Here is a 60,948-nt window from a genome sequence, read left to right on the forward strand (position 1 = left end):
AGGCTGCAGAGAAAAGGAACTATGACTGACATTCAAAACAATGTCCAAGAGTCCCTCAAAAATAAACCTCGGGTCTGGGGATATGCTCAGAGGTAGAGCAGTTGCCTAGAATCCCTAGCATCACACACACACACACACACACACACAACACACACACACACACCATAAATAAATAAATAAATAAATAAATAAATAAATAAATAAATGCCACTCATTTGACATCATATACTGAAATTCTTGTTTTGATTTACTCAAAAACTAGATAAAGGGCTATGGCTGGAGCTCAGTGGTAGAGTGCTTGTCTTGCTTGCATAAGGTCCTGAGTTCAGTCCCTACCCCCCCCCAAAAAAAACCTCTCCAGAAACCTCAGCATTTATTGTTATCAGGTTCACTGAACGGACTATATCCTTGCTGTCAGAGGGCAGAAGGCTCAATGAGAGAGGCAGGCATTAAACACATAGACACGTGAGTGAGTAGGTGATCGTAAATTGTTACCAATGCTTTTTGTTTCTCTTTATTTATTCATTCATCCATCCAGCTATCAATCCATATGAGAGAAACAATAACAGTAAGTGACAGTTTGTAATGACAGTGACTCTGCGTCCTGCAAGGCTTTGGGAAGGCAGAGTGTGTATCTAATGCTTTCCTTCTTCCTAGAAGTAAGCGAATACACTTTCCTGGAGCTGGTGGAAGAAAAGGAATTAGGGGTGTGTGTGTGTGTGTGTGTGTGTGTGTGTGTGTGGTATATGTGTGTTTAGTCCAGGAAATCAATTCAAATCTTGCTGTTGCCATTTTATAACTGGTTTGGCGACCTTGGACAACTTATTTCTGTCAACTCTCAGTTGCCCCATCTGGAAAGCAGAAATGATAACATCCTCCACTTTATAGACTTGTTGTGAGAAATTAAGTAAAATAACATTCTAAAGTGCTTACCAATGCCTGGCATATGGCAAGTGTCAATAAATTACCATTATTGCTATTATGATTATCCTCAAGTGTCCTCGGTTCTTTATTACCCCCAGGCTTTGACACAGTTTGCTCCATCTGCCTGGATCATACCCTGCTTCCTGGATCCATTCATGCTCATCTTTCAAGTAACACCTGAGACATAGCTCTCTCAAAAAACTTTTCTGGCCTCTAGATCAGTAGCTCTCCGGCACACGTGAAACACTTTAAAATGGCTCAGGGAATGAAGCTCTGACCACGCAAGACTAGCAACCCGAAGTCAATCCCTGGAAACCAAATAAACATGGAAAGAAAGAACTGAGGTCACAAAGCTGTCCTCTAACTTCTACTGTGACGCACCCTCTGACCTCCACATGCTCACTGTGCCACGGACATACTAACAGACACAGACATACTTGGTGGTTTGAAGGAGAATGGCTCATATATTTGAATACTTGGTCCTTAGTTGGTGGACCTGTTAGGGAACGATGAGGAGGTGTGGCTTTGTTGAAGGACGGTGTCAGAGCCTGTGACCTTTGAGATTTCAAAAGCTCAGGGCATTCCCATTTAACTACTCTTTGTCTCTGTCTCTTTCTCTGTCTCTGTCTCTCTCTGTCTCTCTGTCTCTGTCTCTGTCTCTGTCTCTGTCTCTGTCTCTCTCTCTCTCTCTCTGTCTGTCTGTCTCATTGCTTGTGAATCAGATGTAAACTCTATCAGTTACTGCTTCAAGACCATGCCTGGTTGCCATGATTCCCACCATGATGATCATAGAGCCTGACCCTCTGGGACTGGGAACCCCAAACTAAATGCTGTCTTTTATAAGTTGCCTTGGTTATGGTGTTTTTCTTGGCAATAGAAAGGTAGCTAACACATAAACATGCGTACGTGCATACACACACAAGTACTAAATAAAAACAATTAAAGTCACTGTGTGAGACAGAAGATATAGCTCATTAGTAGAGTTCTTGCTTAGCATGTGTAAGGTCCCCCAGGTTCATCACACATATGCATGTGTGCGTGCATGAATGTATGTGCCCTGTCTGTCTCTCTGTCTGTCTGTCTCTGTGTGTGCATGTATGCTCACATGTGCATTAGCATATACTCGTGTGATAATAAAACAGCTGCTCAGACTTGGAAGAGTGCCATGGTCCGATGACAACATTTGGAGACACGTAAGCAAGTTGACACCTACACAGGGGTTTGCCTTACTATCTACAACTTCTTTGTAAGTCTAACATTGTTCTAAAATAAAAAGGGTTATTATTTTTTTAGAAGATTTATTTATTATTATGTCTAAGTACACTGTAGCTGTCTTCAGATGCACCAGAAGAGGGCGTCAGAGCTCATTATGGATGGTCGTGAGCCACCATATGTTTGCTGGGATTTGAACTCAGGACCTTCAGAAGAGCAGTTGGTACTCTTAACCACTGAACCATCTCTCCAGCCCCAAAAAGGGTTATTTTAAAATGAGGACTCTGTGCCAAACCACAGTGACATGTCATTTCAGAGTATCAAAATGAAAAAGGAAGGAAGGGGGGGAAAATCAATTTCAGAAAATAAGTATTAGTGAGGATGTGAAGAAACAGGGAACTTCATGCATGGTTGTCAGGAATGTTAAGTAGTTTCTATGAAAACATAGTATGTTAGTCCCTTAAATAACTAAAAATAGAGTTGCCAAGTCAGCTCAGCTGATAAAGATACCTGGGGGATCTGAGTCTGATCCCTGGGACTAAAGGTGAAAAGAGAGAACCAACTCCGCAGAAATGTCCTCTGACCTTCACATAAACTTAAAGTTTCTTTGGGAAGTCATTTATGTCAAAGAATGTTTCACTGAAGCAGACACAGGTGAAAGGATGATTTGCTAAAGCAACCACGTGAAAGGACATGTGATGAAGGATTCTTCACTAACAACACACATGTACTGGTTTGCCTTACATTGTGTAGCTGAGCCCATTTGTCGTGGCTCCAGAGAGAAACACACCAAAAAAACCCTTCTGGTGGCGTTCTGGCAGCTTATGCCCCTTCCTTGGACTTGGGCCAATTGGCAGAGTGATGTCAGCTGATACAGAGTCACCTGAAAGTTTGCTAAGACAGACTCACATGCTGAGGCAAGACCCATGGAGGACACGTGATGTTTGGAGGGAGTATAAATAGGACTTACCAGACAGTGAAGGGGTAGGCTTGCATAGCTAGCTTTGCGATGCTTCCTGGTCTCCCGTCTTTGCTGACCTTCGCTTCGTTGAGAGAGCCATGGCAAAGAACTTCTCCTGGTGTCTAAGCTGGTCCTAATCGCTCCTGCAGATTTATGTCAACTCGGCTGAGGTCTGGCTGTTTCTGCTAGGTCATGCCACTGCTACTGATTCGTGTTTGCTATCCCAGCACTACTGAACTGGACTGCTGGTGTATCGTGGTGGATCTGCAAGTGGATTGAGCTGCTGCTGCTGCTGACCCGTGAACTGAACGGCTGATTTCCTGACAATGCAGATTGGATTTGCTCCAAAGAACAATTTCTAAACAGGTCCATTTCCCCTGTATCCCAATAACCTTTTTTTTTTCTACTACCTCTGGTGGGGGTTGGGTTAGAAGGAAGGTCAAAGCATTTAAGAACAATTATTAAAATTAGGGTTGGGAAAAATGTAAGCATACACACAATGCACTGTGGCATATACGATCATGTGACACACATATACATGTAATAATCATGTGACACACATATACATGTAATAATCATGTGACACACATATACATGTAATAAGTGAATATGTTTTTTAAAATTAAAACAGTCAACTTTAAGTTGTGTGCATTTTACCCATAACTTGTGTGCTTATTTTTTCAGTCACTCCTGGGTTCTATCTTCAGATCTTTTGATTCAGTGCAGAAATGAAAAAATTGATTCCAAAATCCAAGTGGAATTGCAGGGGCTCTGGAAAGCCAAAACAATTTTGAAAAAGAACAAACTTGGAGGACTCCCACTTCCTGATTTCAAAGCTACAGTTACCAAAATAGTCTGATACTGGATTAAGGATAAATATATCTATCAAGATAACAGCATTGGAACTTGCCTTTTGGCTCATGCTGTTAGTCCCAGCACTGGAGAGATAGAGACAGGCAGATCTTGGAGTTTGAGGCCAACCCAGTCTTCAGAGCAAGTTTAAAAGCAACAACAAAAACCCAAAAGAGAATGGAATTATGAGATTAAGGGCTCAGGAAAAAACCTCATACAACTGTGGTCAACAGGTTTTTAGCAAACTTTCCAAGACCAAGATGACTCTCTTATGGTGCTAGAACAACTGGATACCTTCCTACACACACACACACACACACACACACACACAAATAAGTAGGAGGTTGGACCTAATAGCAAAGCCATAATCTCAGTGACTGAGAGGCTGAAGTAGAACGGTCTCAGCTTAAGGCAGCTTGTATTACACCTATATCAGCTTCAAACTCTTTCCTTGCTCAGTGCCTGTGTTAGGGTACTATTGTTGTGTAACAGGTTACCACAAACAGAGTGGTGATAACAAACCAAAAACAACTTTAACTTGCAATGGATCTAAATTTCGGAGCAAAAACTAGGGGCTGGAGAGATGGCTCAGTGGTTAAAAACACTGCTCTTCCAGAGGTACTGAGTTTAATTCCAAGCAACCACATGGTGTCTCACAGCCATCCACAGTGAGATCCAATGCCTATTTTTTTTTTTTAAGATTTATTTACTATTATGTCTAAGTACACTGTAGCTGTCTTCAGATGCACCAGAAGAGGGCGTCAGAGCTCATTACGGATGGTTGTGAGCCACCATGTGGTTGCTGGGATTTGAACTCATGACCTTTGGAAGAGCAGTCTGTGCTCTTAACCACTGAACCATCTCTCCAGCCCTCCAATGCCTTAAATAAAAAAAAAAAAAAAAAAAAAAGAGCAAAAATATAAAGCCTCTTCAACTAAAACATGAGGGTAAAACTTTCATGACCTTGAGTTTAATAATGGTTTGTTTTCCTTCTTTCTTTCTTTCCTTCCTTCCTTTCCTTTGAAAAAGATTTTCATCAGCCTAGGTTAGCCTTCCATCTCCCATGTTCACATACACATGCATGTCTAACTGCCAATGGTCTCTTACAATGACGTCAAACTTCAAGCAATGAGATGGCTCAGACGGTCATAACTCTCTGTCAAGTCTGATAAGCTGACTTAGATCTCCATGACCTGCGTGGTGGAAGAAGAGAACTGATGACCACAGGCTATCCTCTGAGCTTCATGTTTAAGCTGTGGTGTATACTGCCTCTCAATCGATCAATCTAATTAAAACAAATAGCTACAATCAACAAGCTGAGAGTGGCAGTGTATACTTATGATCTCAGTGCTTGGGATGCTAGGAGTCCCAAGAGCTTAAGGTTAGCCTGGGCTTGTAGTGAAACTATATGTGATATATATATATATATATATATATATATATATATATATATACACACATATACATACATATATTCATACACATACATATATATACATACAAATATATGCACATATATAAGTAACACAGGAAAAATATATACTCTACATCAAAATTCAAAACTTTTGTTTAAATAAACACCATCAAAAAAGTATGAAAGAAAACTTTTACTCTAACTGAAAATTATTTATTATCCAACTTCTAGTATTCAGAATATATTAAGAATCATTCCAACTTATCAGTACAAGACAGATCATTTCTTTTCTTTAAGATTTATTTCGGGCTGGAGAGATGGCTCAGCGGTTAAGAGTACTGACTGCTCTTCTAGAGGTCCTCAGTTCAATTCCCAGCAACCAAATGGTGGCTCACAACCATCTGTAACAAGATCTGATGTCTTCTTCTGGTGTGACTGAGAACAGCTACAGTGTATTCACATATGTAAAATAAATAATCTATTTATTTCTCATTTTTAAAAGATATATTTATTTATTTTATGTATATGAGTACAGTGTAGCTCTACAGATGGTTGTGAACCTTCATGTGGTTGTTGGGAATTGAATTTAGGACCTCTGCTCACTCCAGTCAGCCTCAATCACTCATTTCCTGTTCGCTTTGGCCAAAGAATTATTTATTATTATAAAAAGGTACACTGTAGGGGCTGGCGAGATGGCTCAGTGGGTAAGAGCACTGACTGCTCTTCTGAAGGTCCTGAGTTCAAATCCCAGTAACCACATGGTGGCTCACAACCACCTGTAATGAGATCTGACACCATCTTCTGGTGTGTCTGAGGTCAGCTACAGTGTACTCACATATAATAATAAATAAATCTTAAAAAAAAAAAGGTACACTGTAGCTGTCTTCAGACACACCAGAAGATGGTGTCAGATCTCATTACAGGTGGTTGTGAGCCACCATGTGGTTGCTGGGATTTGAACTCAGGGCCTTTGGAAGAGCAGTCAGTGCTCTTACCCACTGAGCCATCACATCAGCCCTATTTCTCATTTCTTTTTTCTTTTCTTTTCTTCTTCTTCTTTTTTTTTTTTTCATTTTGTTCTGTTTTGTTTTTCGAGACAGGGTTTCTCTGTGTAGCCCTGGCTGTCCTGGAACTCACTCTGTAGACCAGACTGGCCTCAAACTCAGAAATCTGCCTGCCTCTGCCTCCCAAGTGCTGGGATTAAAGGCGTGCGCCACCATTGCCCAGTTTATTTCTTATTTCCTAGAGTAAAGGATTTGACATCTTAGTTACTGCTGTGAAGACACCATAACCAAGTCAATTTATAAAAGGAAGCATTTTCTTGGGGCTTGCTTACAGTATCAGAGGATTACGCCACGATCATCATGGCGGGGAGCAGAACAGCAGGCAGGCAGGCAGGCACTGGAGCAGTAGCTGAGAACTCACATTTTTCCCCACTCAAGAGGCAGAAAACAAACAAGACTGGGCTAGGTGTGGCCTTTTGAAACTTCAAAGCCCACTTCCAGAGGCACACCTCTTCCAATAAGGCCATACCTTCTAAGGCTGCCTAAACAGTCCACCAACTGGGAACCAAATATTCAAATCTATGAACCTATGGGGACCATTCTTATTCAAACCAGTACAGTATCTCTCCAAAAAACATACAAATGGCCAATAGGGACATGAGAAGATGCTCGTCATCACTGATCATTATTGAGATGCAGATCAAAGACACAAGAGATGCTGCCTCACTTTCATGATGATGAGAACAGTGTGGAAAAGAACATGTAGATGATGGTTATTTGTGCGTTCCTCTGGAAACCAAAGTGGAACTGCCTCTGTGGTTCGGTGGTTCTTCAAAAAGTTGATCTAGAGCTGGCTGTGGTAATCCTGACTTTTGGGAAGTGGAGGCAGGACAGAAGTTCAGAAGGTCAGCCTGGGTTACAGGAGACCCTGTCTACAAACAAATAAAAAGTCCCAATAGTTAAATAGAGAATTACCACATAACCCAGCAATTACATTACTGGATGTGGACCCAAGAGAATTGAAAATATCTAATCCAACAATTAGTGTTATAGAAGTTAGGTGCAAATCATCTATCCAACGAGACTCGCAGGTAAGAATGTTTATAGCAGTGATGTGTTCTCTATAGCCAAAGGGTGGAATCCACCCAAAAGTTCATCAGTGGAGGAATGGCTAAACGAATTCAATAATCAAAAGAAATGAAATATCGGCTAACCATACAGATATGCCTGAAGAACACACAAAGTGAAGAAAGCCAGCACAAAGGTCACAGAGTGTTGCATGAAATTTCCAGGATCTGAAAATCTATAGAAAGAGACAACAGGTTACTGACTGCCAGGGGAGAGTGCCTGGCTCCTGGGGTAGAACATCTCTGATGGCTGGTAAAGTGTTTTAGAACTAGACAGGGGTGTGATTGCACACCACCGGAAAAGCACTAAAGGGCGCTGGAGTGTGTGCACACTTGTTTGTTTTGTTTTTCCCCCTTAGCTACACTTTATCTGTTTTTGAAAAGCAGATTGCTTGGGTTCCACTTCCAGTTTTATTTTATTTTATTTTAGTCATTAATTTTGTGTGCAAGAGAGGGCAGGTGCCTGCGTGTCACAGCACTGTGGATGGATGTCTGCCTTCCTCCCTGGGTTTCAGGGTCCACTTCAGGTTGCCAGCCTTGCTCAGGAAGCTCTTTTACCTGCTCAGCCGTCTCTCTGGTTTTGCTCTAGTTTCAGAGATACCTATTTTCACTTGATACGCGTGACATGAGGTTCAGGATCAGAATTTTTTTGACAAAGAGCTCAAATACTTTTGATAGGTGATCTGGGAGAAGCATCATTAATTTACATTAAGCATCCTATATCTTCTGGTCATGAGGGCACCCACTGTAACCCCAGCATTCAGAAGGGAGAACCACAAGACTGAGCCTAGTCTGGGCTACATAACAAAACCTTGTCACAAGCAAACAAACCAATAGCCAACTTCCTACCTCCGGTTAATACATATTTGCACTTCTCTTTTGCTAACATGAGTCAAAAACGTCCTGCCCTTCTTTCCCCAGTAGCAGCTAGTTTTATGTTATCTTGACAGAGGCTGCAGTCATGAGAAGAAAGACCCTCCAGTGAGAAAATGCCCTCATCAGATGGACATGTAGGCAAGACTATGAAAGCATAGTCTTCACTAGTGATTGGGGTAGGAGGGTCCAGCCCATTGTGGGAAGTGCCATGGTCCTGAATAGTGTAAGAAAGCAGGCTGAAGCCAGGCATAGTGGAGGATGCCTTTAATCCCAGCATTTGGGAGCAGAGGAAGGCAATCTCTTTTGAGTTTGAGGTCAGACTGATCTACATAGTGAGTTCCAGGACAGTTTGATATACATAGGGAGAGCCTGTTTAAAAAAAAACAAAAAACAAAAGTGAATAAGACTAAACAGAAATAAATACAAATAAAAATAAAATAAAAAAGAAAGCAGGCTGAGCAAGCCAGTAAGCAGCACTTAAAAAAAAAGATTTATTTATTTTATTTATATGAGTACATTGTAGCTATCTTCAGACACTCCAGAAGTGGGGTGTGAGATCTCATTACAGATGGTTGTGAGCCACCATGTGGTTGCTAGGAATTGAAAACTCAGTGCTCTTAACCGCTGAGCCACCTCTCCAGCCCGTAAGCAGCACTCTTGGTTTTTTGTTGTTGTTCTTTTTTGAGACAGGGTTTCTCTGTGTAACCCTGGCTGTCCTGGAACTCACTCTGTAGACCAGGCTGGCCTCAAACTCAGAAATCCGCCTGCCTCTGCCTCCCGAGTGCTGGGATTAAAGGCGTGCGCCACCACACCCGGCTTATGTGCTGAGTTTTATGCCTGAATGGTACTTCCATCATGGAGTCAGTTGTGATAAGATCTGGGGGCCTACTACAGAATGACTGAACTAAATGAACAAGAATGACTCAGAGTAAAGTGAAATTGATTCTAAGCGGTCAAGAGCCCAGGCATCCACAGTGCTGGTGATAGGGTGAAGCTTTCATCTTGTCTCCGGCACTTTCACTCACCAGGGTGTGTGTCAACGTACAGTGTGGAGACGGGTGGTGCTATAGTTTCAATGTTGGTCTCAAAAGTCATTTTGAAATCTATCATTGTAGGGATCTTAAGTGAAAGGCCTTCAAAATTTGATTAAGCCATGAGAGCTCTGATGGCGAGTTTATCCCTTTCCATCTTTTTGGTCTTGTTTTTCTGTCTGGTGTGCTTACTATACCGTTCTGCCATGTTACTGTGCATCAGGAAGGCCCTGGTCAGATGTAGGTTTGGTCTTGAATTCTCTGGCCTCCAATACCAAGAGCAGAACACACTTCTGTTGTTTGTGGTCCACTCTGTAGCATCGTGTTATAACAGCACAAAGCAGACAGGGATGCTTGGAGAAAGGAGCCTTTCCCAGTATCTCAAACGAGGTTATATCTGGGGAGGCATACATGGAGCTATGGCAAGCCTCAGGCTATGACCAGAGCAGTCTTGGCTCTGAGACCCCCCAAAAAGGCTTCTATCCAGAGGTGCACAGTTCTGCTGGCATCTCCTGGCTAGAGGACTCTGGCAAGACCTTCCTGGCCTCCCTGGCTGGTTCCAGTGCCTTTTGGCAGGTGAGCATTCTTACTCTTGGCCATTTTTACAGTACCTTTATAGCACAAAGTCAGCAGAATGGCTTCCCTCACCATCAATGAGCTGGGCCTGGGCCAACGGACTGTCGCCTGGGCTAGCTTCTATAGTCACATCCATATTGCAGGAAGCATGACACAGCCAAGTGGGTTCAGATGAACATCCACAGTCTACTGGAACCTCAGACCTGGTCCCCTCATATGAGGGAAATGGAATTTTCTCCTTTCTGCTCTTATTTCTCTCATTAGATCCTCTGGAGTCAACCGATTTTCCTGTTCTTTCCTTTGTGTCTTCTCTAGGTGTGGGGGAGTTGAGTAATGTTTTTCAACTCTGCACCGAATTGTAGCTGTCAGTTTCTCTAAATCAGTAAATACCTCCATATATACATACCCCCATACACACACACACACACACACACACACACACACACAGGCAGCCAGCCAGTGCTTCAAAGGACCTTTTCTTAATTTTTTGTCAGTGACTAATTATGTGGCTTTAAATCATTCCCTCAACATGAAAGTCACTTCCATTGTGTGCCTACTACACATTAGGCAGGGTTGGTTAGAGCTTAAACTACATTATCGTCCTCAGTGAACACTCAACTTACCAGGTAAGTTATGTGTCTAAACAACTTTATTGTGAAGGGTAGCAAATCCAGAAGGTGCCAAAAATGTGCAGATGTGCAGTTATCCCCCATTTTATCCTGTGGTTATCTATTACACAAGTCTGTTATGGTCATTCTGTGTGTGTGTGTGTGTGTGTGTGTGTGTGTGACCTACTCATGCTTGGTAAGCACTCTACCATGGAGCTATAGATCCAGTATCCCTTGTTTTTCTATTTTTGGGTTTGTATGTGATGTGTATGCTCTATTTCAACAATCTCAAGGACATCTTATGGATTGGATGAGTAGGCTTTAGTTTCCCAATGAAGTCATGATTTCAGCTTAGGTAGCTCTGGGGCTGAGTGAAGAGGAATGCTTTCCTACAGGATCTCATTTTTGCACTGTACACCTCGAGTGCCCACTTCCTGTGGAAGCTGTAAACACATGTCAAAGTACTGTGTGCTTTACCTGTGTAAGTACTGTGTGCTTCACCTGTGTAAGTACTGTGTGCTTCACCTGTGTAAGTACTGTGTGCTTCACCTGTGTAAGTACTGTGTGCTTCACCTGTGTAAGTACTGTGTGCTTCACCTGTGTAAGTACTGTGTGCTTCACCTGTGTAAGTACTGTGTGCTTTACCTGTGTAAGTACTGTGTGCTTCACCTGTGTAAGTACTGTGTGCTTCACCTGTGTAAGTACTGTGTGCTTCACCTGTGTAAGTACTGTGTGCTTTACCATTCAAAGGGACTCCAGAAAACAGCATGCATGCGTAAAGATTATGGATGTGTGCAAAACCTCAAAGCTGAGCCTAGAATCAAATTCTTTTCAGCGATCCAGCTGCATGTGCTTGGCCAGAAGTTTCCCCCAGAACATGTAGAGAAGGTTGGGCTAGGTAAGGTATACACAGGGAAAGAATGTTGGCCCCAGAGGAGGGTGCTATAATCTAGTGCAATACCTCGGGTGTTGTAGAATGCTGTCTTTCAGGCCATGACATGGCTGTTGTCCAACTGTACTCTCAGAAGCTATGAGAACATGAGGGCCACACTAGATTGGGCCCATTAACATCAATAACAGAGGGAGGAGGGCTTCACAAGGCTCTGTCCTTCCCCACGGATAATAAATACACAGACTGATTTTGGGGAGAGAGAGAGAGAGACTTTTCTTTAGGAGTGTAGCTGCCTATAACTTGATAGTGTTCCTATAGATAAACCATCACTTGTGATCCCAACTGATCTCATTGGTTCATTAGACCTTGGCTAAAATTGTTTCTTCAGTCTATGGTTTGTTTCCTATCTGAGATGAATAGACATTTGTTCATTCTTCTCAGAAAAGGGCCACACAACATAGGAAACTGCATCCTGCTTAGGGCTGACCTTAACAGCTATAGATCAGATCAGGACAGTGATAGGTCTTCACGGGTGTTTTCCAGGAAAACTGTGATTCTCAACATTCAGATTCTCCTGCCCCACAATCTGCAGGGCTCTTTGAGGGGTGGTTAAGACAGGGTTATACTATGGAGCCTTGGTTGTCCTGTAACTATGTAGACCAGGCTGGCTTCAAACTCAGAGATCTGCCTGCTTCTGCCTCTTAAGTGCTGGGATTAAAGGCATGTGACACTACACCTGGCCTTATAAGATTCTTTTTTTTTTTTTTAAGATTTATTTGTTTCATGTATGTGGGTACACAGTCGCTGTCTTCAGACACACCAGAAGAAGGCATCAGATGCCCATTACAGATGGCTGTGAGCCACCATGTGGTTTCTGGGAGTTGAACTCAGGATCTTTGGAAGAGCAGTCAGTGCTCTCAACCACTGAGCCACCTCTCCAGCCCTTATAAGGTTCTTAAAGTCTGAAAGTGTCTTCCAATAGAATAGGCACCTGTGCAGGCGAAGTGTCCCTGCCTGTCAGGGAGGCCAGTATGGATGGATTAGGTAAGGATGATGTCTCCATTTCTCTCAAGTTTGAGCCTATTTTCGAAATGCAATGGATACTCTTCTCAGCTATCCATCATTTTGAGCCACTAACTCCTGGTCTTCTCTTCTGCCTCATGAGGGGGGTGGGGGGGGGCTCTGATCTTTGCCAGGCAAATAGTTTAATGTGGAATCCTGATGGAGAAGCTGGAATGGGGGCCTGGCTGGTAGAGATCGCTTTCCTTTTCTGTAAAACACACTGACATGGAGAAGAGTGTAGCAATCGTCCCTGTCTTATATGTAGGAAACCAAAAGCTCTTAAAAAGTAAATTTATTCAAGAATTCCCTCTGGAAAGTCGTCAAGATTCGGTCTGACTCCAGAGTTGGGGTTTGTAATTACTGGTGGATCACTATTGAGGTGGAAGGGTACTGATTGGACGGTGAGATGCACAATCTTATTAATATAGATGCCCACTCTTAGACGTTTCCTACTATCCACGGTGTCAAAAGCAAAGTGTACATTAGTGCGAAAGGGACGTATGAAGTGTTGGGGATGAGCAGGAAGCACGAGGAACAGTCAGCCAGTCTGCCCCTCTCTTCCTCCCTTCCTCACTCTATCTCTCCCCCTGCCTCTGGAAGGCTCGGAAGACAGAATCGCCACATTAGCGCAGGCCTGCAGCGCCAGCCCCTCCTGGAGTTTGCCCAGCACCCACTCTGCAGGACGCCACCGCATCTCCCTGCCCCCAGCAGCCAAGGCTTGCAAGAGGGAGGAGGGCTGCAGTGGTTGCCACGGTTTATGCTTCTCCAGAGCTTCGAAGCAAGATTTCCCCAAAAAGCAATATTAAATAAATAAAAGGAAATTCAGCAGATGGGAACATGAATCAATGAAAACTCCCATATGAGTGCGAAGATTTATGTCAAAAAAACAAAACATCAACATCTGGGAGCTGCCGCGTCTCCTCTTGGTTTTTCGTTTGGAATGGATTCTTGGTGTCGCTTTCCCCCTCTTTCTGGCTGTGAGAGAAGGCAGGGGGGAGAGGAAGAAAAAAAAAAAGAGAATGAAAGCCATTTTAAAATAGTCGTTTTAAATCAGCAACGAAAGCCCGCTTCCCCGCTCCCGGCCCCAAGGCCGGAGGGGATGTGATGCAGTCGGGGGAGCTGTGGGAGCTTGAGACCGAGAGCCCCCTGCCGGACGCCGCGGGGCGCCCCTACCACCGGACCAGGGCAGCTCGCGGCTGCAGCCTGCACGGCTGCGGCGACCGCGACCGCGCGCGTGCACACGCACTAACGCCCTCCGCACTGCGGTCGCATCCCACGCGGGTGGAAGCCCAGGCCAGTGATTCTGTGACAGCTTCTCCAGGCGATCAACCCCACCGCCGGGGAGCTTATCCTTGACCTGCGGTCGAGATGGTTGCCCGCTTGCATTTAGTTCTTTGGCTGGACCGCAAAGGGATTTGTAGGGAAGGTACTGAGTCCTGACGTCTGGATTCAAATCTTAGTTGCTACAGCACGCAGATCGCCTTTGAGCAGATTTACCTTCCGGAGGCAACGTGGGAATAAGAGTACCGGGCTCCTAGAGGATTGTGGGTGGTAAATGACAAAAGCACACAAGGTGCTTAGCACAGTGTACATGTATACAAAATTGAATAAATGTGAGCTATTATCCTTAGGACATAGGCTCACATCTCTCAGTGGCTCTGCAGGATTCATTCTCCCAGCTCTGCAGCCTTGTAGAAAGGAAGCCTTCATTTACCCTGTCACTGGGCTCCAATTGCAGCAACCTTGTCTTTTGCCCAATAGCCCTGTTCCCTTCTGCCGGAGGCTTTCTGTGGAGGCCTTTCATCTTCTGTTTCCACACAGCCTTCGCATCATCCAGGAGACTCTTAGTGCTTCCTCCCTCCCCAAAATGTGCTTTCTCTATTGGAGCTGGGGCTTCTCCTTCCTTGCAAGGCTCCTGGATGAAATCTACCCTTAGATTGGTTATATGCTTAATGTCCATCAATCTGACAGTTTGCTCCAGAAGGTCGGTAGTATAATCTACTGTGGTCCTTGCGGGTTTTCTTGGCTCCCAGGCCAAGCCAGTGGCAGTAGCTTCTTCAAGTGCAGTGAATGACCAGAATGGAGGGAGAACCACTAAAGCCAGATGAAAATTTGAGGACAACACTCCCTGACTCCTCCATCACCCCTGCCTCTCCTACCCCCTGTCCACTTTCCCTTCTTGAGACAGGGTCTCACTATGTAAACCAGGCTGGCCTTGAGCTTATAGAGATCTGCCTGCCTCTGCCTCCAAAGTGCTGGGATTAAAAGGTACACACCACCACACCTGGCCTTTTCTTCTTTTATTGTTTTATGTATACAAATACTTTGCCTGCATGTATGTGTATCCTGTGGGTGCCTAATGCTCATGCTGAACAGAAAAGTGTGTCAGATACCCTGGAGTTGTGAATCGCTACATGGAAGTTTGGAATCAAACCTAGGTCCTCTGCAAAAGTAGCCAATGCTCTTCTTCATTGCTGAGCCTTTTCTCCAGCCTCTGTATCCTGTATCTTCTATACTGTCTCACGAATTCCTTCCAACAGTAAATTCATATTCTGATTATCAAATATGCCAGGCCCTGTGCTGGGCACCAAGAACACTGACTCATACAATTTTATCTTTAACTTGGTGGAACCCAGGCCAAAGGTGGGAATGGACATCCAAACAGAGGGCAACGGGGGGGAAAGCATCACAGCAAAGCTCAGGACCAGCATGAAGGCCTATCATTATCCCCGCTGCACAGATGAAGCAGAAAAAAGTTAAGTCGCCCAGGGCCACAAAGACAGTATTGGCAGCAGGGGGGTTGAAATGGGCAGGTTCTGACTCAGAGCCAGAGCCCTGAACTACTTAGCCAGGCTGCCAGGGAGCAAACAGCTGTGAGGCTGAGCTCCCTGCCCCACCCCCACCTCTGTGCTGGTGAGAGTGGGAAGTGCAGTTCCAGACGCAGGAGTGCCACCACCCAGGAGCAGGCAGGGAGAGAGAGAGAGAGAGCCAGGCTGCTGGACCCAAGGCAGCACATAGAGCCTCGTGAGAAATGCTCTCGAGGGTGCAGAGGAGACCTGCCGGAGCGCAGCAGGCTCAGGAGCACCTCTGGTTTCTGGCTGCCAGCACTTGAGGAAGGCTTTGGTCTGAGCCTGGCACAATGCCAGGTGCGGCACTCACTTCTCACCTGCAAGTGCTGCCGATCTCACTATGTCTCTTCATCACCCCCGAAGTCTTTAAAGGCTGGATTCCCGTGCTCTGTACTGCTGTCAATGGCAGCCACACCTAGATCCCTCAGAAACAGTAGCACAGGCTTTGGGAACTGGGAAGGCAAGCCTGCCTCAAGCTCTTCTGAGCTGAGGCCTGGCTGAAGCCAGATAGGGCTCTCTTCAAGGAGCTGCTGAGACCACCTGTTCTTTTCAAGTTTCTCCTCCCCCAGCACCAGAAACCTGCATCCTCCCTAACATCTGAGATGCCTTTTTTTTTTATTACATTTTTTGAGTGTGCGTATGTGTGCATATGTGTGCATGCCATAACACATGCATCGAGAACAGCCTTTGTCTGGCTTTCTATCACCCATATATGGGTCTCCAGTATAGAACTCTGGTTGTCAGGTTTGGTGGCTAGCAATTTTATGTGCTGAGCCATTTCACCAGCCTTTCTTTCTTACTTAAAAGAAATGTTTTTTTAGATTGATTTTATTTTATGTATGAGTTATTTTGCCTCTATGCACCGCAGCGTTTTTTTAAAAAGATTTATTTTATGTATATGTATATTTCTTGTATATGACTACGCTGTCTTCATGCACACCAAAAGAGGGCATCAGATCCTATTCCAGATGGTTGTGAGCCACTATGTGGCTGCTGGGAATTGAACCTGGGTCCTCTGCAGGAACAAAGAGTGCTCTTTTTTTTTTTTTTTTTTTTTTTTAAAGATTTATTTATTTATTATATGTAAGTACACTGTAGCTGTCTTCAGACACTCCAGAAGAGGGAGTCAGATCTCATTACGGATGGTTGTGAGCCACCATGTGGTTGCTGGGATTTGAACTCTGGACCTTTGGAAGAGCAGTCAGGTGCTCTTACCCACTGAGCCATCTCACCAGCCCCAAAGAGTGCTCTTAATTGCTGAGCCTTCTCTCTAGCAGAACAGCTGTGACCTCAGATGTCCAGCGTCTCAGGGAAAGTGGCACAAGAGACATGTTTAAGTGCCTAATGCGAAAGGATGAGGGTGATTTTTGCAGGACCTGGTGATCAGCTGAGTGTGGGAGTGTCTGGCACCTTTGGGTGTCTGTACAGATCACAAGAAATCCACATGGCAGGCTAGGGAACCAACTCAATCTGTTAGATCCTGAACCCACGTTTCTGGTCTTTCTTGGGTCCAACTCTATTCTGCTCTTAGGATTTGTTAATGCTCCCCTGCCCTCCACCCCACCAGATACTGATACAGTTTTTACAGATGCTAGTTTCAGTGAGCCCCAGTATTGACAATGACAATGCAAAGTAGCATGGAAGAGAAAGGTGCTGAGTCAACCCAGCGTTCAAGGTTGTTGCTTTCCTGGATCACTGGGAGAAATGTAGACAGAAATAAGAAAGTGGGATGGAGAGTCTTTGGAGGTAAGATTGAAGGAGTAATGGGGTCAACTAATGTACCCTAGTGGCTGATAAGGTGGGCTCTGATCACCCCACTGCTGTCCAGGGCAGTAGAAAGACAGAGATGGAAGGGGATGACGTGGTTAAAAGCTGGGATTCATACAGAAACAAGAGGCAGCATTCGGGTTGAGAGATTTGGCAATGGAGACAAAGAAACAGACTGATAATTGAAGAAGCAGAAGGATCAATTAAAAGTCTTGGCCAAGATAGGGAAGGCCTGTGTATATTTCATAGGCAGAAAGCAAATACGTAGTGAAGAGATGCATGCTTTGCTATGAAGATCAGGATAATTATAGTGACAAAGTTGTAGAAGAGACAGGAAAGGAAGGGGACTGAGAACAGTTTGTCTTAGAACAAAAAAGCTCAAACTTCTCAAACTGAGCCTGGGCTCTTGTCATTCCTACTAAGTCACAACCATGCCCTATATTTATTTGTATGGTGTGTGACTAAGTCCAAGTATGTTCACAGTAGCTTTCAAGTTCCCTCCATCATCATCATCATCATCAGAGTTATCACTCATTGTGTTTCCTTGGGAGATAGTTACCACCTTTACTAGTCCCATGATATAAGACAAATAAGAGAAGTGAAGGAAAAGATAAGAATTAACCTATCGAGATAACAAGGCGCGGTCAGTGGAGTGCTGTTGGATAGCATGCAACCACTGCTCTTGTGCACAACTTCCTTCTTGTGCACACTTCAAAGAGTTGAAAATGGCCACCTCCAGGGAGCCGGACCGGAGGGTAGGGAGCATGAAGCAGAGGTCTGCCGCTTTTGATAGAACCCTTTAGTACTATTTGACTTTTTCACTAGAGTAGAAACTCTCTTAACGACCTTCTTTGGCCTCTTCCACATTGCCTTCTCAGTGGTAATGAGAAGATAATTTCAATGTCATCTATCTTTTTATCTGAGGTCAGTGGCATGCTCCCTGCTCCTTGCCAGCAGGCTCTCCTTCAGCACGCTTCACACCCCAATATAAATTGTCTGGTCACCTGACCAACCCGTGTCCAGATTCCTACCGGACAGCAGGGTTCCTGCAAAATGTTCTTTTAAAATTAAACAAAGCAAAACATTTGTAACAAGGAGTATGCATTAAAAGAAAAAAAAAAAAAACCCTGAGAGTAAAAAGCAAAAAGAATTGATATCAATGTTAAGGTAATGACAGCCTTCAGTGACAAACGTGAGGTTGCTGGCTGAGAAGGGGCAGGGTGACAATGAGGATTTAATCTCTTTCCTAGATCCAATCTAGCCCTCCATACCACACAGACACGACACTACACACACACACACACACACACACACACAAACACACACACTCCCTAGTCTTTATCTTTTTTTTTTTTTTTTTTTGAGCTAGGGTCTCATGCATCCTAGGCTGACCTCCAATTTGTTCTGTATCTGAGGCTGACTTTGCATTTCTGATTCTCCTGACTTCACTTCCCTAATGCTCATGTGCCACCACACCTTGTTTGTGGAGTAACCAAGCACAAGTACTTGCATTCTAGGCCAGCACTCTTCAACTGAGCTACATTCCTTAGCCTCAGCTCTCTCTAGCCCCTCACTCAGCTTTGAAAAAAGTCAACCCATGGAGACTGAGATGGTTTAGTAGGTGAAAGTTGCCGTGCGAACATGAAGATGCGAGTTCAAATCCTCAGCACCCATGTAATAAGTTGTGCATGGCTGAGTGGTAGTGCCATACGCCTTTAATCCCAGCACTCAGAAGGCAGAGGCAGGCAGATATAAGTTCGAGGGCAACTTGGTATATAGAGCAAATTCCTGGTCAGCAAAAGCTGCGCAAAGAAACCCTATCCTGAAACAACAGCAGCAAAAAGCTGTGCGTGGCTGTGCATTCAAGTAACAATTCCAACATGGGGATGGAGGCAGAGGCAAGCAGGTCCTAGGAACTTGCTAGTCAGAGAGCCTACCCAAATGGGAAGCTTCGAGTTTAGTAAAAGACCCTGTCTTAAAGGAATTAAGGTAGAAAGAGATAAAGGAAGACAATGTCCTTCTGTGGCCTCTGGATGCATGTGCCTAGGTGTGTGCGTGTGCACACACACTCACATGCATACACATAGAAAGTGGAGGAGAAAGAGAAGAGGAGGAGGAGAAGGAAGGAGGAGGAGGACTTGTTGTCACTGTCATCCTATATGGGGCTCCTGCACAGCCTCTACTGTAGAATCGGCTGGTCTCCAAAGGACACTTTCCCACATTCATAGCCTGGTGGCCACCCTTCTATGCTAATTTGGGGCTGGCCCTCTAACTCGTTTTGCCCAACAGCCTGTGATAGAGAAAACAGTGCAGACTCCAGGCCTAGTTTTTGAGACACCGAGCAGTTCTCTTTGTGTACCCTCTGAGCCACGATGTAAGTTCAGTGGCCTAGATGGAGAGGCCATGTGGAATCAAGAGGCCCTGAGACCACAAGCAGAAGATGCCCAGCCTTTCTGTAGCCCCAGTGGCCTTCATATGACTCTGATTCCAGATGGCATCTAACTCCAGCCTCATGAGGGATTCCAAGTAAGACCAGCAGTATCACCCAGCCAAGCCCCATCAATTTACAGAACTAGAGGAAAATAATGACTGTTTTAAGCCATAAAAAATCTGGAGTATTTGTTGTGCTGCAATAAATAACTAAAATGCCATTCTGTATTTTAATTGCTTGTTGGCTTTGCTTGCACTGCTACACTGTTTCCTCAGTGAGGGTAGGGGCCATATTCTTCTCTTTTTATAAATTATCTCTGCTCTTGAGAATTTCATACATATATACAATGCAATGAGATCATGTTCACTTGTACACACTGCCCACTTCTCTCTCCAGCTTCCCCTCTATCTTCTCAGCACATCTCCTTTTCAATTTCAAGTCTTCTTTTTCCTTTGATAGCGGAGTTAAATTAACACTGCCCATGCATGGGACAGCCCACAGACGACCACATCCTCAAAAGAACAATTCCCCTCTCCCAGCAGCTATCAGCTGCCAATAGTTCCTCAAATAAGGGGTGGGGCCTGGAAAGGGCCTCTCTCAACTCTATCAGAATTTTAACTGGCTTGCTCTTGTGCAGGTAACCACAGTTGCTCCAAGTTCATGGATGGGATAGCCATGTGGTGTCCTGAAGACAGCATCTCACGGTATCCCTCGAATCTCTGGCTCTTTCTTACATTCTTCCTGCCTCTTCTTCTGACATCTTCTCTAATTAGGCCTTAGGGGTTGGAAGGCAATCGTTTAGGGCTGAGCCCTCAGTCACTTCTCAGCACTTTGACCAGGTATACATCTCTTCATTGACTGCTGCCCACTATATAAGCAAGCTGCTTTGATCTGCTTTGCTGTTGGGACTGGGTCTCCTAGGCTGCCTATAATTCATCGTGTAGACTAGGTTGCCCTCAAACTCATGACAATCCTCCTACCTCAGCCTCCGAGCCTCCAGAGCGCTGGGTCATAGGCAGGTGCCACCATAGCAGGCCACACACATTTTTTTTTTCAGGTTGTTAAATACTCTGGGCATTCTTTAGCGCTGAATAAACTCTCATAAACTTCATTAGTACAAATTAAAATTGTCTACAAAAATAAAGGCAACAACAAATGTCTACAATAGTCCCTGTTGTGGGAACAGAATGGCTCAGATACACATCAGGAGAAGTGATTTACTTGGTATCTAGACAATAGGTTCTTAATGACAACAGCTGGTCTTTGAAGGACTGAATCAACTTGATTTTGGGCCATGATCCAAAAACAGAGTGAGGACAGCAGAAGAAAGTGACTGAGGTGAAAGTCAGAACCGCTCCCACAGTGTTGCTGTGAGTGGCCCTGAGCAAGCGAATGGATGTGAGGATTCCCAAGACCTCCACACAACTCACATCAAGTAGTCTCTTGATGTTCCTAAGATTCTGGGAGGAAAATGTTCCTCCCTTCTTCCCCCCACCCCCCAGCATGGGAAACCCATTCGGAACCACACCCTTGAAAATACAAATATTTCCCCTCTCTCAGCAGGTATCATCCACCAACAGTTCCTCAAATAAGGGGTGGGGTCTGGAGAGCGCCTCTCTGAGCTATTTCAGAAGTTTAGCTGGTTTGCTCTTGGGCAGGTAACCACAGCTGCTGAGCTCATGGATTTGATAGCCATGTCGTTGTCCTGAAGCCTACTAGTCTTACTAATTATCTGTCTGGCCTTGAACTCTCTTTAGTTGACCAAGTATTAGGATTACTGAGGGTGCTGTGCCACCACCCCTGGACATGATGCCATTTTATAAATGGGGGCGGATACATTATTCTCCCTCTCAGATCCCTCCAACTAACTGCATACAGACTGGAACCTAAATGCAAGTATGTAGAATGAACACGTTTTTTTTCTCGAATCAGTAATTCCACGGTTAGGGTCTGGTCCTTCTGGCTGTGTGTGGCTAAGAGACGCTGTGTAAACATTTTGTGGGCTGACGTGTGGGTTAAGTCCCGTGTGGGACATAAAATGGGAAGATGCCACCCCTGCCCTGAGGGAGAGGACTGGGGAGACTACACTTACACAGATGAGATAATTAACTAACGGGACAACATATAATTACTGCTAAACTGTGTAGTAAAAATTAAGTGCTACAGGGATTGGGGAAAGCGGAGAAGTGAGGCTCCAGCAGTTGGGGAGTCCTCATCGCAGACCTGAGATCTGGCTGAGCCTTGCGGAAGGAAGCCAACTAGAGACAAGCTGAGAGGAAGAAGAACACAGAAGTCCCAGGAGAACAGAGCCAAGCCAGCACACTTGTGGGTTTATTTCAGGCAGCACATGGCCTACGAAAGGTGTCCCAATTCCCCAAGAAAGAACATTTCCGAATAGTTCCCCACATTCACGTTCCTGGACTCTCATTGGGTTTCCTCTGCTCGAAATGCCTTTCCCCTTCTCCCAGTAAATTTGTGTTTAAAGGCCCAACTCAAAGGCAAACCACACGTCTAAATCCTTCCACGATACATTCTCCCCACCTCCACCTTTCAGGCTTCTACTGAAATACTATTTACAGTTCCCTGCCCACACCTTCCACTACTATAATTAATACTAATTTATAAACCGGGTGTGGTGGCGCACGCCTTTAATCCCAGCACTCGGGAGGCAGAGGCAGGCGGATTTCTGAGTTCGAGACCAGCCTGGTCTACAAAGTGAGTGCCAGGACAGCCAGGGCTACACAGAGAAACCCTGTCTCGAAAAAAAAACCAAAAAAAAAAAAAAAAAAAAATACTAATTTATATTTCTTGAGCACTTTCTATGTCCCAGGACTTATGTAGACATTTCTGTTGTTTTCACTCTGGAGGCTGCAGAAGGTATTGTTTTCCCCTACATTCCAGATAAAAGGCTTAGTGTGTGTGCTTAAGAACCCTGCAACAGTAACAAAGCTAGGAAATCAGAAAGCTGGTATTTGTGGGACTAGAGCCCTTTTGCGACTGACCTTGGCCCTGTGAAGGACTGGCCTGGCCTGGCTATACTGAGCTACATACAACTTCAGCCCTACAACACAGTTCTTTGTTTTCTGAGACAGAATCTCACTATAAAAATCAGAATTGCCTGGACTCATTATGCCTTGAATCTGAGTTCCTCCTATCTCAGCCTCCCCACTCTTGGAACTGGAACTATAAGGCTGTGTCAGATTCCACTCCTTGAGACAGGATCTCATGTAGCCCAGGCTGGCCTAGGTCTATATAGCTGAGGACAACCTTGAACTAATGCTCCTGCCTCCACGTCTAAAGCCTTATGTCACCACACCCTACTTTAGTCTAATCTTAATGTACCGGAGCCATTTTCAAAGACCACAAATGCTCTTTATCAATCTGTCTTCTCTTAGCCTAGAACGGTGGCTGACATATGGCTTGAAAGCATTTCACAGATAAACAACACGACTTTCACACCACATGCCTGGGTCTCAGACTAGGTACATCCAGTACTCCTTTATCCCAGACACTTCCACCCACCTAAAAGTTACACACTCCGGGGGGAAGGCGAGAGGAAGTCTGAACACCTTACGGTTTTGTTTTCTTTTCCATAGGACTCCAGAGTCCTGAAAGTGGGACCAGTTTACGAAAACCACCATTGGCTGAAACTGAACTCGAAGCTCAGACTGACCAGGGCCAGTGAATCCTTGAAAGGTATTTTGGGAGGAGCAGCCTCTCAAAGGCTTTGAGACTAGCCACTGTGAAGAAGAGCTGGAGGTTTTATTTTTAGATAACTTAAACGTAGGCATACACAGGAGGTGTAGAAGGTGCACACGGAAACAAAAGCAATACATACCAACGTGTAAATACGGACTCCTCGAGAGCTGCCATATTAGCCATTAGCCAGATATCTCTTTGGTGGTTAAGTTACATTGCAAAAGGTTGCTAAGAACTATTCCACTTCTCTCTGTTAAGTGAACTTATAGGGTGGTTCCTAGGATGGAATTACAATGTGATCAAGTAAAACCAGGCGCCACAAGGGGCTGAGTACACGTCCTTCACCTGAAAACGGGTTTCTGGTGAGATTCCTAATGTAACAACAGTTTGTGGCTGAGAAGCGGGGTGGGAGAAGGCCTTAACTGTTAACTGAGCTAGAATTCTTGTCCGGCCGCTAACGAGGATTTCCTCTGCCTACAGCCTAAATGTAAAGAGAAAAAAAAAACGGGCCAGAGCTAGAACCTGGGGGCAAAGTTCACCAATCAGCCACCATTCGGATTCGCGCACCCTCGCAGCTCCTGCAATGGCGACAGAGGACGACACCTTGGCCCTGGCGCCGCTTCAAGTTTGGAGCTCTCACCTCGCCAGCGCCAAGCCCGCCCCATCCGATGGCCACTTCCTTCCTAGAGCGTCATCCTTCCGGCAGGGCTCCTTGCTGATTGGCTGGCTGGGGACTCGGCCGCTGGGGACAGCGCGGCGGCCACTCTGGTCCCTGTCCCGTCCTTTGGGCCTCGATCCCTCGGCTGCAGGCTCTATGGTGCTGGCCACGACATGTGGCGCCTGACAGGGATCCTGGGGCGAGGTAGGGGCCGTCTGCAAGGCGAAGTCCTGCAGGCAATGGATTCATACCCGCAGTGCGCCGCGATCCGCGGGAAGGCCGCCATAGCGCCAGTGGGTGGGCTTAGATCTGGAAAGGGCGGGCCAGAGGGAGCGAGGCTCCATTCAGGCGTCCGGAGCCGTTGGGATTTGAAACGTGGTAGGACAAAGTGGGAAGAAGGTGGAGCTTAGGTCCAAGGGGATGGGTGGAGCCCTAAAAGGGAGGAGTCAATGAAAGAAAGCCAATGGAAAGAGGAGGCATTTAGAGACACGTGCTCACTAGATTGAGACTGTATATGGTTCTAGGACATAAGTAGCTACTCCAGGAGAAAATTATCAAAATAAACATGCTACATCTTTAAGGGTCTTGCTTTATTTATCTTGTTTAATCTTTCTGGGGTGTTGTTACCCTGGGATCCCCCATTACCCTAAAGATTTCTGTCTATACCCTTGTTTAAGAACTACTTCAAGGGTTAGAGGGGCAGGCTCAGTGGTAGAGGGCTTGTCTAGAATGGTGAAAGTCTTGGGTTCCATCCCCTGCAAATAACTGCACAGACAATGTCAGTGATTCCGGGGGCTCTCAGGATAAGGCTTCCTCAAAGACTGGAGGGAAGATTGTGAATGCCCTCTTTACTTCGATCCCTCCCTGATGGTGTGACTGTCCCTTGTCCCCACAGCTCTTCCCCGCCTGCTGGGACCTGGCTTCCGAGGGGTAACGCCCAAACCCACCAGTTCAGATGGGCCTCAGACAACCTCCCCTACCCTGCCCCTCCCTAGGCTCAGCTTTGACAGGTAAGAGACTGACTTTCTGTCACATGTGGCCTCCTGTTCCCACCGTGTACAGAACTTAATAGTCTCTAAATGCACCATCTAGATCAGGCTCCCACGGTTCAAAGAGGAGCAGGGACCCAAAGTGCTGTGGATGGAAAGATGCCTTTCACTGGATGTCTGCTCATGTCTCCCCAAACACATTGCGGGACGCCATCTCATGGGTAAGGCTTCCCCAGGCTTGAACAGAGTGAGCTTGCATGGGAGAGCATCCTAGCCTAGAAACAAGGCTAACATATATTCATATAGTGAGGCCTGTGGCCCCGAGCACATTCATGGAGACATTGCTGCACCTCTAGCCTCTGCCATGCGTTTATTCTTCTCCATTTGACAGACATTTGTTTAATACTTCTGAGTAGAGAACAAGGAAAATAATAATTCTTACCTTCATGGAGGTTAGCACAAATGATAATAAATATCTGATAGATAGCATGACTTATCAACCTTAACTGTTATGTATACATTATCTTGTTTAATATTTACAGAAATCTTGCAAGGGAGATTTAACCTTCATTCCATACCCAAGGACACTCAGGCTTTGGAATGTTAGCAATATACCTGAGGCCACATGGCTCTTACGTGGTAGAACCAGACACGTTCAAGCTGTACCACGTAGTCAGCAAGTATATCTTGTAGAATCACCTGATTCAGAGTCTAAGGCATAATAGCTGCTCGATAAATATTTGTTGAACTTGATCTTTAAGGTCGGGAATGTATCACAAGCATCAAGTGTCGTGCTGAGTGGTAGTGGTGAATGGCTTTAATCCTAGCACTCAGGAGGCAGAGACGGATGGATCTCTGAGTTTGAAGCCAGTCTGGTCTACAGAGTAGGTGCCGAGCCAGCCAGAATTACACAGAGAACCCCTGTCTCGAAAAACAAAATGAAAAAAAAAAGAACAAACATTAGGTCTCACTAGGGCATTCTCAGAGCTGAGGACAAACCCAAGGCCTTGTGCTTGCTAGGCAAGCGCTCTGCCACTTAGCTAAATCCCCAACCCCAAGAGCTTCTGTCTCATTTGCTATGATGCAGAGTTCCTGTAGCAACGAAGAAGTATTGGGGTATCTCCAGCCCAGCCCAGGAAGATAGGGGCAAGCAAGCAGCCCTTAGGATAGGAGCTAGCCCAGCTCTTCTGTGTCACCTTTTCAAACTTGCACTTGTACACGTATGCTCTTGTGGCTTGGTTGGGTGCTCTGACTTGTCCCTGGATTTTAGGCTAAGCTCCTGGTTACCACAGCATCTCTGTGCCTGCCTAGACCCTTTTGTTCTGTCACTTGCTGGCACATGCATTCAGCATGCATTTCTTTCAGGCGCCTACTTTCACGTAACACTGCCCTGGGCTCCAGGGATACCAGAATGTGCATGGTCCTGCCTCTGTCTTGCTTACAGACTAAACAGGAGTGACAGACCCTAAGTGAGTAATTGAGAAGGACTTCAGAACACCAAAGGCCAGGCTCAAGTGCTATGAAAGAACATGGTGTGGCGCTGCCCCTGTTAGTCAGGAAAAGCTACAGGGCAGATGATGAATGGCCAGTGGGGGCCGTGTTCCTAATGGGCTGCTTTCTTTCCAGGGCACTCTGGCGGTGCTGGCCTTGCACCTGGCGAGGCAGATCCACTTCCACGCCCCTCTGGTAGCAGGACCTCAGCCAGCTGAACGCTCTTGGCACAGTCCCCTGTACCGCTTCCTCTCCTCTTCCTGGTGGCACCCACACTCCTGTGAGTTCTCAGTCCTCAAGGGGCAACTGGGGCAGGCTGGGAGTTTTCTCTGGGCCAGGAAGTATCTCTGGCTACACCTCAGGAAGAGAGCCATCAGTGGCTGCTTGCGTTTCCTATCTAAAGTCAGAGGAAGAGAAGTGGGGAAATGCTGTGCACACTGGGTGTGGGCCCTGCCGCCCCTAAGTGTTCCTCGGTGTCCTTCTGTCACCTCCCAGAGAGGAAGCCCCAAGACCTAGGCTGCTTTAGACCCTGGGTGTGGCTTCCTGCCCAATCCTCAACTAGTTAGGTTCCGTCCTAAGGTCACGCGCGTCAGTAACTGCATCTACTGACGTATGTATTTTGGTTGTGTTCAGAAAGCCTATAGCCCATAATTGAGGCTCTGGAGTTGGATTGTAAGAGTTCAAATCCCACAACTACTATTTACTTAACTACTTTTGTGTTCCTGAAGAAATCTGTTTTAATCTCCCTATACCTCAGTTTCTTCATCTGTAAAATGGAATAATAGTAAAAGTGATACTCTAGGGATTCTTTGGCAAGACCAAATGAGTTGCTATGTGTCAAGGACTTAGCAGTGTGCCTAGCACATCGTATACATACCCTTGGTTATTGTTGTTTGGAGTATAAATTCTTGTCCTGTCTAGCAGACTGTCAGTGTTAGCATTAAGCAGAGAGTTGGATGATAGGCTATGATGGTGAATGAGATAGGTACTCCCTACCACTGTAAGAATTCAAATGATTTGTGCTCAGGACAGGACGACAGCATAAATACAGCTCCCTGTAGAGGAAGGCCAGCCAAAGTGGAAAAGGACAAGAGGAAGGGAAGTGTCTTATGAGTTTCACAATTCTTCTTCTGGCCTCCCAGATCTCAGAGGGACTGACTGGAAAGTGCCCCCTGCTCCCCCAGAACGATCCCTTTCTCAGGTGACTTCTTGCTGACTCTCTCCAGCACTTCGGAGGCATGTTCTTCCCAGTCCTGACTGCCCAGCTCCCAGGAACACTGGCCTCAGGGAACCAAGGCAGGGCCAGGAAGAACCCTCAGCTCGTTCCCAGTGCCTTCCCTCAGATAGCTCCCTGAGATCTGGACTTCTGAATCTGCCTGAAGAAGGTACAACCTTACCTAATATCTTCAGGGGGCAGGGGCTGGTAGATGGACCTCTGTTGCTCTCTATGTCCAGGTAACCAGTTGTCATTCCTTTGAGTCCTCTTGCTTAATGGGGTGGCTAAGAGTTACTGGACATAGACAGGGCAGACTGGGAGAGAGATGGGAGATGTCACACCCTTCTCTCTCTGACCACCTGAGTGTTGGCTTTTCCCTTGCAGAGCCCAGTGACTTTGACTTCCTGCATGCTAGCAGGGACTTCACATCCCAGGCAAAGGCAGCCGAGGCCCATCCCCCTGGAGGAAAAAATGTATGGTCTGGGTTTGGTACCCTGGATGCCCACTCCACCCTTGGGGCAGGTGATAGATCCAAGGGAACCATACCCTGATGCTGCTTTCTCTTTCTCCTCCAGGAACAAGACAAGGCCAAGGCTCTTCCTCTGGAGGAGGCTGTGACTTCCATTCAGCAACTCTTTCAGCTCAGTGTAGCCATCACTTTCAACTTCCTGGGTACCTGGTTCCCTGCCTGGAGGAAGGGGGATGAGGAATGAAAAGGGTGGGTGGGACGCAGTCAGAGTAGAGAGTGGTTTAAACGAGAGGTTTATCTTCTCTTGGGTAGGTAGACCAGACATGGCATGGTGGTTCAGTGAGGTCAGAGATCCATCCTTGCTCATAAAGGTTCAGCCAATCTAAACTAGGCTCTGAGTTCTGTCTTAGTCACTCTAGCATCTGCTCTCCTGTATATATCCTTGGCATCAGGGAGGGAGGACACACTAAGCTAGAGGACCACTCCTTTCCTTTAAGGGCATGACCTTGAAGTTGCCCTTTATGGAGGTTTATAAGCCACAAGGTCGACTTATCGGCCATCTGTTTATAGAGGAGGCTGAGAAATGTCTTCAGTCAGATGGCCATGTCCTTCCTTGAAAATTCTGTCCTGTGTAGGCTGTAGAAAATAATTTTAGAGGGCACCCAGCATTCTCTGCCATGCTTAGAGAAGAGTAGGCTCCTGCAGTTCACAGCAGGCCCCAAGTGCATTATGGGAACAAACCCTTATTAAATCTAGGGACTGTACATGACTCAGCAGTTTGTCACAAGACTCAGCAGTTTGTCCGGGTCCTCTGGTAACTTGGCTCCTGTCTCTAGCCATCTAAGGTGAAGCCCCGAATTCCCAGCAGGACCTGATGGGGTCTAGTAGTTGATGGGGGAGAGAGCAGGGCTCGTTTAGAGACTATTTACTGTGTGTACACCATTTGCTAGAGCTAGGTCCTAGAGATATAGTGGTTCTTTACTCTCATGGTATTTGCATGTGAACTGAAGGATAATAAGTAGTAAACTGGACAGGTGTAGTGGTGTACAACTTCAGTCCCAACACACTGGAGGCAGAGACAAGTAGATCTTTCGAATTTCAGGCTAGCCTGGTCTATTTAGTATGTTCCAGGACAGACAGGACTACAGAGTGAGGCCCTGGGTCAAAAATGAAAAGCAGTGATATGGCAAATAAAAAGAATCTCAGATGATAAATGGTTTGAAGATATTGAACAAGGGGATGTTTTAGTAACTTGGGAAAGGAACTACTTCTCATGTAGAAGTATGCCGGGAGGGAGATCCTGAGCTGCAGCCCGCCTGACAAAGGCAAGCTACGTTTGTGCCCATCTGGAGAAAGCTTTCCAGCAGAGGGAAAAGTGAGAGCGAAGGCCCTGAGGCAACCTTGAGTTTTACTTGTTTAGGGGTAAAAGGAAGGTGGGTGTGGCTGGAACTTAGCGAACGCAGAAAGGCTAGACAGATGACAATGTCAGAGAAGCAGGCAGGAGCCAGATCACAGAAGGTTTTCTGAGCCCAGGAAGAGAGTAGAGATTGTAAGTGAGCCAGGAAGCTGCTGAAGCATGAAGAAGGATGGAGGGTCACGTGATTCGTGTGGCTGTTTACAGAGCAGCATGGATTGACTCGGGCCAGAAGGGAAATGGGAGACCAGGCAGGAAGATGTGCTGAGCACTGAGCAAGATGTGATGAGGGCTCAGCCATGACCAGAGGAAGCAGAGACCAGAGGAGTAGGAGAATCAGGTTACTGGTGAACAGGGGGTCTCTTCTGCCCCTCGTGTCTCCTTCCCAAGGACATGGAATCCGTGAACTCTGGCCAGGGAAGTGACTGGAACTTGGCTTGCTGAAGGAATGCGGCTTTTTGTGATTTGGAGGGGCAGGCTCTCCTCAGAACCCTCATGCCGTTCCTCCATTCATTTATTCATTTATTCAGCAAGTGCTGAGCCCTGTGGCAGAGCACAAAGGCAGCACAAGCTATAATCATATTTTGCATTTATGTAGAATTTTCATCCCATGCGAAATTACTTCTCCGGTCTTGTTCTGCCTGCCTCGAGGATTTTACAGTATAACTGAGGAGACAGGGCTCATTCTTTTGTAACAGCTGCATCCGCAGACAAAGGTTTGGTATATTGGGAAAGTGCTAAAAAGAGTTTAAACCCCGAGTGTGGTCTGAAGGTTCTAGAACAGAAACGATGGGAGGCCTGGCAACAGACTCAGAACACAGGGGTTCAGGCAGGACTCAGTTTGAGCAAAGATAAAAGCTGCTAAAGTTGAGTCTTGGCTTTTTCTTTAATGCCTGGGCAAAGCAAAGGGCCCTGGCTTTGGGGTTTGCATGTCAGTCAGGCATTGGGCCATCTTCTGCTAAGGGTCCTCCTTACCCCGTAAGACTAGCTGAGCAGGATCACCTGTGGGGTTCCAGTGCACTGTGGAACCCTTCTCTGGCTAACATAAGCTCAAGAATCTCTGGGATCTCGTGACCTACTGAGCCTCAGGGGGACAGGAGCCAGGGATGCTCCTGAGACCCAGGGGCCAGCACTGATAGTGTTTCAAGGTCGCTGCTGTCAAAATTACTTAGGGGTTCTTTCCTCTCGGTGAGAATCTTGTCACCCTGGTTAAGATTCACACCCCTGACAAAGTCTCATTGATGGGGACCAGCACAGTGATTGATGGACAGCCCTGGGGAGGAGGGAGGAGTTATTCCCAAAAGGCACCAGAACTATTGGCCAGATAAGCAAGCAGAGCCACCAATCTCTGGCACCAAGTCCCTGACCACTACCCCCCAGTGAACCAATTGGAAAAGTAAGTGTTGCACACTGAAGAAAAGAGGGATTCTGGGAGGAGATGAGCAGCCACGAGGGCGTGGTTGGGGATATAGAAGGTCTCCGTGGGAACTGTGTTTGTGCTCCATGCTTTCCTACAGGGACAGAGAACATAAAGACGGGGGACTACACGGCAGCCTTTTCCTACTTCCAGAAAGCTGCAGACCGTGGCTACAGCAAAGCACAGTACAATGTGGGCCTGTGTCTCGAGCATGGCAGAGGCACCCCCAGGGACCTCAGCAAGGTACCGTTTCATCCCCAGACCCAGTGAGCTCAAAAACTGAACAGTAAGCAGAAGGGGATCATAGTTCCACTTCTCTGCCTGGGTCTGGGTCTGTTGGAGCCCAGCTGTTAGTCCAAAGTAAGATCTTCCTAACTTACAGAAACATACTCAGCACTCAGGGGGTGCAGACGGTTTGCCTTCCCAGAACCTAGATTCCCTGCCCTGATTAAGAAATTAATTTTAAGACAGAAAGATAGATATTCAAGGGTGTCATATGTAAAATATTTTGTTGAGCTGTATGTGAAAGGAAGGGGAAGAATCAACTTAATGTTGTTTTATGTCTGTGGGACTGTAGTCATGATATATCAGATCTAAGTAGACAGGCAAAGACATTCCAAGTGTACTGTTATGTCTCTTTCACTGTACAAGTGTGTACTCATACATAAACATACAAGGACTGCAGAGATGGCTCAGCAGTTAAGCCGACTAGCTGCTCTTTCAGAAGACCCGGGTTCAATTCCCAGCACCCACATGGTGGCTCACAACCATCTGTAACTCCAATTCCAGGAGATCTGATGTCCTCTTTGGCCTTCACAGGCACCATACAGCCATGGTACACACACATACATGCAGGAAGAACACCCATGCACACAAAATAAAAACAATAAAAAAGATATATATGCAATATATAGAGACATGTACACAATCATACTTGTATAATTTTACACATAGTGTGCAATGTATGTAACTCATCCATGGGAAAAAACTTGGAAGCCTATATACTAAAATTTTAATTAAAGAATATCTTAATTGACCATGGTAACACATACCTATAATTCCATCGCTCTGGAGGCTGAGGCAGGAGGATCTCCACACATTTGAGGCCAATTGGGAGTTCTACAGATAGTAACAGATCTGCTGATAAAGAACTCTTGATATAGAGCTCTGTATCAAGACCTCCTCTCAAAAAGACAGCAGATCAGAAAAGCCTGAGAAAGTCCTGGTGTTCTTTAGAAGGGCAGGGTGTCCTGGGGTTTTACTGTCGTCTTTCGGATTTCTCCTAGTGTTCTTTAGAAGGCAGGATATCCTGGGGTTTTACTGTCGTCTTTCGGATTTCTGTTTTTAAATTTTGACTTACCAGCATTTACCTGACATAATGATTATGAATTTATTTGAATGATTTTTAAAATTTCAAAGAGGCAAGTTACCTGCATTCAATCTGGTTATCTCTCCCATTGCCCCAGGCTATCCTCTTTTACTATCTGGCTGCCATCCAGGGCCACAGCCTGGCTCAGTACCGCTATGCCAGGTGCCTGTTGCAAAGTCCAGGCTCTTTGTCAGACCCTGAGCGAGAGAGGGCAGTCTCTCTGCTGAAGCAGGCTGCAGACTCTGGCTTGACCGAGGTGAGTGCCTCTGGTGGGATCTATCTTAGTGCAGTATCAGAGCCTGAAAGTGACCAAGGTGCCTTGTCATTCCTCCCCAACAGGCCCAAGCTTTCCTTGGGGTGCTCCTTACTAAGGAACCACACCTGGATGAACAGAGAGCAGTAAAATACCTCTGGCTGGCGGCCAGCAATGGGGTACGTGTGAGGTCTCTGGTCCGTGCATTCTGGGGATCAAGTCTGATAAGAAAAGGGATTTGGAAACTGGTTCTGAGCTCTGAGCTTATGATATGTTTTCTAGGAGCCTTTGGGCTGATTCAATAATCCTGTCAATAATGCTGATCAATAATGCCATGGCTTCCACTGCTCCACTGTGCAGCCTCGGACAGGGCCACTGGGGTGCTGAGGTTAAAGGTGGGGAGACTGTTCAGCTGAGGTGGGAATACTTGCTCTCCTTCGGTGTGTGGCCCAGCAGGGCTCCTCTCTACCAGCCACTGGGCCTGGTCCTGCACACGCACCACACATCCGGGCATCCATCACTTCTTGATTCAAACCTGCTTCATCACCTTTAAAACAAGCATAAAATGCCCACCTTAACTGTCCGCTGTCTGCCACTTCTCGGGGCTGGTGGGAGTATCCGACCAAGGTGACAGGCATGAGAGAGCTGCCTGGAAGCTGTGTCTGTGACCAGCCATCATGGTGGGGAAGTCAGAGACAAAGGGAGAGAGGGCTACCTAGTTGTCTAACCTGGGTGTTGGCATTCAAGTGGCATTACCCAGTTTGTTCCATGGGGCACTAGATCCATGGGATGTTGATGAAGAACGCCAGGGGAATGATCACTCAGATTTCAGGAGCACTAACAGTTGTTTTGTGTAGACAATCTCAGAGCTTTTTAACCCCTGGGAAATGCCAAGGTGATCTGTGGTTCGTTGCATTCTTGGAGTGTATCAGATCAGGATGCATGTTCCATGGTATAGAAGGCTCAGGAGTCGTGGATTGAAGCAAGCAGCGTGCGCAGTGTCATTTCTCTGCATAGGGCAGCACTGCTTCTCTTTGTTAAATATGGTAAGAGCTCTCTAGTAAGGGCTGAGAGCTCCGTGTTGTGCATAGCCAGAAGGGAATCTGATGCTAGTGGCACTAACCTAAGCATTTTTCATGCAGTGACAACCTAAGCAGGCAGTGCTTCTGTTACCTCGGTCCATAGGTGAAGAAACTTAGGGACCTAGGTCAGAAGCCCGGAACGCTAGCCAGGCTCCTAATGCCTACTTGTTCTGTCTCAAAGATAAGCGTCATATCAGTGAGGAGAGAGAGAGAGAGACAGAGACAGAGACAGAGACAGACAGAGACAGAGAGATACAGAGAGAGAGAGACAGAGCCACAGGTCAGAGGCAGAGCCTCAATGACATGCTTGTGTTGTGGTTTCTGTTTTATAGTCTTCTCAGGCTAAGTCAGGGAGTCAGCCCTGGCTTTGGGAAACCTCCCTGCAGGCTCGCCTGCTGGTCACTTTTCATCTAGAGCTGAACCCTTCTGCAGTCTTTCTCATCCAGTCTCCACAAGAGCCCTCATGCTGCTGGGGTAGAGTCTCCCTGGGTAGAGGAACCTAACTCCTTCGGCAAGCACCGGGCCTCTAGCGTTTCATGATCAAGGAGCTTGGAATGTGGCAGGCTTCGTGGATGATGGACCACAAATGCTCCTGACTGAGCATTCCACTTCTTCAGTTTGTCTGTCTTCTCCTTTAGGACTCTCAGAGCAGATTCCACTTGGGAATTTGCTATGAGAAGGGCCTTGGTGCACAGAGGAATCTAGGAGAGGCCGTGAAGTGCTACCAGCAGGCAGCAGCTATGGGGAATGAACCTGCCCGGGAGAGGCTTCGGACCCTCTTTAACGTGGAAGCAGCAGGTAATACAAACCGAGGCCTGCTTCCTCCTGAGCTTAGTGTCTTTCGACAAAAGAGGGCAGAAGCCCCAGGTCTCCTTGTCGGTCCTGCCCTAGCAGGAGTTAGAAGGCCAGCTTTCAGAGTGATGTAAACGGGTGTTTTCACCTCTGCTGACACTGAACTAGGAACTCCGTGCCTTTGAGCCTTAGTTTCTTCTCTAACAATCAGAGGAACAGTAGAACTTAACTCCTTGGCTTGTTGCAAGCACTAAATTTCAAGGCAAATAAAGGGCTCAGCACACCCATCGTGGTGGTACATGCCAGGAGTCACATTGGGCATGCTGAGGCATGCATTCCCAGTCAGCTTGAGTAGCAGCAAGAAACTGCCTTAGGAAAATAATCACAGAAGAGTATAGCACACAGTAAGTGTTCAATAAACCAGTAAATGATGGTTGCTGTCATGACTTTTTAAGAGAGCCAATATCTTGAGGCTGGCCGCACTACCTCTCTAGGGCAGTGAAAGCCCCACTCACTTCTGAGTTACTGGGGCTGGGCCCCATTAGAAATTCCAGGGAAGGGGGCTGGAGAGATGGCTCAGGTTAAGAGCACTGACTCCTCTTCCAGAGATCCTGAGTTCAATTCCCAGCAACAGCATGGTGGCTTGTAACCATCTATAATGTGATCTGGTGCCCTCTTCTGTCCTGCAGGCATACATGCAGGCAGAACGCTGTATACAAAGTAAGTCTTCCAGGGGAGCCAGGTCCTTTAAGAAGACCCTCTGCCCTACAGGCAAGGTGGGTTACATCTTTAATCCCAGGCCTAGGGACAGAGTCAGGCCCATCTCTGAGTTTGAGGCCAGTATAGTCTACACAGTAAGTTCCAGGACAGGCAGTATTATGTAGAGACCCTGCTGCAATCAAACAAACCGACAAAGCCCACTCCACCCACCCACCTAACCCCCATCTGAGGACTGACGATTGAGCATTGCTGTCACCTCTTTTTGTTGCCTCAGGGCCGAGCCACCTGGCCACGACAGGACTGAAGTCTTTCTCCAGCCCCTCCCTCTGCAGCCTGAACACCCTGTTGGCTGGTGCCTCAGGCCTCCCTCATGCCTCAAGCACTGGGAACCTCGGCCTCCTCTGCAGAAGTGGCCATCTTGGAGCCAGCCATGGTGCCCCCAGCAGAGCTATACCATCCTTGGAAAGGAGTCTCGTAAGACTGGGTTTTGGCTAAGGTAAGATTGAATGCAGCCCTGGCTGTGCCTGGGGGGAAAGAAAGAGGATGTCTGGAGGCTGGGTGGCAGAGATCGGCTGTTAGTACAGCCTAGGGTAGCAATTCTAACTGGTGCTCAGGCGCCCACCTATTTCAAGTGCATGGCTAATTGGTGACTTTGGCTTTTTCTCCACTTGAGCCTTGGGCCTCTTTCCACATAAGCCTCAAATGCAGTCAAAATATTCATTCAGAAACTCTAGGACCCCCAGTTTGTCACCTTCACCTTTGTTTTTGAGCAAATAGCTAACCTCTGTTCTTGTGCCTCCGGTTCCTCTCACCTTAGACCATACCATAGTTTGCCAACAACCCTGGGTGTGTGCATGCCCCTGATAGCTTACATGACGGCATGTTATCAAGGTGCTTTGCTTTAGTAACATGTTTACTATATAATGGCAAAGGTATGGAGATGTGTCCATGAGTGGCCGAAGCTTGGGAAGTCCTGGCAGTGCCAGTCTTCTCGCCTTGTTCTTCCCCAATGGGCTCAGTCATTTTCATCTTTGACGTGGAAAGGAGGGGTTGTCTGATGCTTGCTGTGTCTGCCTGACTTTTTTTCAGACCTCCTCCTTAAAGATGGAGCCTGAGAGTTCTCAGAGATACCACAATTTGAGTCCCAAAGAAGAGGCCAGTTCACTACTTACCTTCCCAGGAACCATCAGCACCTCCCCGGCACCATAAGGGAGAGGACCGTGTGTAAAGACCCGGGCTTTGGCTGCGCCTCCTGGAAGCAGTGACTGGATGTCTACCACATCTCCTCAGTGGTGACTGAGGGCTCCTGCCTTAAAGGAGCTGCATTGAGATGCAGCCATTTCACCGTAGAAAGAATCTTACTCCTGCTTAGGTTCCTGAAGACAGACTGGTGCCCACAGTTCCATGGCCCTAAGAACCACCAGGCCGCTGGGCATGGTGAGACACACCCAATCCCAGCATTTGGGAGGCAGAGGCAGGCAGATATCTATGAGTTTGAGGCCAGCCTGGTCTACCAGGTGAGTTCCAGGATAGCCAAGGCTTGTTATACAGAGAAACCCTGTCTCAAATCTCCACCACCACTACCCCCCCAAAAAAAGAAGAAGAGGAGGAGGAAGAAGAAGAAGAAGAGGAGTCACTAGGTCAAGATGAGGATCAAAGCTGACATTGTGACTCCAGCCAAGACTTCAGGTCTACCAGTTCACACTGCATTGTTATCTGAAAACATTGTCATCACCCTGCAGATCAGTGGAGATTAGGCACCTGGAGTCTTGGAGCCAGAGAGTGGAGACCATGAGTTCTTTTGGGGAAAGGTCAGGTAGGGATATACAAGTGTTTAATAAAACAGATGGTAGATTATCTCTCGGTCTTGCCCTTGAGTGTGTTGGAGAGAGAGCCAGGGAGATGGGCAGGGGGAAGCTGGGCTGAGGCTCCATCCTCATCTCTAAACTCTCCATTAACCAATTTAAAGGGTCTTAAAAGCTCTCCAAGAGAGAGACTTAGACAAAAATGACTTCAGAGTCAACACTAATGACTCCAATTACTGAATTTGTGAATAGCTGCTCCCCAGCTTCTGGAAATTAGCCCAAGTTCGATAGCAGAAATGTGGTTGTGGGTAGTGGGTGAGAGGAACTGAGGGCCAGCCCCACCCCTGCCTCTCCCAGCAGCTGCCCCACCCCTACCTTTCCCAGCCACTGTCTCCTTGCCTGGCCAGCGTGGTCAGTTCAAAGATGGCTTTAGGAGGGAAAGGATTTTCTTTTGCTGCCTACCCTCTACCTCTCCCCACTTCCGTGTTCCAGCTTCCACAACCGTGTTCCAGCTCCTCCTTTCCCTAAGGCCCCAGTGCCTCCCCTGCTCTCCGCTTCCTTCTCAGTTGCTGTACACACTGTCCTCAACCCCATTGGTCACCTTACATGCTGCCTTCCTCAAACCATGCTCCTTAGACATGGGCACCTGGTCACATCCCAACATTCAGAGCAGCGTCCCGTGCAAGGCGAGGGCTCCGTGTTCAGAGTTTGAAGCCCTGTAGTACACTAACCTCCGTGGCAAAAATAAATAATAATAACCTCCGTGGCAAAAATAAATAATAAGCAGAAAGGTCTCTGTGGCCAGATGAGTTTGGGAAGCATTGCCCTTGCCGTCCTCTTTTTATAGACTCACAGCACACAGCAGCAGAGGCTGTGCCAAGAAACCCTGCATTAAGATGGAGGTTCTTCACTGAGGCAGCAGAGGCTTCCTGGGAGCCCTGAGAACTGTCAACACCAGCATTCCCAGGAGTCTCACTAAGCCAGCTGAGGTCATTCGTTCGGGTCCCCAGCTGTGCTTGTCAGACAGTGGATCAGGGCATCTGTAGTGATGGGGCAATAAGGCTCTCCCTCCTCGCAGTCCCTGCTGGACTAAACACAATGGGGGTACCCGAGTCGGGGTGGCGTAGTGCTCACCTCTCAAGCCTCAGAAAGAAGAGCCTCCACCTGAAGGTAGAGCAGTGTAGAAGTCTTAAGAGATATGGGAGCACAAACCCACTACTATACGGTCCCTGCAGTCTCAATACAGCCCCAGGGGACAGGCTTCACGGACAGACCCAAAACTGCTGTGCTTCCGCCATTGAAATTCTATTACTGACTCATCAGTGCCCCGAGAGAAAATTGTGAGAGGATGGCAGGGAGGTGACCCCACAGCAGGGCCAGCTTGGCTTGGGTGCAGGGGCATGCAAGGTTCAAGGCCTAGCTGTGGAAACAGTCCATTAGCCATGAGATCTCTGAGCAAAGCTCTTCTGATGCTCTGTCCAGGAAGCCATGATGCTGTGGAGGGAATGCGACCATCAGACCATTATTGCTAATATAGTGCAGGGCACTTAGTAGGTGCTCAGCAAATGCTTAGTCAACAAATGGTGATTTTTATGCAACCCCATCTACTCTGTGCCCAGAAACAAGCCCACACATAGTAAGTGCTTTAAATAATTGTTCTGTGAAGGGATGGATGGATGGTTATGCCTTTCTCCTCTATGATTAGAAATTTCCAAAAAATACAAAATATAGCGAAGTGTAGTGTCTTATGTCTGTAATCTTAGCACACAAGAGGCTAAGGCAGGAGGATTGTCTTGAGTTCAAGGCCTACAGTGAGAAACTGACTCAAACGAGTTTATTCAGTGATGTTTATACGTGCCCACATAATATACAGCATTCTTGGGAGGAGCCAGAAAACGCTGACCTACTTGGCAGGTAAATATGGTGTGCAAAGTTGGTCCTGTGCTGTCTCCCTCCTCCCCCATCCTGTCTTTTTTGGGAATTCGGTTCCCTCCAGAGTCCCAAGGGTAGCATTGCCATCTCATTCTTGTTCCAGCCGGAGGAGAGGTAGGGTCAGTGAGCTGCCAAGCTGAAGTTGGGTGACAGACGGGAAGTCTGCCTGTCAATTTGAGCTGCCCCCAGGCTGAGTGAACACCGCATCGCACTCTTGGTGCCGGAGAACGGCTGACTATTGATTAAAAAAAAAAAAAATGTCCCTCTGTGCTTTCCAAATTAAGACGACATTTAACTGAGTGCTTGCTGGCTCGCCTGCTCTGTCTGTCTCCCAGAAGACAGAGCCCATCTTGGTGGAAACTTGTTTAAGAATGTCCAAAGCCTCAGCTTTGACATCTTGGCTGATGTCAAGAAATTTCTGTAACCTTCCTGTTCAGCACACCCAGTTCTGTCATCATCTGTACCGCCTCACTCGGAGCCTATCACGGGGGAAAAGTGCTGGTGTCAGCGTGCTGGGAAGGGATGCGAGATGCAGGGTACAGCACCAGCCCTCACCTCACACCCCTACTCTGACAAAACAGCATTGCCCAGGACTTCTCTGGGTTCTGCAGGGAAGGCTGAGGGCAGACTCGGAGGGTGCAGTGGTCCTTAATCTTAGAGAAGTCAGAGTCCATGTTGAAAATCTGATGACAGCACTATACACTATTCCAGCCCAAAGGAAACTGTATCCCATCCCCACTCAGCCTGCAGTTTAGCTGTTCATAGATTCCGAAGCCCAAACATCCTCGGTTAAGAATGTGTGATGGAAGCCAGGAAGCTCACACATCCGATAACATCACTCAGGATGCTGAGGGAGAATTGCCAAGTGTTCAAGTCTATGGCTATACTGTTACGTTCCAAGTTAGCCTAGGTTACACCTACCCATCCCCCCCCCCTGCTAAAAATAATAAAAATTAAAATGTTAAGTAGCCAGACATGATGGTACATGCCCTTAATCCCTGCATTCAGCAGGCAGAGGCAAGCAGACCTTGGTGAGATCAAGCCCAGGTTGTTCTACCAGGCCAAGCTGGGCTACACAGTGAGACCCTGGTTTTTTGTTTTTTTTTGTTTTTTTTTTTTTTTTCCTATCATCTTTTGTTTGTTTGGTTGGTTGGTTGGTTTGTGGGTGTTTTTTGGAAACAGGGTTTCTCTGTGTAGTAGTGGCTGTCTGTAGACTAGGTGGCTCCAACTCACAGAGGTCCACCTGCCTCTGCCGTGTGTGTGTGTGTGTGTGTGTGTGTGTGTGTGTGTGTGTGTGTGTCTATGTCTGTGTCTGTCTGTGTTTCTGTGTTAAAGGAAATCACCACCACTGCCTGGTAAGACCCTGTTTTAAAAAAAAACAAAACAGGGCTGGGAGGGATGGCTCAGCGGTTAAGAGCACTGACTGCTCTTCCAAAGGTCCTGAGTTCAATTCCCAGCAACCACATGGTGGCTTACAACCATCTGTAATGGGATCTGATGCCCTCTTCTGGTGTGTCTGAAGACAACTACAGTTTATTCACATATATAAAATAAAAATAAATCCTTAAAAAATTTAAAAATTAAAAAATTAAAAAACAAAACAAAACAAAAAAACACTGTGATGCAGAATATTAAATCCCAAATCCCTGACCCCAGACCCTAGCTCTGCTGCAAACTTGCTATGTGGCCTTGTGCAAGTCACCTGTTGTTTCATCTTTCTGTAGCCTTGGTTATAAAATGAAGAGTTGAGACCTGTCTGTGACAGTCATACACTGGTAATCCCAGTACTTGGGAGGTAGAGTCAGCAGGATCAAGAGTTCAAGGTCATTCTCCACTCTAATGAAGGCTTGAAACGTGCAATGTTCAAACTACAATGTTCAAACAATGGTTTAGTGTCTTGGAGCCGTGCTGCATAAACCTTTACAGCCCCATGTTTCCTTAGGCATCTGATGAGAACTTTGTATCTTCTGCTCAGACGAAAATGCTTACACACCAAGTTCAGGGGTCCACGGACTGGAGTTTTAGGACTAGATGGATGAAATGGCTTAGTGTTTGCTTCTTCTGTTTTGTTTTTGTTTGTTTGAGACAGTTTCTCCCTGTAGCTCTGGCTGTCCTGGAACTCGCTGTAGACTAGGTTGGCCCCAAACTCAGAGATCTGCCCACCTCTGCCTCCTGAGTGCTGGGATCCAAGACATGTGTCATCCCTGCCTGGTTTGGTTTAGTGTTTCTATAGATCAAATCTCAGCTATGGTTCCAGCATTCCTAGGTCATCTCCCCACTCCATCTCTCCTCAGCCTGCAAAAGCACTAATTACCCGTGGGGTCAGCATGCTCTATTTTTGTATCGTAGTCTTCAGACTCTGCTTTTAGACAGTAGAACTATTTCCCCACCCCAATGAAGTCCTACTGGAACACCAACATAAATAAAAGGAAACTCTAGGGCTGGAGAGATGGCTCAGTGGTTAAGAGCACTGACTGCTCTTCCAGAGGTCTTGAGTTCAATTCCCAGCAACCACATGGTGGCTCACAGCCATCTGTAATGGTATCCGATGCTCTTTTCAGGTGTGTCTAATGAGAGTGACAGTGTACTCATGTACATAAGATAAATAATCTCTTAAAAAAATAAAATAAGGGCTGGTGAGATGGCTCAGTGGGTAAGAGCACCCGACTGCTCTTCCGAAGGTCCAGAGTTCAAATCCCAGCAACCACATGGTGGCTCACAACCATCCGCAACGAGATCTGGCGCCCTCTTCTGGAGTGTCTGAAGACAGCTACAGTGTACTTACATATAATAAATAAAATCTTTAAAAAAAATAAATAAAATAAAATAAAAGGAGACTCTGAAGCATCTGTTTATCCATTTATTCGACCATGGATCAACTCAACAAGTATTTCAAGTGTCATCTGAGCCAGGCACCTGGCTAGGTAAGATGGAGCTCCTGCCTGCTTGGTTCTCATGACCTCTCTCAGTGGCCTGGAACCCAACAGCTCTGTGAACCAGCTTGACAATCACAGGTCTTACAAGATGACCCTGACCGGAGTGAGGTGATCAGAGACTCAGACCTTGCCTCTGAAAATGCTAACTTCTCCAGGTCTCATAGTCCTCATCTGTAAGATGGAATAACATCACTGCATTCCAAAGTGTGTGACTGTCACCAGCCCGAGGTGGCACCAGCCCGGCTGGCCTGTCTACAGATGAGAGTCAAGAGCCCTGATCTCCCGGAGATGACAAGTGAAGCAGACAATATCTTCTGCCTCTGGTGTCCAGGAGAGTCCCACCCCACCCCATCTTATACTATCCTAAGCTAGCTGTGGCTGCTTGGAAATTTCCGGGGATTAAAAAAAGTATTGGGAAAATATTAGCTATTTCTTCACTCTTCCCACCCCTGAAAAGCTGGCTGCTGTCAGTATGGATTTTCTAGTTCTAGTTCACACACCATCCTCTGGGGCCTCAATTCACAGACCCAAGCCTGCCGATAGAGCAAGACTTCCCCAGATGGGGTGTCAGGTAAGACTACTATATGCACAAGAAGGACTGCTCCCTGGAAAAGGAAGGGACTGGGACTGGGCAGATGCGAACTCCTTTTACCCTGTGCTTGTAAGAGCGGACTAATTCGGAACTGAGTGCCTTCTGTCTGCAAGTCTTCATCTCAGGGACTTTTCCTCTTCCGTTCCTTTGCAATCCAGTGCCATGGTTGATGACATGGGCTTTGGCTTTGGGCCAGCCTGAGCACAAATCCTGAGTCTGCCTCTACTCCCTGCTCAATCTTGGGGAAGACCCCTCAATGTTCCCAAGCTGCATTCCTGTGAAATGGGTATGAAAATACTACCGACCTAGCACTGGGCAGGGCTGGGGTGGGGGTGGGGAATCAAATTAAAGCCTAGTGCCTGGTTCATATAAATACTCTATTTACAGTCTTGCTTTCCTAACGTCCTGATTTTTCTAGCTGAGATGCATATTGTTGGATAGCATAGTGGAATGGGGTCAAGGACACACATGTCCATTGTCTGCGTACCTGACACTGCGAACCAGTGTGACCCACGCCTGTCATGACCCAACAAGAGTTTCATGCCAGGAATTCGATGACAAACAGCTCTCACTCCAAACAGAGTGAGCTGCAGTTTTCCCTTTATTAGTAGGTTGGAAGGCATGTGTGGCTCCCCCAAGAGCCCGCCCTCAACCTTCAGTGTCCAGTGAGGCCATTCCTCTGCTTAGGATACTACACTCTGTGGTATCTGTTCCTCCTGAGGGCCACCTCTGCATGTGTTTTACTGCAAACTCCTAAGAGTGGAACAAGCTGTCCCTGTTGTCCGTAAAGCTCAGCCACGCAGACCATTACAAGGTCTGCCCTAGTCAGTTGCTTGGTAGTCCTGGACTCCTGCTTCCTCTGTGAGGAACAGCATAGCATCAGTTGCCCTAAAGTTAGGAATATCTCTGTCCAATGAATTCCACAAATTTTAAAAACCAGCTTATTCCCTGAGATCCTCAAGACTGGAGTGCCCTAACGTTTCTCAGGGACCCAGGTCCTGGATCCAAACACATCCCAACCAAACATGTTCATAGATTCCTGCCACAGCCAAGTCTGCTCTCAGCTGCCTTCTTTCTACCCATCTGTGCTTCTGAAGCTGAGGCCCCACTGGTGGCTAGGTCTAGACTGAGGGTCCTCCCGCACACCGAGAGCCTCCGCAAAGCTGCGGATGCAGCTTCCACTGGTACCGTGTGCTGCCCCAACAACATCTCCAGCAGAGAGCTCATCTCTGAGACGAAAGTGCTGGCCAGGCGCGTGCCTGTTGGGCTCAGCTCAGGTCCCGGTCCAACTGTCTTGCCGAATGTCTGGAAGGTTCTCGGTTCCTCTGACGCTGTAGCATCGGGGGAAGACAAGTTGTCTCGGTAATTGGTGGTGAGGGGCAATGACAATCTCGCCATCCAGGCTGGGTCAGGGGGACTCAGCTTGTCCAGGGCTAGACCTGCAGAGGAAGGAGGGACACAGTGAGGGCCAGATGCACAGAAGGGCAGGGAAGCCAGGCAGGGTGGGGCTGGAAGCAGAACAAGAGAGGTGGACAAAGAAGGAAAGGGAAATGGTAGGGGACACACTACAGTGAGAGAGAGGGACGGGAAGGAAGAGGCCCTGACAGGCAAGCTCCCTGGGCAGGAAAGCTGCTGACCAAAGCAGCCGGAAGAGCTTACTGGGAAGGAGGCATGAGGACTGATAGAATTAGTCTGTTTCAGCCTGGTATGGAGGAACACCAGCACCAGGGAAACTGAGGTGAGAGAGTTACATTAAATTTGAGGCCAGGCTCTTCTGTGCTTCAAGTTCCAGGCCAGCCAAGGCTGTATAATGAGTCCCTACCTCAAAAAACAAACAAACAAACTAGAAATAAATAATAATGACCACCTATGAAATTGCATAATTATCTCATTTTACCTACTCAGACCCTTGATGTCAAGAGTCTTCTCTACATTTTAAGGGACTCTCAAAGAAGTCCTGTCTAATAGGTAACCAAAACTGGGTTGGACTTAGGTCTGGTGACTTTGAAGCCCCTGGTCGTCCCCAACCTTACCCACTCTCTGGAAAGCATGCCCTTCATGGGTGCTCCTGGGGTCCACCTCTGGAATTCCCAAGGCTGCCAGGACCTGTTTTGTCACCACCTGTCCCTGAGCACTTCCCCTTCACACTGTTACTTTTCCAAAGGCAGGAAATCCTGGTCTAGTGTACAGCTGAAAAGGGGCTGCCCGCCTGAGAATGGTCCTGAGAAAGGGACGGGGCAGTGACAGCAACGGCGACTGCCTGGTGTTTGATGCTTAAGAAAGAAAAACTGTCCCCTAAATTCTCATGCCACACCACAGTTCTTTTCTCATTTCCCCTCAAATGAAAATCCTGTCTCCTGGGCATATATACCCAAAGGATGCTCCAACGTATAACAAGGACACGTGCTCCACTCTGTTCATAGCAGCCTTATTTATAATAGTCAGAAGCTGGAAAGAACCCAGATGTCCCTCAACAGAGGAATGGATACAGAAAATGTGGTACATTTACACAATGGGGTACTACTCAGCTATTAAAAACAATGAATTAATGAAATTCTTAGGCAAATGGATGGAACTAGAAAATATCATCCTGAGTGAGGTAATCCAATCACAAAAGAACACACATGGTATGCACTCACTGATAAGTGGATGTTAGCCCAGAAGCTCAGAATACCCAAGATACAATTTACAGACCACATGACGCTCAAGAAGAGGGAAGACTAAAGTGTGGGTGCTTCCGTCCTTCTTGGAAAGGAGAACAAAATACTCAAAGGAAGAAATATGGAGATAAAGTGTGGAGCACAGACTGAAGGAAAGACCACCCAGAGACTGCCCCACCTGGGGATTCATCCCATATACAGATACCAAACCCAGACACTATTGTGGATGCCAAGAAGTGCTTGCTGACAGGAGCCTGTCTCCTGAGAGGTTCTACCAGAGCCTGACAAATACAGAGGCAGATGCTCGCAGCCAACCATTGGACTGAGCACAAGGTTCCCAATGGAGGATTTAGAGAAAGGACTGAAGGAGCTGAAGGGGTTTGCAACCCCATAGGAAGAACAACACCATCAACCAACCAGAACCCCCAGAGCTCCCAGGGACTAAACCACGAACCAAAGAGTACATATGGAGGGACCCATAGCTCCAGCCGCATATGTAGCAGAGGATGGCCTTGTCAGGCATCAATGGGAGGAGAGGCCCTTGGTCCTGTGAAGGCTTGATGTCCCAGTATAGGGGAATACCAGGGCAGTGAGGCAGGAGTGTATAGGTGGGTGTGGGAACATCCTCATAGAAGCAGGGGGAGGGGGCTAGAATAGTGGATGGGGGGGGCAGGGAGGGGGATAACATTTGAAATGTAAATAAAGAAAATATTCCCTAAAAGAAGAAGAAAATACAAATGGTCAATAATTATTTTCTAAGTGTTATCAGAGAAAGAAAAAGAAAAGAAAAAGGAAAAGAAAATCCCGTCTCGAAAAAATAATTCTAGAAGCTAGATGTGTTGGCACTTGCCTGTAATCCCAGCACTCAGGAGGCTAAGACAAGAGGATTATTGGGAGTTCCAGGATAGAATAGGTCAGTTAGCAGTGCATAAGATTCTTTCTCAAATAACAACAAACAAACATGAATTGCAGCCCCGGAAGCAAAGGCGGGGGGGTGAGGGGGTGCGATAAATGTTTATGGTGACTGGTGTTTTATGTTAGTTTCAGGCTAGTGGTTTCAAATCTGTGCCAGAAGAAGATTCTGGAAGGAAATAGGGCAAAATGTTAACTGAAATTCTCTGGGCACAAATGATCTGTCTTTTTTGTTTGTTTGTTTGCCTGTAGTTCCTGCATTACTAGATGGCTACCTTTGCACGGTGAAAAGGTTATCCAGGTTGCAGCTAATCATTTGTTTGCATTAGTGAATGATCCCCTGGTTCTTGGTTTTGGACTGTACCGGATGGCAGAATCCTCCTCCCTTTCCCGGCCTGGGACTTAGCGAGTGTCTGTTGTATGAGAACAGCTGGAAAATGGTATGAGTCTTCATTATGGCTTCAGTAAGTTTATGGCAGCCAATAAAATAGTCATCATTACCTCCCCCAGCCACCGTGCCTGCGTGCGTGCGTGCGTGTGTGTGTGTATGTGTGGGTGCATGTGTGTGTGTGTATGTGTGGGTGCATGTGTGTGTGTGTATGTGTGGGTGCATGTGTGTGTGTATGTGTGCATGTGTGTATGTGTGTGTGTATGTGTGCATGTGTGCATGTGTGTATGTGTATGTATGTGTGTATGTGTGTGTGTGTATGAATGTGTGTGTGTATGTATGTGAGTGTGTATATGTATGTGTACATATGTGTATGTGTGTATGTGTATGAATGTGTGTGTGTGTAGGCTTTCAGAAGTCAACATCAGATGTCTCTTTCCACACCCTTCCATTTATTTATTTATTTACTTTTGTAGCCCTGCTTGGCCTGGAACCCCTTAAGTAGACCAAGCTAGTGTTAGACTTGCAGACTCCACCTGTCTCCACCTTCTGAGTGCTGACAGACGCTCTCACTAACCCTGAAACTCACCATTCAGCTACGATGGCGAGTTCACAAGCTTCAGGGAGCCTCCAGGCTCTGCCCCCCCAACTCTGAGATTACAGATGCACCCCCGTGCCTGGCTCTTACATGGCTTTTAAGGAATCCAGACTTAGGTCCTCAAACTTGTGTGGCAAGCAAGCCCCACCCTGAGTCATCGAAGCCCCATTATCATCACACCCTCAGGTTCTTTATCTGGTCACCAAGTCCCCAGTCCTAAGCACATCCCTCAGTAGCCCTGGGGTATCCAAACAAAGTCTTTCCCACCCCTTTTTTCTTCTTCCAAACCCACTTTGCCCAATGCCTTCTGGGCTATGGGGAGGCAGGGCAGGGCAAGCATTGAGCCCGAAAGTTCTAGCCACAGCTGGTCAATGATAGAATTCAGAACTGTAGTCACCAACCGTATGTGGGTACTGAGCCCTTGAAGTGTACGACTAAAGACTCAATATTTCATTTTATTTAATTTCACTTCATTTAAACTTAAAGAGCCATATGTGGCCAGTGGCTATCATATTGAGCAGCACAGCTCTGAAATTTAGAGCCATATCGTCTATGTTAATAGCCATTAGCTGCATGACCCTGGGCAAATTATTAAACACTCTTGACCCTCAGTTTTTTTCCCCTTTATGAAATGAGGATAATGAATAGCCCCTTTCTCTTCATATTTTCTCCAGAGGAACTTACAATAGGTGACTTGCACTTAGAAAGCGCTCTGTCAATGCTAGTTATGGTTTTTAGCCCCAGAAAGGGCAAAACCTGCCATGCCTTGCATCCAGATGGAAGCCAAGGAAGGTAAATCCACCAACAGGATAGGCGGTCAGAGTAGCGCGTGCCACCCAAAGGAGGGAGATTCCACTGAAGGTGCTTGGCAGGTGGCCTGCATTAAAATCCATATATATTTTTTGTTTATCTTTTGTTTTGTTTCTTTTGAGACAAAGTTCCTCTGTGTAGCCCTGGCTGTCCTAGAACTCCTTCTGTAGATCAGGTTGGCCTCAAACTTGTGGACATCCACCAGCTCTCTGCCTTCCGTGTACTGGGATTAAGGTATGTGGCACCACAGCCTGGTCCATATTATGTTTAATGTTAAAATTAATTGCTTTGCTCTCCTCCTCTTCCTCCTTTAAAAAAAAAAAAAAAAAAAACAGGGTTGGGCTGGAGAGATGGTTCAGAGCTTAAGAGCACTGACTACTCTTCCAGAGGTCCTGAGTTCAATTCCCAGCATCCACATGGTTGCTCACAACCATCTGTAATGGGATCTGATGCCCTCTTCTGGAGTGTCTGAAGACAGCAACAGTGTATTCATCTGCATAAAAAAATTAAATAAGCCGGGTGGTGGTGGTGCATGCCTTTAATCCCAGAACTTGGGAGGCAGAAACAGGCAGATTTTTGAATTCGAGGCCAGCCTGGTCTACAGAGTGAGTTCCAGGACAGTCAGGGCTTTACAGAGAAACCCTGTCTCGAAAAACAAAAAAACAGGAAAACAAAAAAACAACAACAACAAAAAATTAAATAAATCTTTAAAAAATCATTTTTAAAAATTAAATAAAAGTAAAAACAGGGTCTTATATAGCCCAGAGTAGACCATAATTCCTCCTGTAACTGAGGAGGACCTTCAACTTCTGACTTTCCACTCCCAAACTCTGGTATCACAGGTGTGTATCAACAGGCCCATTTAATACAGTGCTTGTGTGTGAATGAGCCTAGAAACATTCTACCAAACCAAAACTAATTGTCTTCTACCAAACATTTTTTTTTCTTTAGTTTCAATTAGCACATTAAGGAGTTGCCTACTTTCTGGAGGGAAAGGTTATTTAAATATGCCAACCGTAACAGTGTAGTTGAGTTGCTACTGCCCAGGCTTGAGCACCCCTGCCATGAGCAAGGAGACTTTGGGCAGGCCAACTTAGCTCCTAAGCCTGTGTTCACCTGTATCATGTCCCCCCGCTCCCAGAGGTCTGCCTGTAGGTATTCCTGGTGCCGGGCACACAGATCAAGAATGAAGTGATTGCTCACTCAGAAAGGACCCCCGAAGTCAAGCCTTGTGCTATGTTATTCTTTTTCTTTTTTTTTTAATTTTCAAGAAAGGTTTTTATTCTGTTTTATGTCTATGAGTGTTCTACCTGATGTCTGTCTGGGCTTTGAATGTGTACCTATTGCCTGTGAAGTTCAGAGGAGGATATTGGGGTTCCCTGGAATTAGAGTTATAAATGGCTGTGAGCTGCCATGTGGGTGCTAGGAATTGAACCCAGGTCCTCTGGAAAAGCAGCCAGCACTCTTAACCACTGAGTCATCTTTCCAGTCTGTTCATTATTCTTAACAATGATTTAAAAAAAAAAAAAAAAAAAAGAACCCAGGGGCTCGAGAGATGACTCAGTGGTTAAGAGTACTGGCTGCTCTTCCAGAGGACCTGGGTTCAATTCCTAGCACCTACATGACTTTTCACAACTGTCTGTAACTCCAGTTCCAGGGGATTCGATACACTCACACACACAAATGTGCAGGCTTAAACACCAATATGCATAAAATAAAAAAAATGGTGAAAACCCTGGTCATTAAACAAAGGAAGGCTGGGTAATGGGGCTCATGCCTGTGATCCCTGTACTTCACACTGGGAAACTGAGGCAGGAGGATTTCAAAGAAGAATTCAAGGTCATCCTGGGCTACATATTGACAGAGTGAAACCCTGTCTTAAATAACTATGCCTACCACCGTATAACTAAAGGAGCAAACAGATAAATAACCACTTTCTGAGACTGCAGGGCAAGTAAAATGCTGGCCACGCCCCTCTCTGCGGTGGCCTGGAACAGAACTCTGCAGTCGGGGTGCATGGGAGGAGGATGGGCACACGGAGACGGCACCAAGGTGACCCCGGGGCATCCTTACCTGTATTAGGGTCCAACAGGCTCGACAGCTCTTCTTCTAGAAGTCGCTTTACTGAAAGGTCCTCCTCCGGGCTTGGGGGCCCTTCTTCCAGGTCAGGTTCTGCTTGGCTACTAGGCTTGAGGCCTACAAGGCCCTCTGTGTCTGGGATGGTACCCCTGTGAAGAAAGCCGATGGGGTTTCACGTGAGGAATTCCCACAGAACTGTCTGTTCAGGCAGCCTTTGTCATCTACACAAGGAACTGGTATAAGGCTGGCTTACAGAGTCAGGGTGAACTGAGTCCTGAACGCCTGAAGATTGTTTTCTCTAGAAGGAAATGGGAGTGATACCTAGTATCTTTCCTGGGGGCGGGGTTGGGGGGTGTGTAAAATGAGACTTCATAGGTAAAGCCTTTAGTGGGGTGCCCTGCAACACTGTAACGGGTAGGCACACAGAAGAGAAAGGAAGCCATTGGTAGTGTTGCTCACTACTGCCCCCTCACGCCTCCAATGAAGGTTTATTGGAGCACAGGGCAGCATTTAATAAACTTCTTCAGTCAACTTGATCATCTACCCTGCACCAGCCAGGCAAGGCTCTTTTTGCCTTTCTTTTTCTTTCTTTCTTTCTTTTTTTTTTAAGACATATTTATTTATTTTATGTATATGAGTACACCATTGCTCTATTCAGACACACCACAAGAGGGCATCAGATCCCATTACAGAAGTTTATGAGCCACCATGTAGTTGCTGAGATTCAAACTCAGGACCTCTGGAAGAGCAGTCGGTGCTCTTAACCACTGAGCCATCTCTCCATTCTCTTGTCAAGTACTCAGAACATGGCCTGGCACACACAGGGTGCTTGACAAACCTATGGAATAAGTGAGCAGCTTCCTTCCTACCAAAGCCACATCTCAGAGCAAAGGGGCAGGGGTGTGTGTGTGTCTATGTCTGTGAGGGGGTGGGGGGTGTGTATCATATCTGCATCTGTACCCCAGTTTCCTGGCTTAACATGGGGCCCCTATGTCTCACTGAGCCTCGGGGCCTCTGACTGTCATTCAGGAGGAAGCTCATTTCTACAGGTGAAAATCCTCCCCAGAGCCCCTAAGGCCCATGAGTCCCATCTGCTGTTTGTTGTCCTCATTTCCCACTGTGACTCTTGCTGCTGCTGTTAAGCAATCAGCTAGGAGGCAGCAAGCTGGGGGTAACAGTGTGGACTACCCTAACCCAGGTGTAGGCTCTCCCCAAAGTGCAGACACTTGCTCGCTAGACCTTTTCAAGCCTATACAGAAGAGGCACTCCCATTTTACCGGCTAGAAGATTTTTGCAACTTGCCTATCCCCCCACCCCACCCTACCCCACTTGTTGACTAAGGAATTAAGCAAGAATTCGAATCTTGACTCATGACTCTAGAATGTATGTTCTAAAGCAAAGGCCTTTAGAGCTGCTCCTCTGACCTCCTATCCCAGAGTTCCCACTCCCCCAGGCAAGTAGATAGCAATCTAGAATTCCTTTCCCAAAGTAGGTCATAGAAACTAGAACTCTATCCAAAGCCAACCCTAAAACCTAAAAACAGGACTTGAATTTCCCCCTTACTTTCTGGGTAAGAGTTGGCAATAAAGAAATTCTCTGAGCTGCCTAGCTTGCTTGCAGGTTATAAGTCCCTTGTTCCAGAAAAAGCTCCTGTCCCATACCTGGAAGCAGGAAGTGTGTGGTGGAACAGTCAGGAAGCTCTACAGATAGGCCTTGCTTGGGCTCCCCACTTGATCTAAATTTTCATTTCCTCATTCCCCTCTTATCCAATTTTATTTTCATAGGTATTCCTGCAACACTGAACCCAATCTTAAACATGGATCTTTGGATCTTCAACCTAAAGGTTTCTCTATTACATAAAATTATGATTTGAAAAAAATTGTAACGGGGCCAGTGAGGTAGATAGATGCCTTAGTGGCTAAGGGTGCTTGTCACCAAACCCAATGACCTGAGTTCAATCCTTAATACCTTTGTGATGGAAAGAGAAAGCAAACACTTACATATGGTCGTCCATCCTCCACATATACTCTTCTACCCATTCATAGGCAAAATACATGTAAGATAATTTTAAAACATTTTTATGTCTTTTCTCTTGTTCACTGCTCTATTACCAGTTTATTTCCACAGGCTCAAAAGTCGAGCCTGCAGAAAGAAAATCTATTTCTCCCTTGTATAGTGAGGAGTAGGATTTGAGATCCATCTTGAGGTCTCTTCAGTTCCAGGACCTGTCCTGAGGACCACGCCCTCACATCTACATCCTGATGTAGTAGGCCAAGAGAAAGAAAGAAGAGAGGTACAGATTTCAAACCAATCAAGTAATCAGGGGACAGATAGTCAAAGGTAAGAGATGAAGTAATTTCCTTGGTGGCATTGGGACCTGTAAATATCATAAATACAGAGGTCCCAGGACGGAGCTTCCGGAGTGGGGGATGGGTGCTGTCTGCTGCACATACCCCCAGGGCTGAGTTCCTAGGGTGTACTCACCCTTCCACACATCCCCAAGACTGTAGTGACTTAGGGGCCCAGAGGGGACTGTGTTGTGGGTGCTACGTGCTGCTTACCTGCTGCTGCCGGGCTTGGCCGAGTATTTATTTCCTCGGTGGTTTGGTTTGGGCTGGAATTGGCCCTGGTGCAGCAAGGACAGCAGCTGGGAGATTTGCTACAAGACAGGAAAAATCTGTTGACTCCACACAATTCCGACCCTGCACGCTTCCTCGCCGGATGTTTCCCTCAATGCTGGTGCTTTCTTTTTATAGTTTTTCCTCTGGCTTCAGATGCTTCTGTGATCAGATAGGGGGCTGGGGGGGAATGGACCTGGAGGACTGAGTAAGGGACCTGGGGGGAGGGTGCTTCCTGGCTTTGTCTGTCACTGCAAGCCCTGGGCAGCTGAAGGAGATGGCATGGAGACCCTTGAAACCATGCCCACAAACTCCTTCCCTGGAGTGGCTGGTGGACTTTGAGGGCCGAAGTGAAAGGGGTATTTCCTGATCTTATGGTTGTTACTTTGATAAGGATTACCTTTGACCTGTATTCAAGCATTCTGGCCAGTTTATGTGGGCAGTATGGACGACTGCATTGTATAGAGAAAAAAATGATGTCATTTCATCAACTCACTTATTCGCCCTGCCAACCAATGGCCATGCATTTAAATGCATTTGTGCCAGGTATAGTGTTTCTGTGGGACTTGTAAGAACAAGAAAGGGACACCCTCCCCTTTTTGTCTCTGGAAGTTCATGGTTTACAAGGAAGACAGGGGGCAGGGGCGGGGCGGGGTGTGTGTGTGTGTGTGTGTGTGTGTGTGTGTGTGTGTGACAGAGACTGTATTTGAGTTATTGGGAAGGGGCGAGGTCTGTAGGAGCAGAGGTCTCAAACCTATTTTGAAGCAGGCAGCAAGTCAGGAGGTGCTGCTGAAGAAAACTATCCATTTGCTTTCTGCCCATGGAGACGGGCTCTTACTATGCTGTGCAGGCTAGCCTTGAACTCTCTCTTTAGCTTCCTGAAAGACTGTAACTATAGGCATGCGCCACCAAATTTGGCTTTCAGGCAATTCGACAAATGATTTTTTTTTTTTTTTGAATTCTGGCTGCATGCCAGGAACTCCTGCTGAGATTTAAGGCTCCGCAGGAAGTCCGCCAGAGACTAGGGGGTCTAGACAGTAACAGAAGACGGCTTCTGGGCTTCTGTTAAGGTCCAGGGAAAAATATGGACGTTTCAGAAGGTGAAAGAAGTGGGGATTGTCTAGTTGTCAGCCCTATACCCTGACAGGAGAGAGCCAGAAGCAGACCTTGTCTTGGCAGACTGCATTCTCCTTGTGGTCACTAGCTTGGGAACTTTCAGGCAGATTTTGAGATCTTTTGAGACCCTCCAGCTTAGTTATCTCTCATCTCTGAAGTGGGTTTGCATCCCCACAGCATTATCAGTGTTAATTAGCTATCTTGATATTAAAATTCTTCCACAGACTCAGGGGTATAACCCCTAAAAATGCTGCTTCTCTGTGGCCAGGACTGGGGTTTCACTGAGACTTGGGAGAGTCAGGGCCCCATAGCCTGCCTCAGGTAGATCCTGCCTCCCCACCGGGCCCAGAAGCCCTTAAAAGGAAGCCACCTGCTACCTTTTACCCAGGTAAATCCAAACTGAAGAGCCACGCCCAGTGCTGCATCCGGGCATTCAGAGTCACTTCACAGTTGGAACCCAAATTCTGGGGTTGGACTTGGGTTCACATTCTAAATCTGTTCCTGCCTCACCTCCCATCTCCATGGCCCTAGGAACTCACTCCTGGCTTCTAAACCAGTGTCCTCAGCAGTGCAGGAATGAGACTGAGGTCACGTGGTGCTTATATTTCAGTGAGCTGAGGCACCTGACTCACTTGTTGATAGAGCCTGTGGTAGCACTTAGTGATTACTCGGTGACAACTAATCTCATTTGTGCCACACAATAGCTGCAGGAAAGAGACACCATCCCAAACATTTAAAGAGATGGAAGCTGAGGTTCACAGTTCTCACAGCACCAAGGCCTGGAACTTGAATTTAGATCTGACTTTATTGAGGAGCTGAACTGTCATAAAAACCTAAGCACTCGGTATCTTTCTCTCGCCCTCCAATTGACTCCACGTGGATACCTTTCTATCCATCACTTTAGTATGTCGTGCAAAGTGTCCGCTCTCTACTGTCATGGCCAGTGACATATAGTGTCATGGCATAAGAGTGCATTCGAAAAGCAACTGATGGATGAATGGGAGGGAATGAATGAAGTCATTGGCTGTAGCTTCCTCTGGGTTTGCAGAGAGCCCTAGGGTAAGTTTCCTAGGAGACTAGCTAAGCCACCAGGTGGTTTCCTGGGCAGGGGGCTGGGAAGGAAGCTGTGTGCTTGCTCCATGAGAAACCTGAGCCCATTGTCTGGTCCACAAAAGTGTGTCTCTGCCGCAGCACAGGCTAGCACAGAGTAAGCTCTCTGGGAGTCAGAGAAGCAGTTAGGGAGGTGTTAAGCACTATCTCTGAGCAAACCTCCCATTTGTGCTTATAAAAACCCCAAAGCAGGAAATGGATAGTTACTCATCATCCCGTTAATCCTCCCCTCCAGGGCAGTAGCCGAGCAAGTAAGCTTGGCTTTGTAATCCCATTTTGTAGATGAAGACAGTGAGGCTCCACTGTTAAAGGTCATTGCCTCTGTTCTGCAGTTCTAAGCTGCTGTGTTTGAACTTGGATCTGCCTAGCTAGAAGGGTTGTTTCCACTGGGTTGTTCTGTGGGTCCAGCACACAGAACTTTGGAGTCTCAGGCAAGTCAAGCGCTTCCCCTGGAGCCTGCGGCAGTGGTTAAGTAGACCTGACTCCTTCACAGGGACATTGCCTAGCTAAGACGGAGCAGGTTTGCAGCAGGATGGACAGGTGTTTTGTGGAGGCGATAGTACTCATTTGCTGAGCACGCACTACAGGACAGACAGACACAGCTGTCCAGGCATTGCTGCCGTTGATTGATTCTTTTTTTTTTTTTTTTTTCTAATGCAGATGTGGGAGAAGCATGCTACTAAAGTAGATGCTTTCAATAGATGAGCTGAGTAACTTCTCTCTGAGCCACAGGTGGGAAGAGGTGGAGGCAGAATTTGAACCTAGGCAAACCTTACTCTAAGGTTTTTATTCCTAATCACTACCTTTGTCAAGCATGCATTAGCACATTACAGGAATTAACTGAATTAACATTACAGACCGTCAGGACAACTCTACAAGGCACATACTTCTCACTGACATACCCATCTCACCACTAAGGAAACTGAGGCCCACAGACAACTAATTAGTCTTGGATCACACAGTGATCCTGGCCACTGTGCCCTTAACCTCTGCATCACCCAGTACTGGGTGAGTCTAAGGATGAATATGGGAAACGAGGACGTCTAATGCTTTTAGTGATGTAATTCTTTTGGGGCTGACCAGAGAAAGTGCTGCCCATGCCAGAGGTACCTGGACAGGAGGAGAGTCCCCAGCAGGCTCCTCCACGGGGTTCCGCTCTGCAAAAGCAGCCACAGAGAGCCGAACCAGGCTCCTCAGAATCTGATGAGGACCGGACTCTCCTCTAGGAGACACTTTGCCATTGAGATTCCGCTGTCGTCTCAGGGTTGCAGAGGACGCTGGTGGGCTCTGTGGGGCCTCCTCCTTGCCTTGGTCTCCAGTTGCCCTCGCTATGGGGCTGCCAGGCACCTTCAGAGGCCTTAAGAGTGGCTGGCGTACAGCAGGTGGGGACTCAGGAAGGTTTAGGTTCTCCCGGGAGGCATTCCTCTGCCTGGGATGGTTAAAGAGAAAGTTGAAGGTGTCCTGCAGTACCTCCTGGCTCTCTGCCAGTTCTCCCTGGTTGCCTTGGTTACGCAGGGTCCTGTATAGGGTTGGTGTGAGGTGGAAGGGGGCCTGCAGGCAGGAGTCCCAGCCTGCCTCCATCAGTGTCTCCTTGCTGGTATCCTTGTGAGATGGCCTGACTTCATCAGTCTCATCCTCGTGGGCCCTAAGCACAGGCACCAGGTGGATATCTGCCTTCTGAATGTGTTTCTGGGGCCTCTTGGGCTGGTGGCGGTACGAGGACTCAGCTTCTCGGCAGTTGTAGGCCCTGTTATCCTTTCTCTCTGTCCTGCAGATGGACACGAACAGGGCTAAGAGCAATCCAAAGATGGCCAGCAGTACAGCCAGGCAGATCAAAGCCAGCGCTGGTGTGCTCAGAACTCCAGGCTCATGAGCAGAATCCCTTAGGTGGTCCACACTGGTGACAAACACGACCTTCAATGAAACTTGGGTCTGCAAGGAAGGGCTGCCCTGGTCCTCCACCACTATTCCCAGGTCCCACTGACTCCCGATGAGGCTGCTGGCATTGGTGACATTAATGAATAGCTGCCCCAAGGAAGGGCTGAGGACAAAGAGATGAGCATCATTCCCACTTTGAATGCTGTAGAAGAGTTCCCCATTGGCCCCCGAGTCTGCATCCCTTGCCACAATTGTCACCAAAAGGAAAGACCAGGGGCTGTGGGTAGCCTTTGGTGGTATACCAGTACCTGCTGGATCCATGCCACTGGGATTCTCAATGGGCAACAGAAGGTGGCCCGTGGAGGCATTTACAAGCACTGAAAGGGTGGCTTTGCCTTCACTGAGCACAGGCTGAATCACTTCTGGGGCATTATCATTGGCATCCAAGAGGCTAACCCACACCGAGATGCTGGATGCGAGCTGGGGTTGCCCTCTGTCCTCTGCTATCACCTGGAACTCAAAGCCTGCCATCTGTTCATAGTCCAGTGACCTCTGAACAGTGATTTCTCCTGTTTCAAAGTCAATAATGACTAAGTGAGAAACGGGGGAGTCCTTGATACGGTATGACACTTTTCCATTACTGCCCAAGTCAGCATCATGCGCTTTGAGCGTGATGAGGTGAAGAGAGGGTGGGTTGTTTTCCCAAGTGGAGACCTCGTACCGGCTCTTCTCAAACACAGGGGCATTGTCGTTGACATCACTAACCTGAATTTGGAGCTCCTTCTCAGCTGATAAGGGCTGGGGTCCTTGGTCTTGGGCAAACACAGTGAGAGTATACATGGGCCACTGCTCTCTGTCCAGTGTGGCATTGGTGAGCAGCATGTACGTGTTGCCGTTAGTCCTTTTCAGTCTGAAGTGGCCCAGCTCTTGATTCAGCCAACAGTGGACGAGACCGTTGTTTCCTGAGTCCAAGTCATTCGCACTGACAAGGGCAATGAAGCTATCCCTGGGAAGATCTTCTGACACCAGCGACGTCTGGGAGGCCCACGTGATGAGGATGCTTGGGGCATTGTCATTGACATCCAGAACTTTGATGAGAACTTTGCAATGGCCTGGGATGGAATTGGGACCCAAATCCCTTGCCTGGACATCCACCTCATAGGCAGGATTCTTCTCGTAATCTAGGGCTTGGCGCAGAATGATCTGGCCTGTCTTGGCATCTATGCCAAAGGTGTTCATCACCTCTGGGGACACATGCTTGCCAAAGAAGAACTCTACCTCCCCATTGGGTCCTTGGTCGGGATCCGTAGCAGTCAAGTTTATGAGGAGAGTACCAGGGGCAGTGTCTTCTGGGATTTCTAGTGCTAGTGAACTCTCAGCAAACACTGGACTATTGTCATTGGAGTCCAGGACATTGACCTTGACCACGCTGATTCCTGACTTAGGGGGATTCCCATTGTCATAGGCGGTCAGCACCAGATCAAAATATGAGTGGACTTCCCTGTCCAACTCCTTCACCACCACAAGCTCTGCATGTTTGGTCTCATCAGGGCCCACAATAACATCCAGGGCAAAGTGTTCACTGGGAGACAGGGAGTAGGAATATAAGCTGTTAGGACCCGTGTCTTGGTCAAGAGCTCTGTCCAAGGGGATTCGTGTGTGCAAAGAGGCACTCTCTGAGATTTCCAGTTCCTGCTCGTCTTTGGGAAACTGTGGCTGGTGGTCATTGATGTCTAGCACCTGAATCTCCACATGAATTAGAGCAGACGCCCCTGTGGCAAGCACATCAAATGACACCAGACAGGGATCTTGCTGCCGACATAGCTTCTCCCGATCCAGCCGGCTGGAAGTGCTGAGCAGGCCGTCCTCAGAGTTCATCTGAAACGGCAGTGCCTGAGGCAGCTGCAGAATCTGGAAGGCATCTCCTGCCTTCCCACGCCTCTCCTCCACTCTTAGTTCTTGGGACAGTTTCCCTATCACCGTGCCAGACGGCACTTCCTCTGTCACTTGGAATTTCACCATGACAGTGGCCACCTCCTGACAATCCCCTGAAAGGAACAAGTAGCTTCCTGGCCCTAAGAGCCCTAGCAGGAATGGCAGAAGTAGCATCATGCTTACCGGCGGGTAGGCTGGACTGGAGTTTTTCAAAGGCAGAGCTTGTCCCCAGTAGTTCCTGAATGGCTTGGTCAGCCTGGATCTCCCACTTCAGACCTGCTGGTACAACTCTGTCCCATAATTAGAAGATGCTGTAAGGAGCAGGATTCCCAAGCAAGGCCATCTCCGTGACAAGTGATCTGAGAGGTCCCAGAACAGATAAATTGCTGGAAGAGATTCTTGCTCCACCGCAGCACCAGCTGGTCCACTTAGCAGTGATGGGCAAGTACCGGTCTAAGAGAGACTTGACCTAGTAAAGCAGGATGTAGGGATTTGACTTCCAAACAGTTAGTAGACTGGGGAAGCAGAGAAGCAGCTTTTTCCTATGGAAACCCCACCTACAGGAAAAGGGAGGGCTGCGAGTTTCAATGGCAATTAGAGAAAGAGCATTTCCTGTGAAGCCGAGAGGCCTGTTGCTGAAGAGGATGAGGCCAGGGCTCCTGGGACAGGCTGGATGAGAAGGTGCTGTCCATGCGGCAAGGCAGCCAATGAGGGACAAGGAGTCACTGCGTAGCCAAGTGAGCAAGGAACTTGACCTATGCTGATGTCCCTCTAGGGCGTGTTGGGCTCCCCATCTCTCTACTTCATCTTTTTTGCTTGCCTTCCTCTCCCATTCTTCTGCCTTCTGCCCCTGCCCTTTTCCTACACTTGCTGGACTCTCAGCCTCAACTTTGCCCCCGTGCTTGTCTCTCTGGAAAGCAGCTGTGCTGAGTACGATGACCACAGGAGCAAAATGGGCTCAAATGCTGACTGCAATGCGACATCTGGGTCTGCCGGGACAAATAACTTAACCTCTCCGAGCTGGTCCCAAGAGTAAAGTTACTGTAGTCCCCACAGCCCATCCCACCTGTGGCTGGAGCTTACATTAGCCATGGGGTAGTTCTTACACAGACACCTAGGGTGTCAGTGGCACTGCTAGAAGCTGTAAGGACCTGTCTGATCTGACTGCAAGGCTCCCTCCCCCTCTTTTCCTGAGATCCATTGTTCTTTGCATCTGGTCCAACTTGAGTCCCTGTCTGGGGAAGCCCCGAGCCTTTCTTCCCCTGTCTCAACCTTTTCACGGTTCCTTCTCCCACACCTTCCTCTCCCTTTCATCGGTCTTTCCTGCAATTCTTCTCACCACACTTTTGTTTATGAGAGTCCTAACATCGGCTGCCTTGCTGCCTCTACTCCCACCCCAAGACATAGGGCAACCTCTCCCTCCCGTTGACCTTCTCTCTCAGGCAGAGGAGGGGCAGGTGGCTTGCATGGCCTCTTGACTTCTGCTTTTCCCCTCAGGATGCTGCTTCCAGTATTCATCCAGCCTTATGACCCAGCCCTATGTAGGGTTTTTATTCTGGAGATCTGTAAAGCATTTCAAAGTGTAGAAATTAAGGTCAACTTCCTAAAGATGGGTGTCTGTTGCTGAGTCCTTGGGGCCAGTGATGCCCCATTTGGACACAGTGACACCACTCAGGGCTTGTTGGCATGGAGACCCACGGCAGTCAGGATGGGGTGGCTGAGGGTTAACCATGTGTGCTCCCTCCCCCTCCCTTTGCCCGTTCTTTTCTTCTATCCTGCATTTCCCTCCTGCAGTTTGCTGAGTGGTCTCACAGAGTGCACTAAGGCAAGGCCAGGGTCCTAAGTCCATAGACCATTTCCTACGACTCAGCTTTGGGGACCTTGGAACCTTCACAGACTTAGAGCGCAAGTTACTTGAGTCTCTGGGCCTCAGTTTCCTTTTCTGACAGTGTGTTGTCATCTATAAGATTATAGTAGGGATGAGAAAAAAAAAGCGATTCACATGAAGGCCTGGCAGAAAGCACTCAGCAGGCGGGACCACTATTTTCTCCCTCTCATCTTGCAGGTTTAATGGTTCAAACACAAATGTGAAGCCATTTATGCCTTTACCTTTCTGGTTTTGTTCTTTTTTTTTCTCCCCTGGTCTGGTCTATCTTAGTTCTGGATGAGCAAGAGGCAGGCTGTCCTACAAGGAGAGAGCCATGTGGTCCCCTCAGAGCACAGGAGCACAGTAGGTGCTCATTGGCCTCTGATGACAGCATACATGATGACGTCACTGTCTGACCCTTATTCATCCTACTACTGCACCAGGCAGAGAAGAGACTGTGACACCCCCCCCCCCAAAAAAGGGCTTCCAGTCAATGCGGAAGTAGGGGAAATGAAAATGTGAGCTCAATGTGGTGGCTGTGGACTGTGGCCGGAGAG

At 47.2% G+C, this 60,948-nt stretch overlaps 2 protein-coding genes across 2 annotated transcripts; one reads left to right on the plus strand and one right to left on the minus strand.

The window, feature by feature from the left end:
- The first annotated feature begins 24,020 nt into the window (after positions 1-24,020).
- Positions 24,021-37,012, plus strand: Dele1 (DAP3 binding cell death enhancer 1). Its single transcript, XM_021150939.3, has 13 exons — positions 24,021-24,147; positions 24,839-24,953; positions 25,036-25,153; positions 26,559-26,703; positions 27,650-27,808; positions 28,024-28,112; positions 28,215-28,311; positions 31,040-31,182; positions 32,406-32,564; positions 32,648-32,740; positions 34,282-34,441; positions 35,430-35,651; positions 36,245-37,012. Exons 1-12 carry the CDS (start codon positions 24,117-24,119, stop codon positions 35,648-35,650), a joined length of 1,530 nt encoding a protein of 509 aa, XP_021006598.1. The 5' UTR covers positions 24,021-24,116; the 3' UTR covers position 35,651; positions 36,245-37,012.
- Positions 37,013-41,752: 4,740 nt separating this feature from the next.
- Positions 41,753-59,023, minus strand: Pcdh12 (protocadherin 12). Its single transcript, XM_021151061.3, has 4 exons — positions 55,822-59,023; positions 52,429-52,526; positions 49,862-50,016; positions 41,753-43,859 (listed from the first exon to the last, which is right to left on the minus strand). Exons 1-4 carry the CDS (start codon positions 58,699-58,701, stop codon positions 43,450-43,452), a joined length of 3,543 nt encoding a protein of 1,180 aa, XP_021006720.1. The 5' UTR covers positions 58,702-59,023; the 3' UTR covers positions 41,753-43,449.
- Positions 59,024-60,948: the final 1,925 nt, after the last annotated feature.

Source organism: Mus caroli, unplaced genomic scaffold (assembly GCF_978045245.1).
Source record: "Mus caroli unplaced genomic scaffold, Mus_caroli_1 scaffold_19, whole genome shotgun sequence".
NCBI lineage: Eukaryota > Metazoa > Chordata > Mammalia > Rodentia > Muridae > Mus > Mus caroli.

Bases quoted from the DNA above. Each gene is read 5' to 3' on its own strand.
- Dele1 (XM_021150939.3), top strand. From the start codon at position 24,117: ATGTGGCGCCTGACAGGGATCCTGGGGCGAG. The intron at 32,565-32,647 runs GTGAGTGCCTCT...CCTCCCCAACAG, and splicing joins CAGACTCTGGCTTGACCGAG to GCCCAAGCTTTCCTTGGGGT. The intron at 34,442-35,429 runs GTAATACAAACC...TTGTTGCCTCAG, and splicing joins CTTTAACGTGGAAGCAGCAG to GGCCGAGCCACCTGGCCACG.
- Pcdh12 (XM_021151061.3), bottom strand. From the start codon at position 58,701: ATGATGCTACTTCTGCCATTCCTGCTAGGGCTCTTAGGGCCAGGAAGC. The intron at 52,527-55,821 runs GTACCTCTGGCA...CCTGTCTTGTAG, and splicing joins GGGACTCTCCTCCTGTCCAG to CAAATCTCCCAGCTGCTGTC. The intron at 43,860-49,861 runs GTAAGGATGCCC...CTTCCTCTGCAG, and splicing joins CCTGTTGGACCCTAATACAG to GTCTAGCCCTGGACAAGCTG.